Below are 72,089 nucleotides of genomic sequence, written 5' to 3'. Positions count from 1 at the left end.
ATATGGATTTACCATCAGGAACTAAAGAGACTTTGACCTTCAAAAAATATTGTAATGTCACTCCCTGAATCTTGTGATGCAGTCTACACTATACAGTTTCCCCTTCCTAAGTCTGCCTTTACTTCCTAGTCTCTCAGTGTCAAGATTTCATCTCATAACAACCATTCCCAGTCAATCAGCTGAGATAGTTTTTTGTTTTGTTAGGAAATGTAAGAAATCTCCAGTGCAAAAGTCTCAGCAGAAGCATATCATCTTCATCCATACACTACAGAGTCTTCATAATTCTGCCATTGCATAATATATTTGTATATATTACGCTAATTATCATAAGCTCCATAATTCCAACTGTCTAATTTTGATTGTTTAGTGGACCAGAAAATTATTTAATCATGTGATTAATGTCTCCTTAACCTAGTTTTATTATTAGGTTAAAGCCTTAATCTGATTTGAATTATTGTCAGGGACTCTGCCAATTTATTTGTTTCTATAATGATGAGAGTACCTAAACCACGCACTAGCTAATAACCACAGCATAGCTGTACTGGACGTTCAAATATCCTGCTGGCTATTCAAGATGTTTCCCCAGGTTTATTTTTTTGTTGGTTTGTTTCAGTCAAGTACTCTGTACGGAAACATCAGAAGTGTGTTCCCTCCAGTACTTTGCCTGCTAACTCCACTCTGCTCCCACAGAGATGAACCGATTCCCATGCCACCGATCGTAGCGTGCCACCTTCTAACCGCTGCGTGCTGAGAAGGTGATCATAGCAAGCAGTTCTCCTACCGCAAAGGAAGTTGCAGCAACCAGGTCTCATACGGTCCAGCTGTTTCTGTCCCCTGAGTTGCCTGTGTCTGTTTTGCCCATGACAGTGTTCAAGCAGGTTCTCTACTTACCTTCTGTTAGTAACTAGTAATAATATTGATACAATCAAGGCAGGAAATCATTTTTCTCATGAGTTTTTTCATAACTGTGGGCAAGTAATTTTGAAAGGCTTATTAACATCTGGCTAAGAACAGAATGAGGAAACTCTTAGGAGAGAACAATGCATTTGAATTTTCTTCATAAAGTGGACTAGCTCTTCCTACTGTATTCAGGACCACACATTTTTTATGAGGAACTAATGATAATAAAAGTATACGAAAAGGTGTAACGGCAAAGGGTGTTAAGAAGAAAAAAAACCCGTGAACTAAACAAAGCTTTTCTTTTTTTTTTTTTAAACAACCACTTTCTCTTCACTAAAAATATAGCTTTCTCAGACTTTTTAAGTCAGGAGATAGAAGTTACAATAAGTCTATCAGCAATTCCTTAAAAGAACTTTATGCAATAGAAATAAAATAATACATAGTCCAATGTCATGAGCATTATTTTGAGTGAAGATAAAATATATTTTTTTCATAAATTTCTAAAAATAGGTTAAAAATACATATGTCTATATATAACTAAAATGAAAGACCTTCTCTTTACTGTATAAATCAAGAAACTGACATTTTTGTTTTAAGGAGAACCTCTAGAAGATAGAAAGTTTATTTGAGAAAAAAATATTTTTCTTGCTTGTTTCACATGTGTATTTATACTCTGTTTCAATCTGAGGTCATATATTCTGGGCACAATTTTGCCTTTCCAGTCTCTAAGTATCTGTGTTTCTTTGGTTTTTGTTTTTGTTTTTTGCCTTGACACTACAACAGGAAATTTAGAGTCATTCTCTTGCCCAGGTTACAACATTTCCAGTTGAACAAGAGAGTACTTGTAGCAGTAACTATGTCATTTAAGAAACTTAACAAGTCTTGCCCTTCCAAGAGTTAGAGGAGAAACCCAAACTCTTGGGAAGTTTTGGAAATAACATCTCAGGAATAAAAACAAAACAAACAAGAAACCTACAAAATTATTTTACAAGAAACCTACAAAATTATTTTGTACACTTTCTAAAACGGTTTCTAATGCTTTATACAGCTTTTAAAAATCCTAGGCATTGCAGAAAAAGTTCAGATTGCAGCGTTCAGTACTTTCAGTTCCGTATTTTCCAATAGAAAAGGATTTTAAGGTGTTCCATCAAAAAATCAAAAGTATGTGAGTTTTGCTTTGATGATGATATTTTTACTAACAGAAAGTTTTATAGAAGATGAAAAGCATATTTAGGATGTGAAAAAAGATCTAATTAGAAAGCAAAACAGATTTTTAACAAACTTCCTTTGATCATTTGCTTTGTCTTGTTCTCTCTCTTGTTCACTCTCTAAAAAAAAAAAAAAAGGTTCCCTGAATGAGATAAAGATAATATACAATAATGGATCCACAGGGAAAATATTGCTTGTTCTAACAATATTTTAATTATTATGCAAGTTATTTTCTTCTGCAACAACTTGTAAAATATTATCTAGTCACTGGAAGAGCAGGGGAAGTCTATTTCTGTAAAACAATGTTTTTTCCTTTGTTTTACAATATAATAAGCACAGAAAATGTCTTAAGTGACAGTGATGAATCTAAATGATTTATTTTTTCATATCTTTTAGATTGTTTTTGTTTACTTCTATTTCTAAAAGAAGAGAAGAATTCATTTGGGGGAAAAAAACAGTTTGTGTGCTGTCTTTTATTATTTTCTGATGGATTCTTTAATTACTTCTGGCAGCTAGAGCTCTATGTCATAACTTTGAAAAACATATCTTAAAAACATATTTCTTTGTAATTTAGAACTACAGATTGATAACTGTATAGTCTTCTATAAAGCAGCTGAATTCATTTATGCTGATTTCATGAGAAAGAGATGTTAAATTGTAGAATTATAATTGTAGAAGTATAGAATTGTTGAATTAAAACTGTTCACAAATTTTGTCAAATTTCAGGAAAAAAAGCTTTAGTAGAAACAAAAGAGGAAGTTAACACACAAATATCAAAATATGTTCTTTTGACATTTTCAAATGAAATACATGAAATATTTAATTCTAGAAATGTTAAATCATCTCATACAACATTTTCGCAGCTTAACTTTTCAAGCAGATATTTCCAAATGGTATTTTTCATTTAACAATTGACTCTTCTTTAAAGAGTAAGAGTAAAAAAACTTTACATTATCCAAAATAGAATATGAATGGACCTCAGTTTGTGTGTGCTAACATATATTCACACTATTCATCTGTATCACAAAAAAAAGGAAAAAAAAATTTTTTTCCAATACATCCTACATTTTTCCCAGCATTTCATCTTGATTATAAAATCAAAGTGTCTATTACCTGAGTAGGTGGGACCTGAAATGGAATTATAGCATCATTATAGATATGCCTGTGGTTATCTTTTTTATTACTAAGACAGTATTTTTATGGTTCATATAGCACCCATTGATCATGTTCGTAGTCTCAGGAAAGGAAAAATTAATTACTTTTATATGATCATCAAAATCTAACTCTTAGTAATTAACTACATGCAGCAACTGTATTTTTTATGAATAGATTAATAAAGTAACTCATAGGGTGTATGCAGCAAAAAAATATGAAAAGTGTGTATATGTTATTTACAAAATAATAATTAGTGGTCTTAAAATAATGCCATAGAATTTAGCTTCTTTCTACTTACTCGTGTATATATGTTTCTCTCTCCCTGCCCGTTGTATAGTTTTCTTTCATATACAGCTGATGTAAATTGTATACTTACATGTGTATATGTGCATGTGACTGTTTTCCATATGCATCTATGCATATATATATAATTTGCATATATATAATATATGCATTATATTTATAAATAGATTTTATGTAATAAATACAAATATGTGAAATACAAATATCTAATATTTACATTTTAATTAACACACCTTAACTGTTCTTCCAAAAGCTTAAAATTCACACCCTGCACAAAAAAACAGTGATTGCATAGGCACCAAATAGTCAGTCATGCTGTGTCGGTAATTTTGCAAGAGTGAATGCTAACATTTAAAAATCTATTTGATCTTATACAAGGATCAACCCAATGAGAATTTTGTTATACACATGTATAAATCATGGAAGATGTGGGGAGATAATGAAAATACAGAAAGACCTTTAACACTATAATGCAGTTTGATTTTAGCTAACTCATACTTCCAAATATAGGAAACAGATTGACTCCATTCCAGAATAGGTGACATGTTTATCTTACCTTGTGTCCTCCTGTTCCCCAGTAGTCTTTGACTTTCCATATTGTGACCTTTATAATAGCTTTATAGGGTATCAATCAGGCCGGGACAGAACTGTAATACAAAGAAGTATTCATTATTTTATATTGGCTTAAACGAATACTCATGACAAGTAAAACAGAGGTGATTGATTTCCTGACCTTTAAAGTGGTTTATATGTAAAGTGCATAAGTTCCAGTCATACAAAGTATTTAATGTTAAAAATGAATGTTAATATTTAACCATAGTTGTTATATGCTGCCAATGGAACTCATGTTTGACAACAGCAAGATCAACTATTTCATCTCTTTTCAGTAACTCTTTTCATGAATTTCTCTGTTATCTTTCCAGTTTTCTGAAATATAGTGTAAATATTCAACAAATAAGAGCTTTCTTAATAGATTTTTATTTTATATGACTATGTACTGAATTGGAATCATTCCAATACCATCTTCAGGAATTTTTCAGAGAATAGCTTTCCAAACAGCTGCATAAACTATTAATGCATCTTTAGGAATGAAGATAAAATAACGCTCTGGAAGGTATGTGGGAGTGAGAAAAATAGGTGAACAATGGTTATGCGTTCCTGTTTAGACAACAGTCAAGATCAGTTTCACCATGAAATTTATGATGTAGCTAACATAATGAATTCCTTGAATCCTCATGCATTCGTTCACTAGAGAAAGTATGTTTTTGAGCATCCACCTCATAGCTTATTTATAGAAGACTCAGCAAAGATTTTCTACAGCCCATAATGGCTTGAAGTACTTAAAATATTGGACGTCCATTTTGAGAGAGGAATTAAGGGATCTAATTTTCAGACAATACTAAATTGTTGACCTTCCTACAATCAAACATATTTATAGGGTCTCCTGTCATTCACTCTAAAGTTCAGATGTCTCTTCTACAAGTATTGGTCTTGTTTGAACATATCATTTCTGAGAATGGCATCAACCTAAAATGACAGTTTATAATGTGAATGGATTATCAAGCGACTGCTGAACCTACACATGTCAAGTCTTTATATTTCAGTGTTCTCTGCCTGTACCTCTTTTTCTCACTTCCTTATTCCATGAATTTCAATTTCGAGGACACTTAGTGCTTTGAAAAATCTGTAATTGGTCTAATGTGTAGCTACCTTAGTTCAGACTAGAGACCAGAATATGAATCTCAGTATGAAACACAGTAAATAATTAACCTTATTTTCTCCCTAGGGTCTTCATGGTTAGAGAAATAATTTTTGAATCCTTCCTACTACTCCTGTGAATTTGAATTGAGTCATATAGATATATAAATATATTACTTCTGTAATGCATACTATTCAAACTATCTTGTTTTGTGCTAGCTACTGTCATCAAGTGTTTAGCCTTTTGATGATTTCACTAATTTAGAGGAGTTTCTCTTTTGCTGAAAACAGAGCAGCTCTTTCAAACAGCTTTATTGGGACATTTTAACATATATCTTATTTCTATTAAATAACAAGAAAAATAAGTCTTAAGGCCATAAGTTGGAATGGGTTATTCTAGCTATTGGTTCTTCTAACTGCTGAACTATAAATTTTTCATCCCCTAATGCAAGCTATGGATGCAGAATGAGATTAGACTTTTCTTCAATAATAAAAAAAAAAATTAGCATCTGTGCAAAAGCAAAATACTGATTGTCATAAATATTCAGGAGATTGGATTTAAGTTAATTACCTAAACTTTCTTATCATTAATTTCTGCCAATGTTCTCATTTGAAATAAAGATATATTACTATGTCAAGCAATAGGGGTTAGACATATTGCCTAATTATACAAAATAAATGTACAATTAGAAGTTCTGATATTTAGTTGGTGAATAATTTTGAAATCATAATGGTTACAACTTGTGTGAAATTTCTTGGTTAACCCCTTCATAAGGATAGCTGGCATGTCCCATCACTCCTATACAGTGGTGAAAGAATATACAAACAGGAAACTTAAGAGTTCCTGTGCTCACCCTGTTGGATGATAAGATGTGCAATAATAAAGCACTGCAGGAAATAGGATAGAATCCATGTGTTTTCCTTCCTTCTGCGTCTGAAACTTCCTTTCTCCTTTTTTCTGTTTTCTCCAGTTTTCCTTATTCCAAGTGTGTTCTCATGAAATAACAAAAAAAAATTTAAAAAAAAGCCAACAAGAACAACTCTTTTCTTTCTTGAACGCTAGAAGGATTTGATCAGAAGAGTAGTTACTATTTCTTCAAGAGCAGAGAAGACATAGGAATTTCATACTTTTTCAAGCATTTTCTATCCCTTGGCTGGAAAGATGAGACCTCCCATTACAAGTATTTAAGCTTTCCTGTCCAAGGATCTTGTCTTATCCAAATTTGGTCTCTTTCAATATATCAGCTTTTTCACTGTAGGAATGCGATGCTACATTTTCAAAGAATAATGTATACTTTGTAGACTTGTACACTTCCATATCTTCTAAGAAGATGCCAAATTATCTGAGTATTATTACTATCTATCACTTTCACATCCTACAGATAAGAGCAATGAAACCAAATTTATTTCCAGAAGTGTTAATTTGAAAGATGGTATTTCTGGGGATTATGTAGCTAGAATTGGGTTTGATTCCAGATTAATACAAGATCAGAGTGCACAACTATGAATACTTGAACAATGCAAGTCTTACAGTTATCCACATTTTTCTTAGCAACTTCAGTCTGTGTTAAATTAAATTCTCCAGTCAATTCACACTTGTGAATAGTCTAAAGGATTTGGTCCTTTGATTCTGCATTCTTTAAAGAAATGTCTTGAAAAGCATTTTAAAGATTACTTTCGTTGTCATTAGATCACATAATATAGAGATTGGGCAGGACAAGTCTTTAGTGTCTCTAACAGCAGGTGATAGCAAAAAATGCATAAGAGAACAATGTGGATGGAAAAAAAAAGAAAAGAAAGTTAAGAAAAAAAAAGAAAAGATTATAAGGGAAAATGTCTGTTGTTAAAAGTTCCAAGTCTTTAGAAGAGTATGAAATCTTGTTCATATTCAGATACTCAAGATTAGTATCACTTAATTGATTCATCTACAAATATGATACAGTTTCATCAAAGGACACATAAAATAGACACAGAAGAGCAATAGAGACTTGCAGCGTTTCCTCCAGTGATTTTAAAAATCAAAAGCCAGAACCAACCTGACACTGAAGATCATTATCTCACATAGGGGATAATGACTTAGGAATTTTAGAATATAAAATGATTTACTCTGTTGTCCTGTAGACCTGTAACAGTGTGCTGCCATTGCTAGTAACAGGCCATAGGATTTAGGCTGTTTGTAAGGCTTCAAGGCCTTCAAGGCTTCATGAGGCTTGTCAGGCTTGCACTGTCTGATCTTGACCTGCCTGGAGCTTGGATTCTCCTGGTTTATCTGCAATAACATTTTTTCTAATTGACCAAGTGGCTATGACTAATCTGTTTTGCTTTTGTTTACCTTTGCATGGTGCTGCCATGGTTTTATGACTCTAAAACAGTGGTATAGTGCAGAGAAATGGATGAAACCACTGACCCTAGGACACATGGAGCAATGGAAAGGTGAGCATAATGTGTAGAAAAGGGGTACAAACTGAAGAGTATGTGTATAACAATTTTAGCTGCATTGTTAGTACACAGACTTTTTCTATATAGAGATATTCATTCTATTTCTGCACGAATTAGAGCTGAACTAATAATGATTCTTGGATTAGATTGTCAATATTTCAATTATACTAACAATATGTTCTTGGCTTTATATTCAAGGCATGTTTTCTTTTTGCCCATAAACAAGATTTTGACTTGTAACAGTTTGTACAGTTAAATTCTCCTCCAGCTGACTAACCAAGATTAGATGCTTGACTTTAGACGGTAAGCTTTAGTTGAAGCAGATTTCTCTCATGGGGTTGACTCACTGGTAGATGTTTAGGATCATCAAAGATATGGCCCTGGCAAATGTGACACAGGAGCTAAGAAACATCCACAAATTTAAGAATCAGCATCTGGAAGCCACACGAGAGTTTCTAAAGTGTCTTTAATGGACCTATGCTAAAAGTAAAGAATAGCCACATTTAAAGATGAACAAAACATTACATCGTCATAATGCCTGAAAAGCCTTTATTCCACCATTGTCTAATATAATAAAATTCTCAGGTGTCTGGGGTTAAGCCAGACTTGAAATTAATGTAGCATTTTCTACAGCTAGTCTGATTTTCCATTGTGCCCTGAATCTTTGAAGGACAATTTCTGCATATATCCAGTTTCAGTGATGGCAAATTTCAGTCATATTAAGGATAATCTCAGTTTTGAAAATGAACTTTTAAAGTTTTTTGATATCAGTACTTGGCTGATATCAAAATTCTTTATTATTCTGGTACACTTAGATATTTTAGTGATAACTGCTAGATAGACACAGACACTGAGAAAGATAATATCTTGCTACAGGAGAAAAAAAAAACAATTAATGAAAGAAAGAACTCAATTTCCTAGCAAACTGTGGCAAACTGAGTGTTCTCAAATGCAGTTTACAAGAGTATCTGGAAATCAGTATAAATTGGTTTATCTTAAATGTCAGTTACATTATGTGAATAAGCATATGGCACATTCTTAAGAGAGTGTCGAGAGCAACTTTGTAAATTCAAAATGGCATTTTATTCAGTCTGAGAGAATTATTCAGTGTTAAACAAGTATTCAGTTGCTTAAATCTCTTATTGCTGTGTTTACCTTTTACAAGGACTGTGAATTAGATTCAAATACTCAGAATTGCCACGGTTGTCAGTAAGAAGCAGAAAAAGCTTTTTGACTTTTTGATTTTTTAAGATGAGATTTTCTAAGGAGATGGGCTCCCACCTTTGGTAACTTCATTGGTATCTAACTATTCAGTCCCACTTGAATAGTCCCATTTTGTTACTATTATCAAAACATTCTTTAAAATAGGATCTGACTGGGTATATGGAAAGCAGTACAACTGTATTACAGTAATCTGATGAGTTACGTTTTAGTTTTATTTGCACATTCACATTGTAGACACTTAAAACTAAGCTAATCTCTTTCTGATTAATGGGGAAAGAAAGGCTCTTTTAGAGTACAGCTAATCTGATCAATTTTAGAGGTTTCATTTGAAGTGAAATAAATCATATTCTGTAAAGGTCTATATTTCTCTGTTGACTATAAATGGAGTCTTTCATGATTAGCTCAGGCATAGGCATGCACTAAAACTTTTTTTATTATTATTTTTTAAATAGGGTTAACACTCTCTTATGTATGGGGCTCATTCTGCCCCAATACTTCATTGTTCACACACTTTTTTCTTTCTTTAAATAGTAACTCTCTCATCATACTTAAATGCCTTTCTCAACTGCAATTCTGTGTTAGCACAAAGATGAACTTCAATTTTAGCTTTATCTGTAATTCCTTAGACTTACTTCATTTGTTTAATTATTTATTGTAGTTAATATTTTAGGGAAAGGGATATGAAAGACCTTCAAAAAATCTAGTATTTATTTCTGATTGTTTGATTCTCATAAACCCCATAATAATATCATACTGTCTCACTCTTGGTTCATGCTGACTTTTTAAAATTATGAAGTGAGCTGCACTTCAAATACAATTAGAATTTTCAGAGGAAAATTCTATCTTAATATTTCATCCTGAAATTTGGAAAGGTATTTTCAGTCTTGCTATCCAAACCTTATAGCATGTATCAGATATATTGAACAAGTGTTTGTCACATGACAGGTTTTAGAAAACTATTTAAAAATTCCATGACTGAGGTTATTCCCCATTTCCTCAAAAGTAGTATTCTGGAAACATACCTAGTAGTAATATTTATAATCAGTGATGAGTGAATCTTTACCTGGTCACGAACTTCAGTTTGGATGACATAAGAATATATTTAAGTAAAAATAATAATAAATCTCACAAGTGGAGAAAGGCAGCATTAGAATGTGTAGAACTGCAGCTATAAATCTAGTAGTGCAAGGCATATGAAGCTTAAGACACTTAAGTAAGTCACTTGAATCCATGGAACCTGGCCTGCAAAAAATCTAGAGAAAATATTGTCATACACTGGTTTAGCACCCAAGTAATAGATAAAAATAGGAAACGTAGAAGCATACAAAATGAGATATCTCATAAGTGTGAATATGTGTATGCATATATAACACCCAGCATAAACACACACATACATATATACATGCATATCTATACACACACAGATGAGAAAAAAGTTAGGACATACAGCACCTTCTTCATGTCATATATTATCCATGGTCTATGCCATAAATTGTCAGACTTTCTTTTAAAGTCTATCAAAGCCTGATTTAGATTTCTTTCAAAGAAGTGGAAAAACAAACAGCTGAGCCAGGGTTTTTTTTTTCATTTTTTTAGAAAAAAAATCCTAAACAAGGCTTATAATGTGAATATATACGCATGTGCCCTATTGGTTCTTGAAACTGAGCATCTTCTGTAATATTTAACCTCCAAGTATTTGAGAAAAGAAACAAAAAAAGTACAACACAAAAGAATTCCTTGGAGTTGTTACACTCAAAATCTTGTTGTATGGGCAAAGAGGAAGCACACATTAGATGTATTTAAATGTAAAAGCCAAGAATATATTGTTAGTATAATTAAAATCTTTACAGACTAACTACTACTAGTTTGGCTCTTGTTCTTGCAGAAAAAGAAGTAATACTTCTACAGAGAATAAGTCTCTGTAATAACAATAATATAGCTAAAATTGTTATACACATACTCTAGTTTCCTGGTGCTATGGTCACCCTTCCACTGCTCTGCAGGCCCTGGGGTCCATCATGGTTTCATTCTAGTGAGGTGGGATGGGGGCTGAGGTGAGCATCATCATCTGTTGTTGTATTGTCAGCATCTGGAATCTTTTGCTGAGAGGAATATGGCATTTGTGTTGATAGTTTCCTCTTGCTCGCTGTATCTCTCTCCACTACATCGTTGTGTTAGAGTCGTAAAACCATGGTGGCACCATGTGAAGATAAACAAAAGCAAAACAGACTAGTCATAGCCACCTGGTCAATTAGAAAAAATGCTATTGCAGCCAAACCAAGAGAAACCAAACTGAAGGTTGATCAAGACAAGTTCAGATAGTGCAAGTCTGACAAGCCTTATTCCTGAGGCCTTATAAACTCAGCCCAAATCCTGTGGCCTGTTACTAGCAATAGCAATACTATATTACAGGGCTAGCAGGCAACAAACAAAACACAGGTTTCTAGTGCAGCTTTGGGTAACAGAGCAATCCTGCCTCTACTCCACATGTCCATTTTAGATGCCCCAGGACATCTCAAAATGGAAGTCTGGAGACTAGGCAGGATGCAGGTGCTGACAGATATGAGATTATCTGTAGAAGGTTCATGTTCTGGGGAGGCAGCTGGAGGCCAGGGAGGTTTCCCTAAGGCAGCTTGGAAGGCATAAAGTGCTTAAGTTAGGACAAGTGAGTATTACCGAGAGGAACTCCCCTCAGTGGAAAAGGAAAGACTTTCTGAGAAGGCGGTGCATCCCATTTTGAGATGAACTTAGTGGGATGAAGCGACTTCTGACAGTCTCTGTTTTTTCCTGGCTAGCAAAATTAAATGAGAAGAAACATCACTTCATGTTGCAATAGCAAAGAAAGCTTCTTAGAAGTTCTTCATTATGTGCTAGCTCCACCGCTACTCCAAACCTTCACGGTAAGAGATGTCTCTGTTCCTGAAGTCACATACTCATGCCAACATGGCAAGACCTGCTAACACAGCACAGTGCTAGTGCTAATAAATCTACTGGTCTTAATTTGTTCCAGAAATAGGCTCATGACTTGTTGACTACTGTCTGTATAAGCATATCCTATGTTTTTAAAGTATGCATCTAAAAAACTTCACTTGATTACATTTGTCTTTTAAACATAAATGAAATGTGTGACATGCAGACTTTAACAGTCACACCTCTAATTAATTTTCCTTTTCATGCTCTGTGAAACAACTGTTTCAGTCCTAACTGCCTGCTGTTCTTCACTTCAAAAAGCCTCTCTCCTTAGGAAGTAAAACAAGTTCTTAGACAGTTGGCTAGTTAAGCTCAAGAATACTATATTGGTTTCGGAAAATGACATTCAAAGAAGAACTTCCTCTGTAATCATGCCTATATGGCAGATCAGGGATTACATATGGAGGGGAACTGATTAAACAATGAAAGCTATCCTTCAGCTAGAATAGTTAGCTGAACTGAATTAATCTGAAGTTATGCTTTTTGAGTTCAGTGAAGGTGCTTGTCTAGAGAGCTTGCATCAAAGATCAGCATGCTCTATGAAGTCAATTCATTGCATCGTAGTTTTGAATTGCATGCTAACTCTCTTTTAACGGTAATGAAGACAAATTCTGGTTGCTCTAAAGTAGGTTTTGGAGAGAATTTTAAATAGGTATGATGGGATGGTGAATTCCCTTCATTAGCGAAACATACAAGCTTTAAAAAAGACATCTGATGACTATGACAGCTAATTTTGAGTATCTCAGAGATTCTCATTGCATTAATTAATTGTATTTAGTATAATTAAGCCAAGTGGCTAGTTTCTGTCCTGCACTACTTTTTGGTAGATTTATAACCTGAAAGTAACCTGAAAGACTTAACTTAATGGCAAATTCTAACTCAGAGCGTTTTTTTTCTCTGAGCAACTAAAGTTATATAGTACTGTATTCTGACCTCAGTAACACCTCCAAAAATCTAATAAATATATCTGATGGATTAATCCTCCATAATTTATTAAACACCTCATGCTTATCCTTTGCTTTATTCATCTGATACCTAAATATGCTGAATCACTCTTTCCCATCTTGCACTGAATCCAGTACACCTAGCTCTTGCCTAATTTGGAGTTTATGTGTCAAAACTCACCTGTGCCTCTAACAACACTCAAAACTTGTATGTAGACAGGCTCCTTCCAGGATTTCCAAAATAGGTACTTAAGTTAAAGAGACATCTCCCTGGTTGTCTTGGAAATATTCTGGGTGCATAACTTTAGATATTCGTGTGTCATATTATTTGGAGAAAGACAGAGGGACAATCATTTTCACCATAGCCTAGCAATAAATATTGCCTAGGAAGACAGAGACGTTGGCGGTGGGTCTGTTTCAGTTGAAAGGAGCTTGAAATCCCTGTTTCGTGGTATACAAAAGTGCCACAACCACCTTACCATGGGGAATCTTTGGTGACAATATTTGTTATTTCTCTTTCAGAAAGCAAGCCATTGTGAAGCTAGGAATGCAAAAGATCAGCTAGATAAGTATTTTTATTACAACTGATTGGGAAAGGTAGAATGTGCATTTGGATTAATTCAGTTAAACATGCTTTTTTTTTAATTAATTCCATAATAGTCTAAAATTTAACATATACAAATTCCATGATATTAAGTCAGGAACCCCAATTCTATCTCTTTTGAGGAGAAGATAGTTACATGTCACTTAGAGGAAATATTGTATTGTCTTCAGGTGTAGTCAAGTATATTGTCCAATAGGAACATGTACACTTTAATGAATAGAGGTTCTTAGAAAAAACAGAAAGCAAGCTGAAAGAGTTAACAGTCAGCACGATAATAGAGGTTTCAAATCCGCAAGGAATCTTTTCAGGACTGACAGTTGAATTCTAATGACTGTGTTCTTCTAAAAGATTTACCTTAAAGAAAGAAACTATCAATAACACCTGACTTACATTTGTTAACTGAGTGTACCAGGTTTTGAGGAAGGCAAGGGCTACAGCAGCCACAAGACAACAGCTACAAGCTACAACAACTACAACAGCTACAACAGCTACAAGAAGCCATTGCATAACACTTGCAGAAAAGGGGAACTGAGAAAAGGTATTGGAGAAGTGAGCTCATCCAGGAGACTGAAGAAAGCCGACTTCATTTCCTTTTTGAAATTTCCTTTCTTTTCTTCATTTCCTTTCTTTTCTTCATTTCCTTTCTTTTTATCTTCTGCATATTCCTTTTTTGCTCTGAATTTGCATTCCACACAATGCAGCACTAATATATGTCATATTTCAGATTAGGCTAAAGATAATCCAAATGGTAAAAATCACAAAATTAAGGATACAAGCATTCCTTTGTAAAAGAAATGTATTGTACTTTGAATTCATTTCTTTAAAGCATGTTGCTTTCTGATTAGCCCTCTTTTGGCGATGCTCTATTTTTTTGTATAAATTATCCTCTACAGTAAAAGGTTTCAGTAGAAAACAAAAAAACTTTGATAATATTTAGAATGACTTTCTTAAATATCACAGGACAGTGAGTGCAGCCTGATTCTGTTTCTGATGAGAATGATCTTTCTGAAGTAAATGTCTCAGAGTCTCTCTCTATATATTTATTTGTCTATTTATTTGAAGTTTTACAGCTGATTGAACAAAGCATGATCCATGGTTACCAGAATACCCAACTAAAAGAAATCCTTGTTGGTTCCACAACCTATTAAATGTTTTCCAAAAGCTGTATTTTGTTGGAAAAAATGGATCTTAGAATATTTTATTTTGTCCAGACAGATGCATAAATCAAACACTTCACTAACAAAAAATATTTATTTTACATGAAATCAAAAAAATATATATTTTTATAAGATTTCAGATGCAAAGGCTAAACTCACAAAGAACTCGTGTTATCCTCTAGAGTATTGTCCTCAGTGGAGATGACTTACAGTGGTCAAAGGTACATAATGACTTCTCTTAGACGGTGGAAAGGCAAGTTTCCTGCAGTGGAAAAACCAAATAATTTGGAAGGGGGAAGTATGGACTGAATTTTTGGATGCACAAACATATCACATGGCTTATATTAGGCAGCTGTTGCCACATTAGCATTCAAGCACAGCATGGAGGAGAAGGAAGCAAAAGAAAACATAACAGAATAAGATAAAGGAAAGATAATGTGCATCAAAACAAGGCTTTTAATTATGTTGTGAACCAACTTTTTCTCTAGTGGATCCCACTACAAACTTTACTAGAGATCAAACCAGTGACATAATGTACTGTGTGGCAGTAATGGTGTGTGTGTGCAGAATCTGGGTGCTTCCACTTGAATTTAGAGAAATAAAAATTGTGGAAGTGTTTAGCATATTTTACAGATGTAATTACCATAATGTTTAGTGCAGTATAGATGGACTTTACATATGTGCTGAAATCATAAATATTCCTGAAAGTGAAGCATAATGAGTGGAGAATAACTTGGATGAAATAAAACCAGTCTAAGCTTCTTAATACAGTGAAGAGCTTTCCTTTCAATATGAGAGCACATACTAACCAGCAAATCTGATCTTCAGCTTAATGATGTCCCACTAAATGGTAGTGGCAAGTGCTCAAAATATGTTAGGGTTTGGAACATAACAAACAAATGTGAATTTGCTTTCCTGTGTTTTGTCTTTAATGTTACCCCTACATGCAAAAAAGAAGACAAGGTCCATTACACATTTAAATGATCAGGAAACACTCACTGTCATAGGCATGAGTGCCTTTGCATGGATGTTTTCTGCTAAACTCTGGGCTAATAAAGAAAAGGAAGCATTGCTGCAAAATACTGTATTGCACTTGATGTATTAACTGCTTTCTTAATGTTTCTGCTTTTGTCTACTTTTAGTCTACTTTTTTTTTTCTTTTTATATCCTTGGATATAAAGCTTGCAGTGAACCCATGGTACTCATTATATCTCCATGAGTATGCTTAGGAGTACTATGACAACAAAAATAAATTAAATTAATTTAAAAATATGCTTAAAAGAATCCGATCATCTGGGTCTGATTTAAATTAAGTAGACTTGTTTGTCCATTTTAATTCTGGGATATAGTACAGACAATACTATAGAGATTTGGTTCTCTCTTAATATTCACAGGTTTCACCACCTGGTGACTTTTTCTGGGCTGCCATCAAGAATAAGAAATGAATCTATGACTTTCTTTTTAGATTACTTATCTGCTAAGGCCAATATATAAACTAGTGTGTGCCACTATCTGTTAGTTGAATATGTAGTTTCAATGAGCTTAAAGAGTCTTCTCCTGAGCTAACTTTGAAAATTTATATAATTTAACTGAATCAGGATTTCCCACACCAAGATAAGTCTAAAAAAGCATGAAAACATTTTTAGAAAACCTGTAGTCTTATAGGCTTAAAACCATAAAATATTAACATTTCAGCCCCTACAGTCTACTCCCTCAAATGCAAGTACTAATGTTGCTGTAAGCAAGATAGTTGAACTATGTGAGACAAGGTTTGTACAGAAAGATAATACCCTTTATAAGACAAAATATTATGAATGGAAAAGCAGGCTTTTGCATATATACCAGTTCTTATTCATGCATGCTTTCAGGCATTCAGTTGTCCTAGCCCTGTAAGTTGTTCCTAAAAGAGGTGCTAGCTCTCCTCACAAGCCATGTCTCATGAAATAGGTGAGAGTTGGTGGCAACGCTATCCTGTTTTTATACAAAAAGTTATAATATGTTGTTGTTATAATATACAGCAATGCTACAGGGTTAAGGCCTCAGCATACTGCTTTTAGGTGTTGGCAAGGGTTGTGTAAACCAGCCAGGTTTCTTGTCTAGTCACTTATCTGTAATGTACGACTAGGAGGAGCCACTGGAGAGGCTGTGTAGTGTTGACCCCTCTCCCTTCCCTTGGCAGTACGGAGTCATCAGCGTAGTGCAAGAAACATCATCCCAATGTTCTTGAGTGGAAGATCCTCATATACTTCCTGACCATTATGGAGAGAGTGAAAATAACTTAAATACATCATCTAGCTACTTGCTTCATTTTGTAACCACACGAATTAAGAACAGCACCAGTGGAAGAGATGTAACCACATGAATTAAGAAGAGGATCAGAGGAACTGCAAACTTGCCAAGTCCTCCATCTCAAGGCCCATCATTTCCTTCTGGGCTTCACTATTCCACTTGGCTCCTTACCATAAACTCAGGTTTCCAGCTTTTAAACTTCTAGTTGCTGTGTCTTAAGGGGACAGGTACCTTTAGAAAGTAAAAAGGACCAAGAGAGGACCAGCTAGGAAGTCATGGACTTCATTCCTATAAAATTTGAATTGTCCCCAGTAAAAGCCTTTAATTGTCATGCATCTGAAGTTCTGCTTCCCCTTATATTGCTTGATATCCTGTTATCACACATGCACAATTTTATTTTATGCAGAATTCTCCCTTGATCATTTGGTATTATTTTTGTTAACTTTTTAAAAGTTAATGGCAGTCTTTTCATTTACTTCAATAGATTTGAGATCAGAGTATTGCCATCCACTTTTTGATAGCATGAAAGAAATTATGTAAATTTACTATAAAATATTGTTATGTGTAGTACATAATGGATTTAAGCTTTGAATGTAGACAAAAAGAAATACAACTGTCATTTTATTATTAAAATTTCACCCTTGAAATATATCTGTTCATCACCTCATCTCAAAATTTTGTCATCTGTTTCATTGAAATGGACAGTAATTAAATTCTCAGTATTGCCTGACTTTTTTTATGTGCAGAATATGTTTTCTCATGTAAGGTTCAGGAAGACAAAATACTAAAATCACTCAGATGGTTTCAGAAGAAGACCACAATGATATTGCTAGATTTTAATTAATCCTTATTATTTCAGGGCTTTGCATGTAAAGAAAATAGTATTGTACTGCTACATGTTCTCATTAGAAGCTTTTCATATGAAACCGATACCATGATTTCCACTTTTGTATAATATGTAAACTAAATTAATGTGACCCACAACTATACACTGACCCTGTTAGCTGTCTGCATTTTGATTAGCTGGACACTTCCTGCTTATAGCCCTGGTAGCCTGTTGGGAAGAAATAGAGTTGGCAAAGCAATTAAAATTCAAAATAGGTCATAGGAGTACAATACATGAACACAGTACATGATTCCACATAATGGACTAGGCATTAAAAAAAATTCAATACCTCATTTTTTTGACAAAGGTTTTAATGAGAACAGAAACTGGAACAACATAAATCAGTATGACACAATTTCTTAAGCATAAGGGGGATGGGACAGGGGAAAAACTAGACTCTCAAGACATTTTCATTAGTCTGAAAACTGCAAAACTGTAATTTTTATTGGGTTGCTATAATCCAGTCCAAGAAAAAAGTACCCTATCAATTTGTCGAGCAGTTTGAGTAATAAAGTAGTATACTTCTTCACAGAGAAATGCAGAGAGATTATTTATGTTATTTAGGCTAGACACAAGAATTCAGTATTCAGTAACTTTCAGTTCCAGAGGCCTGATCTTGAATGGGATCTGCATCCTTGAGCCTGGTACCTTGGTGCTCTGAGCAATACATGGGAAAAGATAATAATCTCTCTCTTCATAATAGGATTCATAACAGCTAACTTGCTGAATGAGCCATTTTCCTATACTGGGTTCATGGCTATCACAGTGACCCATAAGGTATGGGCATATGAATAATCCTTTGAGTTGAGGTTAGACCCGATTGATCTTCTTTAATAGCTCAGTGAAAGAAGAAATCTCTATCTGGAAACAAGCAGTTTTTTGGACTAGGAGGGAACTATAAAAAGATGGCCAGAAAGTGAGCTTGAGCACTAATACCTGATTAGGTACTGGCTTAGTTGTTAGCTTTTCCTTCTTCTTTTTTTTTTATTTTCATGTTTTCCCCTAGGTCTATTTTCAGTGCTCCTGTTAGCAAATCCTAGTCACAACATGGGAAACAGTTCAGTACAAGGATGATTCCCGAAAAGGAATACATATGTGGACATATCAGGTTGACTCCCATCACATGGCATTGGCTGCAAGCACTTTCACATGCTCCTGTGTTAGTAGTAAATGCTTTATTTATTTGAATCTCCTCAAGCAAATGGAAGGCATTCTATGGTTCTACAGAATAATATGTTCTAAAGTATTTTACTAGAATACATTAAAATTCTCTAACTAACATTACATTATGCTTATAAAAGGCTTATATCAAGTTTGGTTATGTGTAATAATATTTGCGAATTGCTGGGAATTGTTGTATCAGTATGGATTTAATAATGATAGACAGTGTTTTCTTAGTGATTTTTCTTTCTTTAATCTTTCTTTAATGGAATAAAACATAATGGAAGTGAATATACTTTTAAGCTGGATATCATTTCTTAAGAGCAGCAATTGATGATTTTCAAAAAAAGATTATGCAATGGTATCTGAAATTTGTTTTCTTAATGTTGAGATTGATGCTGTATTGCTAAAGTGATAGCATACCTACTGACCAACACTATCTGGCCATTAAAATCTCTTTTACAGTTGCTTAAAATATTCAATATTTCCAAATACAGATGTCTTCAGGCTGAGTTTGGTTCTTTTTTTTTTGGTTGGTTGACTGGTTGATTGGTTGTTTTTTCTTTGAAAACGTAAAGTCAGGAAAACATTTTAGCATTTGGAGGAAATATATTATGCCTAGTCCAAACCACCTATTAAAGATGTCTGTCTCCATTTACAATAGGGAAAGACTAATATGATAGCACAGATCAATTTAGGAGCAACATTTAAATGTTAAAAGCTAGAGCAGATCAAGCCAAGGCCTAATGACTCAGGCAATAAAGTTATCATGTTTTAAGTAATAGTTGCACGTGTGCAATGGAACAGTTGCAATGGAATTCATTTGAATTCTTTTAGACTATAATAAAAAAGTGTTAACCTAATTCTATCAGCTAGAATTTCAACCAGCTAAGAGCAGACTAATAACTATTACAGTAGAGTGAGTTGTTAAACTGCAGTTACTTGAACCTGTGCCTAAGCCACTATTTGAAACTGACTGTTAAATTATCTAAAAGTACCATGTGGATTCAGTACGCACTATTCTGGATGATAAGAAAGCTTTTCCAGAAACTATATTTTCCATTTTTATAGGCTGGATTAACATTATGCACCAGAAGTGACAGATGGAAGCTGAAATCTTCTGTGCTTTCAGTAATGCTCTTCCAATTGTGAGGAGAACCAAGAAGAAAGGGAAAGGTGAGAAATAAGTTGAAGTAGATGAGTGTCCAAAACATGGGGAGGACAGGCCTTAATATCTCATGTAGATAATCTTTAGGCATAAAATAAAGCAATAACAAAATAAACCTATGCCCAGAATTTCCCATTGTTTAATTTAGCTTTTTGAAGCATCTAAATTACTAGATTAACCATAAAGGATGACCATATTTTCCTATTCTTTTAAAATATTTGTAAAGAATGAAGTAATTATATAATCAGTTATTTTATAATTAGCAATTAATAATACTGCAGGAACTGTCTGAAACAAATTAAAGCAACCACTGATTATGGAAATAAAAACTTTATCATTAGCTTTAACTTCAACTAAATATTGTCTTAAAAATTGGCAGTTACACAGATAATCCAGTTTACTTCAGCACAGTTATAAGTGTTTGAAAAAGTAATTCCCAGTGCTTTTTTTAATAATTCTGCATCTTGAACAAGAAAATCTGCCATGAAAAAAAAGACACTGAGCAGTCATTGTAATCTATGCTATTTATCTTTGTTAGCTCTTCTTAAGATCCTTCAGTTCTGTATAATCACTTGTTTAGCATCTACTTCCCGACACATTCAAATTCAAATCAAATACAGATACAGTTTAAACCTCTATAATCAAGTGTACACACTCGTACATTGTCAAAAGAGAGGTCGTGCAAATTGGCCTTCTTCACTCTGATGAAGACATGAAATCCCATGTTATGGCTGTTACGACTATTTCAAGAGTAGCTGAAAGATGACCAAGCCATTTTTTTCTCAGCAGTTGTAGACAACAGTAGCCACTAATTGTGGGTTGGGAGATTCAGACAAGACATAAAAAAAGGTTTGTATTAGCAAAGTGGTACAGCACTGGAACAGCTTGTATGGGAGCCTGTGTACTCTCCATCTCCTCCACCTGATGTTTCCAGGACCCAGTAGACAAAGCCATGGCCTGATTTAGTGTCAATGGGGTGTAGGACATTGAACTGAACGACCCAATGTCCCTTCCATCCATCCATTTCTATGATTCTAAATGAGTCCTGTTATCTGCACCAATCTACATACTGTCAAGAGATCATTCACAGTGCACATATACCTGTTGGCTTTGGTTCTGTAATTAACCAGCTTCTTCCAAAATAAAACTAGTGGCTAGTGATGGTTATAGTAAGCTCTTGTGTATGCTGGGGATGATATTGCACCACCTCTAATCACTTTTACCTCACACTACCTTGTCAGGTCTCGAACCCTCAAGACTCGAGTAACTCCTATTTCTGATGTCATGACATCACATTGATAGCTGATACACAGCCCACATGTTATTTCAGGAACTTTAACTGCAAAACAAAACAGTTACCACCATGCCTTAATGATTCAAGAGCAATAAATGTAGCCCAGAAAAGTTTAAGTTCAAGTGATTCAAAGTGGTTATGACTAAGCCATTTTAGAAGAGATTAGTTGTTAGTGGAGTAGACGAAAAACTCTCTGAATCACTTGGTCTAGAAGTTAGAAATTACTTTTCAGAACGGATATTGTTAACAGGGTAGATGTAAAGTGCATCCTACACTCTATAAAATTATCACTGATTGTAGTTATGATCATAAAGTAATAGGAATTTTGCAGCATCATTCTGAGTAATACATAGTTCATTTGCTTGCAGAAGTACATTTTAATGAACAGACATGGAAGCAGTGATATTACTAGATGCTTTAAATGTTCAGAAAGGGAGTCATCTGAACTAATCAATGAAGTCACAAATTATCTGATGTTTGTTTAGAGAACAAGATTAGGAGGAACATTGCCTATTATTATGTGTCTATTTCTGTCCATTAACCATAAAGAGAATTTGGGGTAATTACCTTAGATGCTGTATCATTTAGGATGTAGCTGCTGCATCTTTGGTACCTAGTGCTATCTGAGACATTCTAAGAGATCTGTTCAAGGCTGGCGGGCATGGACACTTTAGAAGATACAGACTTTCCCTTTTTCAGGATTAGCTGAAGGCTAGGTGTGATACTTAGGGTATGTCGAACGCCACTAGAGGCTGACCAGGTGACCTGAGCCCCTAGGAGAGGAATTCATCTTGTTAACTACAGGTCTCTACAATATAGATGTCTGAACTTCCTCTGTAATAAATGAAAATCCAGTCAATGCAGTCAATGGAACCTGGAAAGCAATTGATCTCATCCGAAAGTAGACAACCATATTTGGTCACCTGAATCAGTTACCTTAGGTGACAGATGAAGCACTCTGTAGACTCCATTGACTCCATTGAGTAGTCTATTAATTATAATGAAAGTCTAGACACCTTTCTCAGATGTCTAGACACCTGAAGTCAGATGTGATGAATCTAACCCTAAATTTAGGTGAGATGAATTCCATCATCAGTAACTGAAAGAAAAAGAGTCTTCTTCATCTAAATATGAAACTTAAGTATTATACTTGCTGGTTTAGAACATGATCAACAAAAAAATGATGCTTTTAATTACACTTTTTTTTATATTAGTGCTGTTACTTTCACCAAATCTTATGAGAGTATCTCAGGGTTTTGGTAGACATCTCCTGTCAAATGCAGAAATGACAATTTAAGTTGATACCAATCTTTGCCTGTGATATTCTGGAATATGAACTAACCATAAAATGTGTATTTTCACTCAGAGAAATGAACAGAAGTATATCAAGCACAAGTGCATGTCCTATTCTGTCAACTGTTCTACACACATAGTAATGTCTGGTGGATCATTGGGTTGGACAGGTAATAGCAATAATACCTCAAAACATAATAGCTAGATTTATAAGATGATAGCTGTAAAAGCTCTGAAAGAGTGTGTTACCACTGTTTTCCTATACCAAAATTTGCTGTTACTGACAACTGAACTGGTGGTAGTCTTCCACCTATGTCTACGCAACTCTGCTTTTTGTGTTATACTTTACTCTGTTGTAAGAATCATACTTAAAAGCTCAAATTCCTTATTATGCTTTGAGTGGAAGAAAGAGGGAAAGAGAGATAGGGAGAGAGAACAAAAGATACAAAAAAAAACTAGAAGAAAGAAGAAAAGGAGAAGGACAGATAGGGAAGGAGAGCGAAGGCAAGGGAAGGAGGAAGGAAAAGAGAGAGAAGGTGGAACAAAGAAATAGACAAAGAGAGAAAGGAAGAAAGAGAGAAGGAGAAAGAAAGAGAGAGAAAGGAAGGAAAAAAATAAGAAAGTAAGAAAGCAAGAAAAGGAAAAAGAGGAAAGTGACAGGGACAGGTAGAGGGACAGGGATGAGGACAGGGAAAGGGAAGAAAACCAGTAGCAGGGAGGCAGGGAGGGAGAGAGGAAGGAAAGATGGACAAAAGAAAACCGAAAACAATTTGTTCATGATTCATTTTCTTTCCAAGTACAAAAACAAGGACGAAAATGAACATTTTAATTATGGGTAGTGATTTCATCTTCTGTGAAAATAAAAAAAAAGGAAGCGTCATTTAAGATATCAAGCCTAAATCTATGTGAGACATAATGAAAAAAGTATGCAAAGCTTTTGAACTAGGCATATATCTCCCATTTCTGTACATTAAGGAAGAATGTTGAAAATGTAATGAAAATATGGATTACTATATTTTATAAAATATTTTCTCTGTTAAGTCATCAGTAATTTATATTTTCTATAAACACTCAAATACACGTGTACATTTTCCTATGTTATATCAAGCATTTGTAAAATGATTATCAAAAACTATTGTAAGAATAGGACAGGCATCATTCCATATTCAATAACCTAAAATCCTGTTTATAGCTAGGATGCTTAATATATACATATGTGTATATACATAGACAAGCATATACCTAACATACCTAGCTACCTACATATATATATAAATATAAAGAAACAGTTATTAGCTAGGTAATCACTATGAGTTCTTAAACTTGTCTCTAGTACTATCGGACTGATCCAAAGACCACTAAAGTCTATAGGCATCTTCCAAGGCTCTTCAATAGCAGCTTAATAGTTTTTTTTAATGCTGAAAACATTAAATATTTTTCAACGATCTGTCTAGGAGAAGTCTGTTGTACTAAAATAAGCTACACTTTCAGCATTACCTGCAACTAGGCCTATCTTGTACCTCAAAGTAATCTGAAAAGGAGAATTGCTTTTCCAATTATCTCAAATTGTTTTTCCTCTGTCACAAAAAAACAGACAAACAAAAGCCAAAACAATAACAGTAACTACATTAAGTTCTGCAAGGAAAATATAACTTCAGTAAAAAGGTCGATAGCATGATATATAAAGGCCAATACAGACTAAACAATATGTTTTAAAAATTCTTGAAAAATACGTAAAACAAAGCAACTCCATTTTCACATAATCTAATATTTATTTTTATGTATATGCATCTATTATATAATGAAGTCTAGCAAGTGTAAACAAAACAGCAGTGTGAAACCTTTTTTTAAAAAAATATATAACCTGCTACTGCTTAACTACTACACTGATTCATTTTCTCTGGTATAATGGGACATTTAAGTGGTAGAATAGCCCACTTCTCTCACCTAAATCCAAATACCTGACATGTGGGGGCTCATTTCAGTTGTCTGAAAGAAGGCATTTTGTGCCATTTGAGATGCTCTAGCATATTCAATCTAATCTCTAGATGCTATTGCAGAAAGGTATCTCACATATTTTCTGAGCATGTCTCCTAGTGCATGCAGACATCTTGCCCATGGGGCATTTCAAATGGTACTAGATGACAACATGTGAAAAACTGAACTAACTCAGAAGTCTTTAAACTCTCCTTACAGGTAGTGAAGATCTAGGGCTTGATTAAGTTGCCTACACCTAGTGACATCGGAGATTTTATGTGACATTTGCACAGAGCTGGCAGAGAGAATCAAGACATCTGTGAGAACTGTGGTCTCCTGAAGAGCTGGAGGCAAGGCTCAGTAGTCTAGACCATCTCAAGTGGCACTGGATGCTTGTGGGCATACATTCTAATCAAACCCTTGGACAATATATTCAGTGTGGTCTAGAGGATTCAGATAGTCATACATAAGGCTCCTATGACAGAGAAAGAGGATACAATCAGGAAAAAAAAAAAAACAATAGCTATATTTAAAGTGATCTATTTTCACTGAAAGAGCTGAGCTTCATCATTCCAGAATAAGGCACTTTTCATGTATCATACATCTGAAAATTTAGACTTAACAGATCACTCGTCTCTTTTGTATATTTGGTTATTATCTATGGATCATCCCTACCCTGTACTATGCAGCATTTTGGAGTTACTCTGTGTTCAAGTGTGTGATTAAATAGGTGAGGACAATCAAAGTAGCTATGATGATACTCTAAACCAGTTGGCCACAGGACTGCCCCAGAGAAGGAGTTCCACAAGTGCATTAGGACAGTGTCTCTGAGTGAATAGGCCTATGAAATATAACCTCATCATTTGTTTTCAATTTTATTTTTTGCAATACTGCCTAATACTTTTTCTCAGGAGAAAAATATACCTTTTTTTTCCAACATTTTTCTTTTTATGAATTTGAAAAGTTTTATTCAAATGAATTTATGAATCCTTAGAGCTCATGAAATCACAGAAATATAGGGCTCAGAGCACCAGTCCGGAAGGCACCTTTAGGACATCCAGGAATTAACCTATAAATAGAAAGGCAAGGTAGGGTTTAATAGTATTTGGAGAGAGTGTTATTGCTTTTTTGCTTTTTGATATTAAATTTAAATATTTTCTTGCAAACTAAACTAGATACTTCTCTTCATCTCAGAATATGTTGATAGACCTCTTTGGCTATTTTCTTTTAAATGGTTGAATATTGATTTCTTGTCTTCTGTTCTCCAGACATTAAAAATCCAGTTCTTGCAACCTGTCTTTGTTCAGCCTATTTTCTGAGCCTAATCATTCTCATTACCCAGCCCTGGAATTGCAAAAATATTCCCACGTCTTGTTTAAATAAGATCCCACCAATGTTGAGGAGTGTGGAAAATCTACATTCAAAATATTTTAAAGTGCACTTACAAAAAAGTAATTTGGCTACAAAAACATCTAAGAGAACAAATTTAATAATCTGAGTCCTTTGAAATGGTCTAGGGTATCTGAGACCATTCCTGACAGATATGACACCAGATGTCTTACCAGAGTAGCAAATGAAGGTCAAAAGAAAAAACCCATAGTGCCTAAGATGACAGATGCATGTATGCCAACTAAATTTTGTCTTTACTTCAGAAGGATTGGTTCACTGAACAACAGAAGTTTAGATGCCTAATAAAGTTAAACTGAACTTCACCTGAACACTTCAATGATTGGATGTATGAGGGCATGTCTGAAATTAAGGAAGACAGTCCTGGCAAAGAGGGTGAAAGTGTCAGTGGAGAGGAAAGACAGCTATTTTTCTCTGCTGGGTAAAATGAACTGCTTGCATTTTGAGCAGACATGCTGCTCTTCATTCCACGTAAGTCCAGTATTCATCTAATAAAAAACCAAGAGACTAAATGAAATCTCAACATCTGGGCAGAACATCATGAAGACTTACATGACCACAGTTAGAATACCCTGAAGAAACAGAGGGGCAGGTGCTTGTGGTTGAAGAGAAGGTAAGAGAGATACAGACGGCAATTTCATTAGACTGAATTTGAATCAGAGAACTATGTAAGATTCTGCATAAAGAAAGAATTTAGATGGGAATGCTTACAAACTAATGGAATAAATATCTAAAGGAAGAAGGAAAGAGAGCTACAGACTAATGAGAATGGCCCTAAATTATAAATTTCAACCAGCTCAATGGATTGGCAAGTAAAGCCCACTGGGAAAGATTTCTGAGTAGAAAAAGAGATCTAGTAACTCCTAAAAGAGATGGTTTTGAAGGTATAGATACAAATTGTCCTGGTGCTTTGTAAAAACAGAAAGAAATAAAGAGAGACCAATATTGCTATACTGGGTGAATTTCCATATGACAGAACTTGAAAGGGAATAATTCAGAAGTGAAATCTGGACACAGTGGTAGGAATGACAGAAACCTTAGATGTAAAATCACCAAGGTAAAGGCATGAAATGTGTTGCAGCTATCAAACAGCATAATTGGAAACAAAGTGTGTCTATAAATACATTGAGAAGGAGATAGAAAAAAAATATAAATTCATCCTTACATGGGCAAACAGAGACTAAAGAGAATGATGGAAAGATTTAGACATGCTGTATCTTCTCACTTAAAAATGGTGATTGTAAAAGATATTGAACTAATTATATATGCAACTAATTACAAGGAAAGTATAGGTTAGAATGTATTCATAAGTCAAGAGAGAGACCAGAAAGTAATTTCCTGGAAGGAGAACTAGTAGAAATTTACTATATAGGTTGGGAGAAATTTTCCTTGAAGTGTTTAAGAAATCAGCAGAAGAAATATCTAGGTATTAGGAAATTGTGGAGGACAGAAGGTCCTAGAGGAACAGATAGCAAATGATACCTAACTGTGGAAAGAGTAGCAAAAAGGACTTGGACACCTATAAAGCAATCAGCCTGACTTTGATTCATAGATAGTGGAAGAAATGATTAAACAATTCCTTTTCCTAGATAATTATAAAGCCATTAAAAAAAAAGAAAAAAGAAAAAACAACAAAAAGCTGGTATGGATTTGTGAAGAATAGATCATCTCAAATTAGATATCCATCTTTGGGTTACTGGTATAGTGATAAGGGGAAGAAGTGGAAGTGACATATATTGACCTTATTGAGATTTATTTTTTTACTTATTCCCAAATGACATTTTCATAAGAAAATTGGAAAATACGTTCCAGATAAAATTACAGTAAGGTTATTCAACAACTAGTTGGAAAACTAAATTAAAATATCATGACTATGAAGGATTTTTTTTTTGTCTCTCCATTTCCAAAATTATTTGGCAATTATGCCAAAATTATTTATAAATTATTATATTTTGGTATAAAAGAATTATCTGAGTTACACTTACTTTACGGATATCCATTGTGATTTAGTCAGTCAGCACAGGCCAATTATGCATTTGCACATGCTGTAGAATGTAGAATGGACACCTCAGGTGCTGTGTCTTCGATGGGTTTTTTTGTTTGTTTTTTGTTTCTTTTTGTTTTTTGCTAACTTGAAAATGCTTCAAATACCTTTTATTTGAAGGAAAAAATACCCTGCCTACAAGGTGGATTTCACTTTTTGAGGCTTCAATTTTTTCTATGATTAATTAAAAACAAACAAACAAACAAAACCCAGCTTTTAAAAGCAAAATAAATGAGCCAGTCTGTGTTCACTGACAATGCAGAAAGCATTGAATTAGGAAATTGCTTGACTTTTTCCCCTATTTATCATTTCATGGAAAAGTCCATTTTTATTAGCAGTATGGTAGTAGCTGTTTTCCCTATTCCATGGTAGCTGTATTACTGACCAGTCTCATGGATGAAGAATTCATGTTCCATTCATTTCATGGACTTTTCTATTTGTTTTCAACAATTATTTGTATTGTGACAGGAATACCTGTCAGAAATGTTTTATTCTTTTATTTATCTTAGATCTAGTTTGTGTCCCATGGTGTTGTTTACTTTTCTACTGTTTGGCCTTTTTTCCATTTTCCTGACAGTCATCAGGGAGCTCAGGTCTGCAGGTCCAGCAAGTGCCAGGTGTCTTTGAAAAGTTTGGTGTGGTTAAAACAAATAGCTGATCTGATTCTCCAGCCTTGGCCCACCACCTGTGCTGCCTTTCTGAGCATCAACTTTTCACTGAGTTTTTTGTTCTGTTTTAGAAAAGAATCTGTGTGTGTGAGAGAGAGAGAAAGAGAGAGAGAAAGAGAGAGGGAGGGGTGTGAAGGGATTTTTTTTTTTCCTCTTCTGAATTTCCCTCAGAACAGGAAATTTGGCTGTCACAAGAAAATAGAAAGGACAATATGAATCAGGTTTAAAAATTGGCAGCACATAGCTAATCAGGCTGTCTCAAACTGCAGCAAGAATGTGTATATCTTTAATGTTCACACACACACAGAAAAAAAAAAAAAAGAAAGAGAGTCAAATGATGTGTGAAAATAGGAAAAGACCCATAAAAAAATAATAATAAATTAGGAAGCCAGGGATTGGGTTATTGGCTATATAAAGGCATCCAGTACCATTTGATGTGCCCTGGTGATCTGAGAGATCCCTAGGCTAGCCAATACGACAGAGGACCTAAATGCTTTTGTCCAGGGCTGGAGGCATGAGAGCTCCTTATGCAGATTTAGATGCATGCTGCGGTGATCAGACTCCGCCCATAGTACCCACTGAAACCAAACGCAGAACCAGTACTGCTGAGCATTTTGCAGACATCACAGACTTCACTGTCTCCCTTAGCTGTCTGTTCACGTAAAGCTTGAAAAGCCAGTCTCTACTTGCCTTTAGGGGCAAAGATCACATGTGAATTTTCTCTGCCTTCTTTCCTCCTTTCTTTCTTCCAGTTATAAATCAGGAAAGAATCAACACATACAATGGGTTAATAATGAGAGGGTTTGGGCCTGAATGTGAGCACTAGCCTAGTTTATGACCTCATCCTTGTGAAGATAAGTGAGAATGAAATGTTTGAGGGGAAACATCTTCTGCTTCCCCCCACACACACACTTTCATCTTTAAACTTCAAACTGAAAAACAAAAGAGGGAAACCCATCTATCTGGATCACCCACTTGGATGGATAAGTAAAAATGGGGACAGCTCACAGTCGCCTAGTCAGCTCTTTACCTTCAAAACCTGTTGTTAACTGAAAACCTTCTTTGTTATTATTGTATCTGTTCTTGAAGAAACAGGAATAAAATTAAATTCTTTTTTCAGCTCTGTTGTCTGCTGGTTGGAATAAGTGATTTAAATTGGTTTCCTGCTATGGGAGACCTAAACAGGAGCTAATTTCACTTATACGTTTGTGGTTCTTTAACTTTAACCTGGATGGGTGTGTACAACACTCAGCAGGAATATCTTGTTTTTACCAGCAGGCAGAGGTGTTTGTAAAATGACATTTTCAGGTCTGATTAGAAATTAAGAGTTTTAGAAGTAAGAAAACAACAGTTAAGAATAAACTGCAGGTAATACTAATGTGGTCATTTGAGAAGTACGTTTCTTCACAGAATGTTGCTCTTCCTGTTCACAGCAGGCTGACAGACTAGATAAAGAGAATAATAACGCTTTTGTCTATGCTTATGTCCAGTACCGAAGACAGTGAATCTGAACAGAAAGAGAAAATGATGTGCCACTAGTCCCTAGGAGAGACACCATTAGGGATACAAGCTGTCAGGAAATTGTCTCTTTTCCAATAGGAAACTTACACTTATTCCTCTCTATCTGGACTCTGCGTAGTGTTTCTTCAGGAATCACAGCTACTGAATCTTTTACATTCTTTAATTCCTAAAGCAGTGGACTCTTTTCTTTCTCTCTCTCTCTCTTTCTCTTCACACCTCAGTTTTATTCCTGTTACAAAACTAAAAGTGTCCCCAAGACAGCCTACTGTTTGAGATTACAGCTTCTGAGCTAGGTAAGTAGCATGTTGAGTAACCAGGCACCCAAAAAGGAGTAGCATGGCAAGCATCACTTCTAGCTGTCACTCCTCTCTTTTATAGTGACTTAAACTGGAATCAGCCTTGTCATGGTTTCAAGTCTTGAACAATGTTGGAGTTCATGTCTCTGGACCTCTAGCTGAGAATCTCTCAATAGCTCAGCCACATATCTGTAAATATATGTGCACATGCACACACACACAAACAAACACACAAGCATACATTATTTGCATATATTGCGTATATACACACAGTAAAAATGTACTCATATGAATGAATATGTTTGACTAGTAAATAATGATATATGATGCATAGTGTCTATGTTTCCAAGGATATGTCCATTTCCAGACTGGTGATGTCAATCTAAGTAGAAAAATAGGCATAATTTTCTAGGATGCTCACTGGAAATATTTTTGGTTCCTTACATTCATTTAATTTGAGCTTCTTCAAAGCTGAGGTGTTTACAAATAGGCATCAGACATGACATCAGTGCTCGTCTTTAGTGCAGTTTCATCTAATAACGAACTATAGCTCTCTTCACCTTCCATGCTACTGAATGTAACTCTCTAACACAGTAATTATTTATTATTATCTCAAATTAACATGTATTTATGACATACATATATTTTATTACAGCTGGTCTTTTGTCTTATTTAACTGCAGTGCAGCTAGTAGACTAGAATTAATTTTTCCCAATATCATGACACATTGGTTTGGATTCTGGACCCTCTCATGGGGAATTTGTCTGAATTTACTTCTATAATCTAATACTGCATAACAATATGTGGATGAAATATTAATATTCCCTACATGAACTTAGCTCATATTTGTGAAATAAATAGTATCCCTGTTTTCTGTCAAATTTCCTGGTGCTGTAAGTCCTGCAATAGAAAACCATGGATTTTTTTATTATTATTATTTTTAGTAAGGGATACACAGGACGCAACAGAATTCACAGTGCTAAGGTCTACCTTTAGCTTAATGAGTTTAGATCTTACTTAATGAAGTCAAGTATCCAAATTAAAAACAGTGTTCTGTATTTTACCATTTTCCCGCCAGTGTGTTAGAACATTGTTCTGCCTCAGAGAAGCCAGCTGTGTCTCAGAGAAGCCATGTATATTGGTTTGCTCTTAAATATTTAGCTTTGTGTGAGTTACCACAAGTGTACATAGAACTGAATACCATTCTATTCATTGAGAATTTTTTAAGTATGCAGAAGGTGTAACTGGAATTAACTCGTGGGGTGCACCCAGAAGCAGATATCTGTATTTTTAAATAGTCTATCTTCTGGCAGGGTTGTTGTGCATGTAATCTTTTTACAGTCTATTTTTAATGCAGGGATCGCTGGTAACATTACACTACCATTGTTACACTACCACTACTTTTTACTGCTACTACGTTATGTTAAATGTTACACTTCATCATTTTACACTAAGTTACCTCATGCCACTAAATCTGATGAGCTACTTTCACACACATTCTTTAAATTATAAACCTCAATTTTAAGAGCTTAATATAATATATAATAAGAAGAAATATAATGATTTGTTTCAAGTATAAATATATTTTGGAAAAATAATTGTTTCCTAAATGCATTTGATGCAGTATAATCACAAATTGAATCTCACAAGTCTTGCTGCAATAACAAAGTTACTCGTTTTCAGAGCCATTAAGTTAACCATCCTCCTACTATAATGGGTCAAAGTGACCTTATATTAAATAATAGGTGCAGTAAATTGATTCATTATTTTCCACTTCAGGACATATCCTGTACCACTCCCTCAGGTTGTATAAATCTACTTTTTCTGATTTCAAAGAAAGCAGCATCCAGCTGCTGACCTGGAGAATGGACAGTACATTGTCACATGATATTTGTGGCAAAACATGTCAGAAATATGGATATGTTTGATAATTTTGGATCCTTCTTTTATATGTAAGCATACATTGTCAGTGCCTAGAACAACATCCCTGACTCATGCAAATTAAATTTACAAGATTTGTATTCATTAATACATTTGCACCACATTGCTGAATACCATAAATCAAAATTTGTCATGTTTGTTAGATCTGTTATGTATTTGCTGATTGCAGTCAGAAGTCACAGTGTAGGGAAAGAACATTAGACAGTGAAAAGTTGAGAAAACACTCTCTGTACACAAAACTAGATTTTAAGTTTCATTAAATAGCATGCAATTATAGAAGACACAACAGAAGATTTTCAAATCATCTTGAAATTACTGAATTCCAGCAGAATTCTATTCGAACTGAGTGGAGAATTTTCATTACATAAACAATGTGATGTCATTATTGGTCTTCCAGAGAGTTAAAAGAGAGATTGTAAATCATTATTTTCACCTCCTTTCTAAGCTACTGTTAATACTTTTCAGTGTTAATATTCATTTTCTGTTATTTTGTACTCATCTGAATTATACTCTTACCATTCCACAGCCTAAAATAGATAGAGAGATTCTTAGTCTGTTTGGATAGCTGGAGTCAATTAAACTTCTACAGATAATATCTGTACTAAAGGGATTAATCTCTGCAATGGTTGGTTAATACCAATCATTTTCTGTACCAGTAAGGATCAACTGCTTATTGCCAGAAAACTATCCATTAAAATTTTGCAAATAAAGTTTGGATATTTCCCTACTGAAGTTGTATTAGGTACAATTTAACTAGGCAAGACTAATTTAGTTCTTCCTGGTCCATGTAAGCAATTATGATACAGGCACTTTCTTACTGATAACAATGGATACGCTGCCCTTCCAAATATCAGGTTATATGATATGTGATGAGCAAAGTTCTTTTCTGAAAAGACTGCTAATTCTAAACACATGGTCACACAGAGTGTAACTTCTAATTACCTCTAATAATTTTCCCAGTTTAACACTATCTTATGCTGCATGTTTTAGAGCTAAATCACACATGGCATATGCAATGAAAAGAGCATTTCACCTTTTGAGGTGTTAAATTTATGTTAAAGACTGATTTTAAAGGATCATTCACATCATTATAGGAATTAGAAGCAAGAGCTAACCCTAATTTGCACATGAAGACCAGTGTCCTGTTAAATCTGCAGTGCATGAAATGCATTCTTTCAGAGAGGAACTCTGTTGATATATATTGATGCTATTGAAATGCTGTTTTCAAAGAAGGTATTTCTCTACCAACATATCACTTTCATCCTCCACTTTCCTAACTGCCTGTCCAGCTCCTTACATGTGCCCACGTAAACTTATAATGTCCTTGATATTTTTCTTTAATGTCCTTGTGCTACTGGCACATCTACAACTGAACTGATACAAATAACTTTTAAATTAATACCATAACTAGTGAATTATATTTTTCAGTTTTAATTTGTTATCTGAAAAGCCAACCATACTTATGCTGGAAGATGTAGAGTTATATTCTGCAGTGATTATATGATTGATTTTACCTGAATCTAAAATAATCTCTTTTCCACTGCTGGGTAGGATTCATTTGCCTTTTAGGCAAAAACAAAACAAAACAAAACAAAGCAAAACAAAATAAATCTAAGTGAAGCTTTATGTTTCCTTTGTCATCAGTGAGAGGAGACAGGCACCCAGAAACTGCATTCAATCTCACTTAGATACACATCTCTCATTGGGAAATAATCCCCTTTGAATTATCTCACATTTACTATGTTTTAATCACAGTTACACAGTTCTGATCATGGCACCCATTCTTACCTCACAGTAAGTGCCCACATCTTTAGGGTGTTTCGGCCACCCGTGAAAGAGTGACTCTGCTGCTTTTGTGCTCTGTACCCCTTGCCAGTAGTATCAAATGCTTTATAGTATGTCATAATTATGCATTGATCTCATGTAGATCTCTAGGTAAGAAAGTGTGTAAAACAAGCCAAAAGATTCAACACTGCAAACCTTTGTGGATTTTAGCAAACATGTGAATTGTGGAGAAAAAATAAAGTAAAATACGATAAAGCAAAAGGTCTTGTTCAAAAAAAAAATACAGTCATGTTATAATTCTCTTGGATGTGGGTAGATATGATAACTGTTGTGAATGGGGACTGCTCATTTCAGTGTTCAAATTAGTATCTGTCGGAAAAGATTTCACCATATTGGAAATAATTTTCTCAAACAGTGTAGATCACTAATTTCCTTTGGAAGTGAATCAGCCAACACACTATTCAGGACACACCTGGAGGGCAATTTTCTTGACTCAAGCTCTGTGAAACAGAAATGACACAATGTTAATTTGCTTTTAAACTGCTTGCCATGTCTAAGAATTAAATAAGCAATTGGATAAGACCAAACTGAATTCATTGAGATATCAGCCATGCAGTCCACTTACTTTACCTGATTGTGATAGAAAAGTCTTTTACGTGAGCAGTTAACAAGTTCATATTTTCCACACTCAGCCTTTTCAAAAATCATAGTGACAAATTCTTTGCTGATTTATATTCCACTTTGTATTTGAAGAAAATATGCCCATAGAATTTAATTTACAATGTTTCAGATTTTGTCATCTCTGTATTGTTACTGTTTTTATTACTTTGCATTGTGGCTTAGACGATACATGGAGTTCTAGGAAATATAGATATATGGAGAGATACATCCTCAGATAAGGCCTTTAGAAACACTCAAGCCCGGGATCTGATCCTACAAATATTTATCCTAAAAATATGAGAACAACCTTAATTGCAACCTCCAATTTGAACATTTAATTTATTATTATTAATTTATTAAGTAATCAATTAATACATGACAACTAATTGTATAAATAACGTCTCAGTCAATGCTGGCAATATTGCTAGCAACTACTGAAATCATAATCTTTATTTTACTTGCCAGCTGAAAATTTTATTGATTAGGATGGTTGGAATAACCTCTGGAATAACCTATCTTTCTACATTTTTCATCACAGAGGATTTCAGTGCTAAAGTTAGGAGTCTAAACTTAACCAGCATGCATCCATACCAGATTACCTTTGGAAAGGCACTACCCTTTTTACTTCTCCTTTTATCAAAATCCTGTGCTACATTTTGGATATGAATTGTCATTTTTTTTCAAGGCTGTATAATAATCTAAACCTCATGATCCTTCTTTATGACCTCTGTCTCACTCAGACTTTGTTATAATATGAATTAAAACAAATTAAAACAAATAGGTAGATGAGCAATTATGCACTTGTTCTCTTGTATTAATTCCCCACCTAAATTGTAGCAGACTGAAGAAAAAAAAAGTGGGGAAAATTCAAACTTGCAGCAATTCCTTAGCATTTTAGAATCCTGTACAAGTGCAAAGGTTTTTAGTTTTTTTTTTTTTTTTAGTTTTTTTTTCCCCCTACAAAGGACACAAAAAATGCTGCTAAAAATCTATGAATGCCTTTGTAGCTGAACAGAAAAAACACAGCCTGTCTTCAGGGTTATTGTTGACATTGAATGCAGCAAATGAACAGAAAGATATCAAATAAACAATAATGAAAAAAAAAAAGTTTCTGCTGAATTCACTGTATTATATGGTGCAATGACAAAACAAATACCTCTGAATGACAGCATTTGGTGAATAATCTGGGTGATTAAGATGGCAGAGGAAGAAGCTCATTCAGAGTCCTGTATTCCCAAATTATGTAGGATGTAGGAGCAGATGTATGTATTCATCAGTCTGGTGCAGAGGGCGGATTGTGGTCTGATACTAATTGTTCAGGGACAAACCCAGCATCTTTTTCTTGTCTCTGTTAAGATTAAGTACAGCCACTTGATATAACTACTGCCCTCTAATACATCGGGATCTTGGCAGGAGGCAGGATGGGGTAAGTTCATTTGCAGATTAAACAATAGTAATTGAGTTATAAGATATTTCCTCAGGCTTATTGATCACAAGGAAGGAAATAAATGTAGCTAGTCATTATTCCCAGGAAACTGTTGGGACAATTTTATTCTTTCCTACACATTTCCAAACACTTAATGACAAGGTCGGATACCAAGTACATGTACATCAGCAAGATAAGCATCTTAGCAACCCTTATAGTAGAGACCCTGAAGGTACCTATTGCTATTATAAGATGAAAGAGTGAAAAAAAAAATCTTTAAGGAATGTATCTTTGCAATGATTATTATTATTTCATTGGTATGCGTAAGGCCTTTCCTGACAATTAATGTACCCTGTATTAACCAACCAGCTTCCGTGCACCATCTCTCAAGATGCCATTCAGCTTGTAATTAATATTTAAACATCTTTTTCCCCTCTTTATTTTGCATTGTTTCTGAATGACAAATATTTTTAAAGCTTGCATAAATGTTAGCCAGGGTCCTTTAATTAATATTTGTGTATATTTTCTGTTCAGTTTATGTACTGAATGTCTGACTATATCTTTTTCCTACCCTTCAGTGAGGGCTAAGTACTGCATATTATTTTTTTCATGTTTGCATTTTTCTGGTTTGAATTCCCATGCACTTCAGAAACAGTATTTATTCATTGATTGAGGTATCACCAAAAATTATCAGTAGCTGCAGATAAGAACTGAGATATGATTTATGGAGTCTTGGATTTTCAAGGAAAGCAAAACAAAACAAAAATTTCACAATCTCAGTAAGTTCCCATTCTAAAGCCATTAAATGCAATAGAAAAATCTGCATTCCTTTTAATGGGAATGGCAACAAACTTTAAATGTGTTTCAAGGAGAACTCTACAAAGCAGACATTTACAGAAGAGTGCCAAAATGAGACTTCTTTCCGATTTAAAACCTAGACATGTCATAATTTTTTGCAAATGAAATTAAGTATGCATATGGATATTAGCCTTTATTTTGGATCTCCAAGTTGATTCCTTTTAAATTTAACATAGTTTGTATTACATGTATCTGGAGAAAAAAAAGAAAAGAAAAAAAAAGCTTGGCAAAGAGACTGTTCATAAGCAGGCTAGGTAGGGATCATTTTGAGAAGTATTTGAGTCTAGCATTAGAAAAAAGTATTTGTTCCCCAACCTGTATCTGGGAGATTGGATTGGGATCACTATATTTAACAGTCATTGGTAGAATTGACTTTCTTTCATTTTCTTTTTAAATCTATTCATTTTAAACTCTACAATACCCTGTGGCAATAGGGTCCATAATTTAATTATACATTGTTTCAAATCTGTTGAATATTCCTTTCACTGGGTATTTTCTAATTCCTTTCTTATGACAAATAGTGAATAGTCATCACTTATTCATCATTTGCTTCATGCCAGTCATGATTTTGTAGGCCCTTATCACAGCTTTCTTCATGTAGAGACCAATATCCAAAAATGGGAGGACAGAGGCAAGGATGACTATCATTCATGTTTTGAATTAAGAATGCAATTAGATCTGATATAAAGCTGGGGGGGGGGGTGGTTAGGGGGCTGGGAATTCTTCTGCCAAAGCAGCATACGTAGATCACAACATTCAGGGATTCTGGAAAGCTTGCCCATGTGATTGACTTCCTCTGAAACTTTTCTAACCCAGCTAGATCCATTTGAGTTGGGATGATCAGAAACAAATACAATATTTGAGAGTGGATTTATATTGTGGTATAATGAGTGTTTACCTTTGTTTCCCTTTCCTAATAATTCCTGATATTCTTTTTGATTTTATCTCCACTGAACACTGAGTCGACAATTTTGGAGGATGATCCATAGGTCATACAAGACATATCAGATCCACAGGGACTCCAGGATCACTTTTCTGAGTTAGTAACAGCTAATTTAAAGTCTGTTACTCCATAAGCATGCTCCTGAGACAGGATATACCTATACTGTGCAAAACAGCAAGGAACGAAGATTCTCAACTTAATGGAAATCTATCGCAAGAAACATATGAAGACCACGCAGACTCATTTGCCTAGAATTAGGTTTGGTACATCTGTATACCTCAGCTGAAGTCCCACAGGTAATAAACTGGAGCAGGGTCCACAGCCAGCCTTATAAGCTTAGGTACAACACTGAATATTTTACTATTTTTGGACTAGATTTGGAACTCTGAACAGTGCTGTCCTTAGGTTACAAGAGTTTAGCTCAGAAATTGTTGTATCCCCTGTTGTGGATGTGACTCCTAATTAGATCTCTTTGTCTAGAACCACAGGACTTCACCTTAAGTCTTCAAAATGAACCAGACACTCTTTGGTTTGGGATTTATTTGCTTGTTTGTTTCTGAGATACATAAGCTGAGGGGGAAATGGAGCACTCAGTTGTTAACCAGCCAGAGGATAAGCATCACCAAGAGGAAGAAAAACTTTAAAATTAAAAAAAGCTGTCTTACTGAATCTTAACATGACATTTTTAGTGAAACACTTCTGTTTTGCTTTGGGTTTTGCTTCTCTGCTTCTTTTTTACTATTTTATAAAATAAACAGCTTCATCAGAGCATTGATGCCTCCTGTGCTAGCATCCGACCCTAAAAACACCATAAAGGAAAATTCCTCTGTCAGAGAGGCAGATTTACAAAACTTCTGGCTCACATAAATTTCCTGCATATTTCTTGTCATTTGACAAAGCAGCTGTAAAGGGCGGGATTCAATCTGCTTTAATCCTTGGCCTTATACTTTGAATGGGGAAAAGGGGTCCTAGTGGCCCAGAAGATGACTCATTTGAGAATATAAAACATGTGAGAAATTGAACCAAAGGAACAGATTTCCATATGGGGAAAAATTCTTGTGGAACCCTGTGGTGCAAGACATTATATATTATTAGTATTATGTATAGTCATTATATACAATTATATATAATTATTTATAATTATAGGTATAATTAGCATATTAAAATATTGCATTCTTTATTACAAAAAGTCAATATATTCACTAAATTCAGTGGCATTCAAGTGCCTTTTCATACTGCTCCATGATGCTGTGGAAAAATTTAAACAAATGCTGAAGATTTGTTAAACCCTGGACCAAAATGAGAATTGAAGCATTGGAGGGCAATACTAATTCTGTCACAGTATGAACTGCAGGATTTTGTTTTTACTGAATATATTTTAAAAAGCTCTTCTTGGCTTTTTATAGTGTGTGCTGCCAATAATCTTCCTCCTGAGGATTTAATAGCCCTGTGGGGCATTTATGGTCTTTTTACATCAATTTCTTGATATATAGTCTTTATTCTGTGTATTGCAGACTCAGTGGTAGAGTTTATTGAAGCTATCATTTCACATGTCCTAGAACTGCCTGAGTTCTCTCTTCCTAAGTATGATAAGAAGGTGCATGTTTAACTTATAGTTTCTTGACTCAAACTATGGGATTGCTTGACACGAACAACTCTAGACGACCTTTTACTATAAGATACCTGATCTGTGCTATTAAATTCATTTGTGTCAATGATGTTATGAGGAATATGTAACCTATCAAGTCATACTCTCTTACTGTAGGAAATAAATCACCTACTAAACCAGTAACCATTGAGACAATACATTGATGGGAAATGTTGACTGCTGATGTAGTCAACATGAATGTTGAAACACTGGTCCGTAACAGCAATTGCTGCAAAGGCACATACCTTCCCGAAGCAGATCCAAATATTGAATTTCACATGGTATTTTTAGTGATTATAATACTCAATTCATGTCCAGTATCTTCTTTAAAATGAGATAGCTCATTAGTTTCCTTCTCTTTTTTCTTTTTCCAAAATAGTAAAAGCAATTACACTAGTTGTCATTCTTATAGAATAATTGCCTGTCAAATTTAATTTGAAAAACAAGTCACTTTTAACTCATAACATTCTTACACAGTTTTTTAGAATCCCAATGCCTCATGTTTAAGCTTTGCTTTAAACTAATGTGAAATGATTTTCATCATTTATTTTAAAACATGTGAACGTAAGGTTCCAAAATTTTGGAACTTCCAAAATTTGGAGATTTGATCTAAAATCTTATGATATTCTAAATACATTTGCTTTACAACCTCATATATCATCCTATTTTCTATATGGAGTTACTTTCTGTAACCATACTTGAGGTGCTTTTCCAAAGATTGGAAAAGTGAAACTCACAGCCTTAATTCAAATGTATGGTATTGTCACTCTGGCACAGCTGATAGAGCACACCCCAAATCTGTACAATAGAGACCTATTCAAACACTCCGCTGTCCCCAAAATAAAAATGGGTTTATATCTGTGGACTGCTGAAAATACAAGGGATAGGGACGCTATTGATCCACATGATATTCTATTGTGTTACAAAATGTTGCTACACGAAGATTTGTTTCAATTCCACCTTTTCTTACAAGAATCAGCATGCATTAATGTATTTTGTATGTAACTGAGTGTTGTTTATGCTCTTCTCCATCCTCACTTCTGTAAGAAGAAAAAAAAAAAACTATCAAAGCAGATTTACCATGATTAATGTTGTGTAATTCTCCTCCCCTCTTTTTTCTCTTGAGTGAGAATATGTGTTAATAAGCTGGAAGGATATAGGAAAGAAAGCAGCAATGCCGAGGAAAACATGAGGACTGTGATCCGCCTCTTGAAACAGGTAACAAAATTTGTTTACTGTGGCTATGTACTTTCTCCTATTCAAAAATATTATTTATTCTCATATTGTCTTTATTTTCACAGCTATTACCTGATGACCAAATAAAAGTTACAGCATATATTTTAAGAGTGTTTAAATCAGGGTAAAAATTAGCATCTTCCTTCCAGGTTCCTCAGCACTCTATCTCCAAGGGTAACATCTTATAAATTCTTTAGAACTACGCATTAGGAGCTTTAGAAAAAAGAGATCACAAATTAATTACTCAAGCCTCTTCCTAATGGTTTTCAATCTGTTGATGGATTGTATCCTGAATAATACAATCCCTGAAGCAAATAATTTCAAAATTTCTGCTTTTATTCCCTATCCTAGGCATTTTCATTTTCCATGTTAATGGCTTAGCCTTAGAATCCAACCACACTGTTGGCCTAGGTTCCTGCCTAGGAAGTTCCTAACAAAAAACAAACAAAGAAACAAACACACACCCAAATTCTGTTACCAAAATCAATCTAAATATTTTAAGCATTTTGTTCATTTTCTTTTATGCATTTTATCTGACATAAAAGTATCTGCATAGGTAAGAAAATCTGAGGCACACTTGCATCTGTCTTAACTTTAAATCTTATTTTCACAGAAAGACTCCAGGTTGCTTTCTAATGCATACACACACAGACACACATATGTATGTGTGCACAATACATTGTGTACATATGTTGTTTGTTTTTTACTGGTCAGGGTTCCCCCCTCCTCCCTTCCATGAGCTAAACTAAACCAGGAGAACAGGAGATAACTAAGAACCAAAATATTATGTGGTATCCAAAAATCTTAGTTATTTTTAATATTTTATATTTTGTATTTTTCAATATGAACTGAACAGTTCTGAAGCTCATAGACACACCTAGCTACCACTGCTTCTCAGCATGCAGAGATGTTTCTTTCTGTATATTAGTGTTAACTATAATGTGAGTGAAAGAGGAATTTTTATTTTTACTAGGCTATGTAAATAAGCTTGGTGAAATCACCTAACCTAAATCATCTGTAGCATAATTGCTGATTGATTTCACTGCCTCTTGCAATGGTGTGCAATATCTCTGCTTTGGTTAGAAGCTGTAGTCCATGTTTACAGCATTATTTTAAAAGCAGATACACAATTTCTCTGGTAACATCCGCAGAATATGATGTAATACATATGAGTAATGCAAGCTGAGACACATGGTCCTCCATTCAATGTAACCTGAAATAGTATCATAAAAATATATATACTTTGAGTCAGTTTCAATGATAAAGTGTAACAGTTTTAAAATATGGTATAATCTGCTCAAAAACGTTATAGTCTTTAATTGCATAATTGTATTTGTTTCACAGCAGAGGCTATAAAGTAGTTATGATCCAGGATACCTATTTAAAATGACTATGCACAAGCAGAAGATTTGGCAAGGCAAAGAGTACTGACTGAAAATATAGCTACTCCACAGGCAACCTCTATCTGCATTATTAGTCACAAGAAAAAAAGATACATCAGTACCGGCTGAGCTCCCTGGTACCCTTTCGAGTTGAAAAGGTTCTATTTTCTGTTTTTTTCTGATGCAGAAGGGATATGTTCTACAGTAACCAGTGATGCTCTCTGTGGGCCTGATTCAACCCTGTTGACAGTAAAGGATGGATTGTATTTTTAAGCATATTTGGACCACAATAGGAATACATGGTCTCTGTGGAAATGGGCTTTCATTAATGCTCACAGTTCTTAGACATTTTTTTCTGTTTTTTTCCCTTGTTTTCTGTGTTTTCTTTTTTTTTAAAAGAGGTTGTTGACTTGATAAAAGCAAATCATCACATTTTTAAGAGCTTTCACAATGTAAAATCACAAACTATTCACAATCTTATGAGCAAAAACTGCAATGCTATTTGTTTAATACATTAAAGGCATTTAAAGGAAGTACCTCAGATCCATTAAACCATTTTATGTTTATCTTATTTACACACAGTACTATATTGCTAGGTGGACTAAGACCATTCTGTGGATCACATTTTCTTTATAATGAATTTGCATAGAAGTTCTGTCACATTAGCTTAAATTAGTGTAAAATTACATGCACTTAGATTTGTGAGAATATGGGGTTGGAAGGTCTCTTTTAAGCATGAAATCCAGGCCCTCAGTACTAGAGGCCTGGAATGATCCTTTCCATTACCTAGAACATCTTCACATTGAAACAGGACTTTATTTCATGCTATTCTTCTGTTGGAAGCCTATGCTTTCTGTGTTCCCTCATAAGGGACATCTTATCTTAAAAACTTGTCTTTATTCCTGTATCTTATGGTAAGAAATGTTTCAGGGCAGACAATCTCTTATTTATAGTTTGAAAGTGAGTTCCATACAATTGGGTTCACGCAAATCTATAAACTGACAGAAACAGAAACATGAGCTAGGGTAGGGATACAAGTGGCCACATGATTGTGCTTATATTAAATTAAAATAGCTCCTGTTAATACGTTTTGTTGCACTAAAAGCAAAATTACATATCCATAAATAAAGAAGACACAAGTGTAATTTTACAGTAGTCACCAAATCAAATGTGTGTTTAAGCACTGGCTTTATTATGAACTACTTAAAAAGGGTACATTTAACTTTCTTTTTCAAAAAAAAAAAAAAAAAAAAAAAAAAGATGGCTCTATTTGATTATTGGAAATGGCATTTTTTACATTTTGCATTTGTTCATAATTAATATAATTAGAGTCAGAGGCTGAAAGAACTTCTGTGGCTCATAATTGATTCCCTGCTCATTCCAGTTGCATCTGTAATTTTTTAAATTTTACCACAGACATCTGCTAGATAATAGCTGTGTGTTCATTCTAAGGCAGTCTGTCCTGAAGTACAAATCAAAGCTGACTCACTGAGACAGCCATATGAACTTATGAAATCATTCTCTTGGAGTTTAGCATTAGGAAATGGTATAGCAAACTAGCTCACTCACATGTTAACTATGCTACTACATATTAAAGAGGGGTGAGGAGGCAGTGCTTAAATTCAAATGGGTTTTAGATCATCATTTGGGGTTCACTGATGCCAATTTTTTTGAGCTTCTCTAGTCAGATTTTACTACCACATGGCAGAAATCAGTTTTATCTTGTGTTAATCTGACCTTCCTTGCACCAAATCTCTAGTGCATACAGTAGAAATTTAAAAAGTGTCATCTGCTTTTAGATACAAAATAGAACACAATCAGAAATGTGCTGAAATTTTACCTTTTTGCTAATTTATGCTTCATGATAATTTGTTACAGCAAGATTAATGGTGAAAAAAAGGTTGCTTGAGGTCTGGGAAGCTTTACAGCTCATATTCCCCAGGACAGAACAGAAAGTGTCTTGTATATTGAAAAAGCACTTGCTCACACTGATTTCTTTCCAGAGACAAAATATATAGGTGTGAGTCTTGCCTAGTTGCCTGACAGTTGTCCATGTTGTTTCTCCTTGTGGGTACTGGTACTAAAGATATATCATACATGGCCATGCTCAGATCTACACTATAAACTATACTAAACTATAACATTGAGGGATAATAAACACAGGAATCTAAGTGCACAGGTACTCTCATATCTCTCAGTTGCAAGTTTAGGCTCAGGCAGACATGAATGAGTAAGAAAGAAGCATTTCTGTAAAAGAAGGCTACACTATTTCTCCACTGAAGGTTTCAGATTACTCGATCACGAGTATTCAACCAAAACTATGCTTTTTGTTTAGAAAGCAAAGGGACTAGTAGGGAACATGTTATTTTAGACTGCTCTAACATATAGAAATATAGATTGGGAATCTTAAGGTACAACATAATTTGACTGAAAATTATTAAAAATAATAATAATAATGGCCACTTTTCTAAATGAAGATAGAAGAGAAGAAAAATAAAGATAATACACTTCAGAAACACCAAGAGACAAGATGCTTTGGACAGAGAGTTTAAGGGATGAAGGAGAATGGGAGAATTGGCAGTTACTGAAAGGCTGAGATGGTTATACTTCTAATGGCGAACTATCCCATTGCACGGGAAGATAGGAAGCATAGTAAGATGGAAATACAGCATGAGAAACTGTTCAAAGATCTGAAAATAAATATCATAGAAATACATAAAGAGTGGAAACCAGGATATATGGCCAAGAATGTGCCTCCAGGAGAGAACAAACCTACTGGGATAATATCAGAGAGATTAAGGTGCAAAATGAGTTTCCATTAGCAAGGAACATATAAGCACTGAAAAAGGTTCCATAAACACATTGCAAAAGTGTATTTTTAAGTGAGATGATAGACAAATTCAATTGTGTAGCTTGGCTAAATTCATCTTTCTACATAAGGAATTAATTAGAAAAAAAAAAGAAGAAGAAGTCTGAATCCTTGGCAAATTATTTTTGAGAGCTTGCAGGATGCAGAACAGTTCTAAATGGAATAAGCTTAATATCTACATTAAAAATAAATAATAATAATAATAATAAATAAGCATTATAAAAACATTATAGCTCTGTTAGTCTAACTCAAGTTTCTGGCAAGATTCTGGAAGAAATTATTAAGGAATCAATTTATAAGTACATCAAAAATAATAAGATGATAAAAACAGAGAGTATGGGTTTGTCAAGAACTGATCATGTCAAGTCAATCATCTAACTTCTTTCTCTGACAGGCTAGCAGGCCAAGTGGATAAAGGCAAAGCAGTAGGTTTGCTTCAGCTTGACTTTATTCAGTCATTTGACACTTTTGTGTGTGACATTCTTTTAAGCAAGCTGAAGAAATACAGTCAAGGTGTAATCACCCATTGAAAACTCATTCTGAAGAAGCAGTTATTAACAGTTTGCCCACATCCTAGGAGGGTATTTCAAGTGTCATTCCTCATGGATCTGCCCTGGGCCTGCTTCTCTTCAATATTTTCATTATCTATTGGAATAGATGGAATTCATAAATGGAGGACATTAAAGTAGGAGATGTGGCAGTCATTTTCAAGGACAGGACAAGAATGTAAAGTGATTTTGACAAATTACACCAAAAATGAACGGAATTAAATTCAATGAAGAGAAATGCAAAGGTTAGTCTTAGAAAAGAAAATCAAAGGCAAAAATAAAAATAAAAATAAAAAAGAAGAATAACTGACTAGGAAACATAAAAAAAAAGCATGGATCTTGGTCTTATAATGGATTTCAAACTAACTATGAGTCAGGACTGTGATGCAAAAAGAAGAAATTAATTCTGGAATATATTAAGACAGTATTTCATATGTAAGACATTAAGGTGGTTATAATTCTGTTCTGTTCATCTCTGGGGAAGCTTTGGCTGGAATAATTCTGCTTCTTAATGCCAACAGATAGTCACCCACAATCTATAAAACCAAATCCTCAAAATCACATTTAGACGCAATACCTGCAATCTCATATTGGTTGGTTGTTATACCAAAGCAGTAATAAATATACCACCTTCACAGTAAGCATCAAGACTTAATAAGATATTTTAAAGTTTGCCTCCAACTGCCAGGTTTCAAGTAACTTATTTCATATAAGCCAGATAGGTTCTGATAAATGCATACTGTTGGAAAGCCTCCTCTTTTTCTTCCTACTGTAAATAGTTGCAGATATTTTTCTTAACTAGTGTCCATCTGCTCACTTTGTGTTTCCCTTGTTTCTTTTGAAATATAAAGGGTTTTTTTGTTGTTTATTTGTTTGATTTTTTGATTTTTAGTTGGTGGTGGAGGTGTTAAGAAATGTATTTCACTAAATGCCAGACTGTGAGACCTTTATCTTATCTTTCCAACTGTGAAAAGGGATTACTGTGAAAAGTCTAGCCTATTTTGTTCAAAAGTAAACCTATGATATTGCAAATACTGAAGTATGACAATACACTGAGCAAAACTAATTGCAGAAGTGAATATAATACATGCCAATGACAGAAAGTTAAATTCTGTTATTTTAAACTGTTATGTAAATGTCTAAAAGTAATGCAATGTGTCATTCCTAAAGAAACTAGAACAGCCGAGGCCATACAGTTAATGGGGTAGTACATATCTCTTCTGTGATACTCAGAAAGAAATACAGTCACCTCACCAGTGAAAGCAGAGCAGGACAGGATGTAAAAGCATGGATGTAAGTGTGAATTTATATGATCCATTTCCAGGAAAAGGAAAGTGCTATCTTTCTTTCAGTAAAAGTCAACTCGGTAGTCAATAGAAGCTAAACATTTACAGGAAGCAAAAGGTTATGTCTCTTTAAGCCTCAACATTTCACATAGCAAAAGGCATCCACTCTGTAATGAAGCTGAATTTCTTGTGGCCATTTTGTGAAAGATAAGGAAGAGACATGATGTTGCATAAGCCTTTCAATACAAAGGTTTTTGGAATGATGCTCATGGAATGGGCAAAATAGTTTGGGAACAGGGAATCTATATATTAAATATGTAGCAGCAGACAGTAAGTATTTAAACGAGATTCTTTATAACACAGTCTTGAGTGTTATATATAGTGGAAAAATAAAATGTCATTGCCAAAAACTGCTAGTTGATCCATGGATCAACTAGGTCCACTTTGTGTTCTGCACTTTCTAAAAGTGAGGCTGTTTACCTGGGAGCTTAAAAATGGATTTAGGAACTTCAATTTTAGTCTGTTTTTTTTAAAAACCTTGGCCAGCGTAATGGTATGATTATGAACTAACTAAGCTAGAACCTCATGTCCTCATTGAGGGTATCTAGTTTGAAATTCCATTAATCCAAAAAGGATAGTGGGATGATGCATTTTACATTTGTCAAACAGTAAAACTGGGTACAGGAGACATACTAACTTAAAAAGACCTTCTAATTCATGAAGCTGTAGAAAATTAAAAGTATCTTCTCTCAGTGAGTGCTATCATTCATGTTCTCAATTACTAAGATTCAGGCTAAGCAGAGGAGTGAGAACGTGATTGTAGAGCATTAAGCAGCTTTAGTGCACATTCATACTTATTTCACTGCAGCTATTTTAAAGAGCTGGCTGAACAATTGCACAATATTCTTTAAATGCTAAAGCAGCTATAATCAGTCCATGCATTCATTGTACTTTGCAATAGTTCATCTGCCATGTTGCACTTATATTCCAATAATGAAGTTTATAAATTTTCAGGCAATTTCATTGCTTGAAAGTCCATCCTGCAAATTGAACAGCCACTCAACTTTTAGAGCTCATCTGACAAGGCAAATACAAGGCATGTAGCCATTTGAATGGCTTATTAAACGTCAATCATAACCAACTAGTAAGGTTTGTATTGTTCCCCCATCCCCATTGGTAAATACTCATTTATTTTCTTGTCTCATTTACTTTCTTGTATACCCTTATTAATAAGCTATCTCCCCTGCATAAAGCAACATGCTAGCAAAAACAGAAGAAAGGAAATAATGAAGTTCTTGTAGATTACACATGTTGACATTTAATGTTTTGTACAATTTTATTCACTGACCTTGTGCTGTTTTATACAGCTGAGAAAGGACAGTAAAAAGACTATGAATTTTCTAGTCGGTACAGAGATGAACATACCATTTAGAGTAAAGTCCTGTAGAGACTAAAATCATTCCTTGTCCCTGGAAAGTTTTGTCCTCTCATGCAGATAGAAAAATAAAGGGCATGCATGCCAAGGATTGAAATGGTAAACAGTAGCTGACAGCCTCTCCCACCTCCCAAAAAAGCATTACTGTTTAAATGAATAGCTTTTCCTTCCCACTAGAGAAAAATAGGCCTTCTTTTTCTCTTTTTAAGACATCTGCTTCTGCATTTGAGGAAAACAGTCATTACAGTGATGATGAAAATGGTCCTCTGAGAAGGAAAGGCCAGTATCCTCTCCAAACACTGTAGGGTCTTCAACCAGAAGCCCACATCACCCATGCATTACTGCCACTTGAGCTCCCTGAGGTCTAGCCTTCATTATCTGCTCTAGAAGACGTGGGGTTCCTCTAAGGTCCGCACAGCCCCATGTGAACGGGGCGTCCAAGGCATCAAGCGCATCTGAAATGCCACTGGATGCCTATGCACAGGTCACTGAGTCCTTTTCTAGGATTCGCTGTTCTTGTACAGAAAGTGAGAAAGCTCTGTACCCTGGACGAGGCAAATCTATGGCATGATTATGATACCTAGTCTTTGTATCACACCAGAGTTTGAAGTTTTGCAGCAAATCTGGTTCTTGTATAGAAGCCATTTAGGAATGTTCTGCCACAAAGACTGTCATTTGAGGAAAAAAAAGAAAAAAAGAAAAAGAAAAGAAAAAGAAAAAAAGTTTTATTTGTTTGTTTATTCTTTTTATTGGGAAAACATTCTGAGTTTTGACAGAAAGTATTCCATTTGCATTTTCCAAAATCAAGGTGCAAGTTAGAGTAAAAACCGAGCAAGTTAAGCAAACAGAATGAGGTTCAAATTCCTATCTCCTAATTTAAAAGGAACTGTTCTAGCCACTGTGCATATCTCTATATAAGATATCACAAGTTTCTCAGTTGTGTCTGTTGGAGTGAATGCACTCTGTAAATGAAAGGCATACTAAGAAAAAGTTAATTAATGGTAGAGGTCCCATCAACATGCTCACTGTCCTAACTATGTAGATATAAAATTAGTCAATCATTCTCAGTGACATAGCATGTTTAATTTTTATGTAAATAATCCAATAGGACACAATGCCTCTCTCTTTGAGTATTCCTGTTATATAATGCACTGGTATGAAAAATCAGAAAAATGATTATTTGGCTAAATAGCCTGATGACTCAGGTATTACAACGTGGTATGGGAGGTAAAAACTTAATAGACACAATATATATTGACAAAGCATAAGATATTCAAGTACAAGAAAAAAAAAAAAAAACAATTGCAGTGGATTACTTCCACTTGTACTTTACCTCCTACAATCTGTGGTTTAGAGCTGGAAAGTATATTGGTATTATTATGTTTAAAGGCCTTTCATGACACTTTTTCTTATGCATTCATTTGACCAGGCTTTTAAAGAAAAATACTCTTTGGCAATGATCTTGCAGGTTGAGTTAAAATCACATTCCTTTTTTGTTTGAGATTTATCACCTTATATTTTGTTTGATAATATCTAGTTCCTTTATTGTGGAAAAAAAAATTATTCACTAAAAAAGGCCCTTTGTGACTTTATGGACTCTTCCTTCATTGTTTCTTTTATGAAGTGGAGAAACTTAGAGAAAGATTCAGTTTAGGATTAAGACACATAAATGGAAGAGTCTACATATAAGAGTAAATGGAAAAGCTATGCTTGTATGCACTTATGCACATAGATGCATATAGGTCACCGCTGTGTGGAGATCTATGGCTCAGTTTGGCCACATATAGTCAGTTAGCAGCATTTGAGATGGCGTGGGGCTTCCCACCTGGCTTCCAGCTGCCATTGCAGAAAAGCTTGAGTTTCCCAGCCATCTCATGCTGTATTCCCAACCCTATGGATATGTCAAACTCCCTGGGTCTAAAAAAGGCACTAGACACCTATGTTAAGGCTCTAGCTATCTGTTTAGGGTGAGCCGAATCCATCCTGAGCTGCATTGCCTGCACTGACTACAGGCTGGCAGATATGTCACAGGACTTATAGTGGACCTGTGCTTTATAGTGTGAGCTTATATATTTAGCTTAAAAGTAGCTACTTATATGTAGATATCTAATTATAAATATTAATTTTAAACTCTTTTATACTCATAGGCTCATGGGATTTACTCCCCATAAGAACTGTTCTCTCTTCAGTGAAACACAATTTCAGATTTTGGTGTGACTGATAGGAAGATCAGTATCGACTTTCTTGCTCTGCATGCCAACTGAGCAACTGATCTATTTACTATTTACTAAACAGTGGTCAGTTACTCATGGTTTTCTGTTTGGTCAGCTAAGAAACAAACCAAAGACATAAAGTCTTGAAAAGGTTTACAGATAACTCAGCTCTTAAATCTGGATTTGAAGTCACTGGAATTTTTTACACAAATTGCATACATTCTAGAGCAAAAAAATCAAACACCCAATTTTGGTTCAGACAGAAGCTTAAACATTACTGCAGCAGGCTGTCAACACATTGACTATATTTTCAAGGTTACTAATATTTGAGGTCAACATAGGTATTTTTCTTTTTAGATAAATATCATACTTTTTGTGAATCACTAAATATATCTAATCAAATAATAAATAGAACTAAACCTAGAATTGATTTAATATATCTAAATTCATAGCTTTCAGTGCAGTTATTTTAAACACTGAAATACTTCTTTGTGTGTGTTTCTGATTTGTAGTGTAAATTACTTCAATTTATGGAACTAATTATTATTTAGATCACAATATTGATTCATCCTTTTGTGTTATAAATAGTGTAAAACACACTGAGATTATGATTATTTTTAACCTACTGTTTAGCTTAAACCTAGAATAAACATCAGTGTCTCACTGTGGATAGTATCTAATGAGACTTTTGATCATATTCTGCAGTTTAATTGTATAAAGTTGCTCTCTTTGAGGGATTCTGTTATCTAATACACTTGCATGAAAGAAACATGATTATATGGCTAAACAGCCTGGAAGTAATCTGTAAAAGTTATAAGCATAATATACACATTTTAAAATGATATTATATGACCATATTATCTTATTCATCCAAGGTATCTTGCCCATCTGTGCTACTTTGAGTACAACAGCACATCATGCTAGATGTACTGTTGTAACTCATAAGGTACAGTGAAGTGCACAACCTTACTTTGATTTCCAGGGACTATTACCTAGTTAATGTAAGAAGGTTAACATTATTGTTATTTAACTTAAATCTGCTCACTTGGTTGAGTTCCAATTCTACCATTACATACCATGTACAAAGTACCTTTAAAGACCATAAAAGTTAATATTATACTGCTGATTGATATGCCACTAAAAGACAATCTCTTGGGGCGGGGCGGAAAGTGCATTAGGATGCCTGTCTTTGGTTAATCTTAAATAGTAATTTCTCTACATTGTATATATTGAAACAAGAACATGCACCATGCCCAAATTGATGTGTAAAATATGCTGGACTAAAATCGCTTCTCAAGAAATAACACTACAATAATATCTCTGGAGTTATCTGTAGTATCAACATTTCTGTTTTATTCTAATTTAACTTGATTATCAGTATTCTTCTGTACACTGCAAGCAACTGTTCCTCATTCTGCACTGAAAGTTCAAAAGTGCCTAGGAGAATAAGGAGCCTTCATCCCACTTCCAAATGGGACAAAGAAAAATTTTCACTCCAGAGCATTTTGCTGTCAGGAACCATGGAAGAAGAAAAAAGATGTTGTCTGTGCTCTAAAGGAGCATATTACCATGAGCAGAAGCACCTCAGAACAGTCTCGAAGGACCTGCTGGTACGATGTTTGAGCTGCAGTTCACCCTTCTTCCTCTGGTCTTCTTGCACATACTCTGGTGTCTGACCATGCTGTGAAGAGGGAGAAGGAGGACACACCTCACATCACACATGGTTACATTCCACATAAGCTAAGGTTAAAAAACTCCCTTGGCACCTGTTTCAGCCTGAAAAATCTGAGAAAATGCCTCATTTATCTTTTCTCAATATTTTATGTGCCTCTGTTTCCCTGTTGGTACTCAGCTGTGCTTTCATGCATACCTTATAAAGATGGTTGCTGAAATGCAAGCAGGAAGGAGAAATACATAATGCAATTAATATGATTGTAGTGATGAAGATGACTTTCTCAGACCTTACTTTCATGACTCTTTCGCAATGCAAAAGAAGAATAGATCAAAGACATTGGTGCATGGAAATAAAAGGAGCAATGGATGGTACCAGAAGGGCAATTTGTGATGTGTTAGTGAAAAATGTTTCAAACACATTTTACATATAAAACTGTATATTTACACAGTGCAATCAAGCTCACTATTAAAGAACCTCAAACTGCAAGCTAGGTCAGAAGAAGCTGTACATCTACCCACACTGTGGATTTTTATACTAAGCAAGACTAGCTGAACCACTTTGGGGAAGTGCTTTTGTTTATTAAGACAGTATGATGTATCTAGAAATTAGGTGCCTAAATTTCATCTGACTAAAATTCAGTAAGATAAATCCACCAAAGTTGCTAAAACCAAAAAGTGAAGACAAGTTTTTGAGAACTACATACAGCATCTGAATTAAATTTCCTTACATCTTTGGACAGTCCTGAAGACAGTCTTTACCTCAGTTAAGAACAAATCGTTACTTTCCCAGAGTATTTGTTCCTATGTGTCATAGATTTTAAGCTGAACGATTGGCTAGAAACAAATATCCATTCTAATATTTTCATTAATGTGTAGACAAAATGATGTCTCCCAAAGTTGGGATTATCATTATCTGCTGTAAATCAAGATAAATTGTCAAAATTCAACCGGAGTGTAGCAGATTCAACCTTTTAAAATACATACATACATACATGTGTATATATAGATATATAAATATTATATACTGTTCCATTATTGTCTTAGAAATAATCAAGCAGACAATGGATTATTCTCCTTTTACCCAGGTAATAATGAATACACCTCAGAAAAAGGTCTGATACTTCTATAATTTGAAGCAACAGGGACTACAAAGAAAAATATTCCCTTTTCAACAAAATATGCAATTGTTTTTCCCAACTGAAAAAGTAACTAATATATTTTTGACAAGACATGAAGTTTTTGCTGTATTGAGAGAAATCTATCATTTTAGTAATGGCTAATGTCAGAATTCAACACTAGTTAATTTGCTGTCATAATTAAATGAGCTGCAAGCATGGCTGAATAATACTGTGATGCACCTTTGTTGCTCCTACTGCAGTCACCTTGTCATAAACTGTATTCTCATATTCTGATTGTCTGTATTCTCTTAACAAATAAACAAGTAACAAACCAGAAATTTTGTTCTCAAAGGCCATTTTAGACTCAGTGTTTATGATTAGTTTCATGTTCATGCTGTCTTACAAATGACAGTTAAACATAAGCAGTAAAGAAACTTACTCTGCATAAACTGTCACAAACCATGCTTACAATAATTATTCCTATTTGCAGTGGTCCACACAGAATAACTTTCCAACACATTCTGAAAGTAGAAAGCAACTTTTTAATGTGAAATTCATCATCATTTGTTGATAGAAGGTTGTAACCACATCAAGGTCATGATCTAAGTAGATATATTGCTAGACAAACTAAAAATATCTAAGTAGTAAATTTGCCTCCCATCGTGATTAGCCTGCTCTTCTTCACTTCCTGAGTAGTTATGCTATAGGTCATAGATAATGTAGTCCACATAGTAACTCTTAGCCATGAAAAAAATATGAGATAAAATAATATCGTTGTATTTTAAAATTTGGGGTCTCTGCGTGTGTGTGTTTATGCATGTGTAGATAAACTTAGCTAAAATATCTGCAATTATTCTGGAAATATATTTCAAATTATCTTTTTACACTTACATAACAGCTAAAATAATTCTGTATAAAATCTAGAAAAGTATGGATTCTAATGTACCTAAATAAATGAGAGCTTCTCTTTGTATGCATTGTGTGAGCAGAACGCTGTCTTCAAAACAGTGTGACTTGGAAAATTCAAGTATAAATCTGCAAAAGCAGCTTATTCAGTTGTCACTGAGTTGACCAATGCCATTCTGAAGTCCTTTTAAAAACACTGAGTATTAACAAAACCTTCTGCAGCCATTCCTGGATATTTCTTCCAGTTTCTCCAGGTTCTTTGCTGTCCAAGCAGTAGTTTCTGTGAAACCTCTGATAGTCATAACATCAGCTGTCTTAGAAGAAGTTACCTGTCTGAGTTGCTCTCTGAAGTGCTCTTCTGCCCTGTCTAAGCTCAGAGATAACTCTTTCTCTGCCCTGCTCTATCCAAAGACCACATTCTCAGTCTCCCTTCGAACATACTAGTATACATAGATCGGGACATCACCTCTGATTAAGGGCTGCTGAACCTAGAGGACAAATGTTCACATCTCTAGCTAGGAATAGTTCAGTTTGGCTATTAAGAGCAACCTAGTTTCTATCACATTTCAAAGCCCTACTCAGTCAACTTTGCTGTTCAGTCTAGATCTGATGAGGTGGTCACGGCCAATGCACTAAACTCTGTGATCCACCAAAACTGTGGTCTTCCTCAGGACTGGGTGCACTCAGCAGTGGAAAAGACTCATGGCCTCAAAACCTTCAGAGAGCACTTTGATAAGACTTAGAAAGACAGCTAAGCTGTTGATCATGATGCTTAGAAACAGCAGATCCTAACAGGGAGTAGGGATGCTTTTAGATCACTGTGCAGGACTAAAAAACAACCGTCCTTTCTGCTGCGTCATTGAAGAGTGAAAAAGGCTGATTTATCCATTGGTCTAAGAAAATACCAAAATCATGGCAAGCAAACAAAAAAGAATTCCTCTTCTTCCTTTAAGACACACAGACAATAATCTTTTAAAGATATCTTGTTCTGCCAGGGAAGGTTGGAATTGGCAGGCTGATTATCATGAGTCAGACAGAATGCTAGAAGTCCTGTTAAAACCCCTCATTTCTTCACAACCAGAGTACAGCCAGCAGGGTGATCCGTATACAAATCAAAATAAACAAGCACATCTCCAATGTGACTAAACATGTGACATACTTTCAGTAGATGACTAGTAGAATATCCATTAACATTTTACAAAAATATATCAAAAAGGAATGCTTTTACTAGTAATGTTTTCATCTTGTAAATACATCTTTTGCAACAAAGTAATGTATGATATGGAACATAATATATTTTGTAATGTAATGAGGAAAGTTGCACAAAACAAATCAATGTTTTGTTCTTCTCTCTGAAAGTAAATTCATTTGAAACATAGTTTGATGAAGACTTACAGATAAATAACTACATGAAAAAGAGTTTTTTAATTACAACTGTTATGTCAGCTACCGTTAATAACATTATATGAATTGTAAGACACTCAATATAAGGTTTTAAGATATTTATGTAGTTTTCATATGATAAATGTTTCTGAATTTGGCTCCATATTGATTCACTATTCCACAGGTGTACCCATAGGCCTAAACGTAAGTGTAGTGGGGTTTAATGCTTCAGGAAGAGATTAATGTTTTAAAGATAATGTTTTCCCCTTCTAAATTTTTACAATATTATTTTTTATTTTGGATTATAGGTGCAAAATAATGGACTAAATGAATAGTAGCAAAATAAAAAGAAATAATTCATTAGACTGAATTCTTTTGTGAGCTACGTTGATGTAAGGATAAGGAAGATTCATAGACTTAAACTGGTAGGTAAATGGTGAGTTTATATTTGTGGAAATTAAATTGCTCAATTTAGCCCCACGACTCTGCTTAGAAGAGATGAATGTTCTTATTATATGCTATCCTTGAACTTTGTAATGAAAGAAGAAAGAAAAAAAAAACAAAACAAAAAGGAAAGACAAAGATGAATAGCATGCAAGAAAAAAAAGGGGAGGTTTTAAAAAATAGAGAAAATACAAAGAAAACAGATTTTCAAGATCCTCACCTTTTGTACTTAAGCCACAAGCTTAGCTTTCTCCTACATTTGAATTGCCTAGGTTTCCAGGAAGTCTTCCTTGATAGCCAAAAATATCATATTAATACGTTGATACATTTACCCTTAGTAAGATTCTCTCTCTCTAGCACACAAAGGAACCGATCCTAAATCATACATTGATGCTGATTTCTTTATTTTATAGATACTTCTATTTGTGGGTTATTTTTATGCTGAAAACCATCTGAAAAATGCTACCTCCATGTTGCATATCTGGCAAGTGAGGTTTTCTGTCATTTGTCTGTACCAACAGAGTTCATCATAAAGCTACCATTAGTGTTAGAATGGCTTTCTTATTTCAACTCAAGAAGCCACTTGGGAAGCTGCCAAGCAGATGGAAACAAAATGAAAGTAGGTTTTTTAATGGATACTAACTGAACTAGGTGAGGAAAATTGCTCTAATATCCCTAACAAAGCAATTCTGGAGCCTGAGGTGACTATAAGAGAAATGCAGTGGAGAAAGGCACCAAGCTTGTGTGGTCACCCTAAATAGTATCTCCTTTTGCCAGTGCGGAAGCTAGGAACTGGAGAAACTGCATAAATCATCAACATGATCCGTTAGGGGATTTCTTATGTCCTTAAGGCGTCAGCGTCCTCAAACTACAGCCAGTTGAGCTGAGAACAAGGTTGAGAAAAGATATCAAGGAAGAAAAATAACATAGAACTGAGAAGCAATGATCCATGGTTTTGCTTGAAAATGCTTTGAGTGCAATCTTCACAGAAGCTAGCAGCACAACTCCCACTGTCAAGGTTAAAATGTCTTCCATATTTGGAGGCAGGAAGGAATTTTCTTCCATGTCAGACTGACAGAAATTGTTAGAAATTTGTTATTTGTCTCTGTGGCATATGGTGTGGTCTACTTTTCTGGGTGGGTATTTTTATCTAATAAAGTGCATGAGCAGTAGACAATGAAAATATTCTTGAGCTCTTTCTTTCTTGCTATTTAATGGAGATTTCCTGGTTTCACACAGTGGTATGAGTTTTTTATAGAGGATCTGTGGAAGTGCTTTGTGGATTGAAATATAGAAATGGGCATCTATGAGCTTTCCTGAGTTTCTGTTATATTACACATTGACTGTGATTACAAGAAATTAACAGGAAATTCCACTTGTTCAAGAAAACACTTCTTTACTACGAAGGTGGTTGCACTTTGGAACGGGTTGCCCTGAGAGGTTGTCAAGTCTTCATCCTTGCAGATATTCAAAACCCAGCTGGACAACTCTTAAGCCATCTGCTCTAGCTGACCATGCTTGAGCAAAGGGCATTGGATGAGATGGGCTCCAGAAGCCCCTACCAACCCCAACTATTGTGTGATTCTGTGATTCTGTGAAATTGTATTAGAAGAGAATAAGGCCAAATGAAAACTCTAGCTCTGCATTTTTATGTTCACTCTCAGTTCAAATACCACACCCTGAGGATGTAGACTCATGGCTCATGAAGCTAGATCATGGATAGCTCATGAAGCTTGATCAAGGAGAAGCAGCACTTCTGTATTTTTGGAAGGCCTCAGACACTCAAACTTGAGTTGGGATGAATTAATTCCTTCTCCTGATTGAACTATATATGATTATTGAGAGGGAAATTAAAAAAAAAGGTAAAACACTAGCCAAAGAAACAAATTTTAAATTCTTAAAATATATTATTTGGGTATAATGGATGATTTTCTGACACTCTGTCTCAGAAAACAAACAAAAAGAAACATAAACCCTCACCACCAATACTAACCTGTTCCACCCTCAAAACCTCTGCTGATTTAATTTCTCTCTGGTGGAATCTGGTGTTTTTCCATGCCAAATATTTGTTCTTCACATGTGTAAGTGAGAGATAACAGATATTGCAGAGAGGAGAGTTTAGTAGTATCCAAAGACAAGAATGAGCTTCAGCAAAAGAGTGAATTTCCCCTACTTATCTATCATTGGAAAAGCTCATAAAAAACATTTGCAACTTATATCTAAAGATAAATAAGTAGTTGAGAGGGGAATGGCTGACACAGCAAAAAAAAACTGAAAAATTAAAGCAAACACATTTGTCTCAGTTTCACCCAAAGCAAATTTGTGTGTTTTTTTCTGATAAAATGATAATCTCAACAATACTCTTTTAAACAGTGATCTTTTTCCTTTTTTTTAATACTTAGTAAATATAAGCATAATTACAATGGATCTAAAATATTATTTCAACAGGAAATGCTGAAAATTTAATTCATTTTCATTTTCAAAATATGAGAGCAGAGTGTTCAAACCTTTAGGATTGCCCATTTTGGAGACAGAGAGAGTTTCAAAATTGATTGATGACTCTGAGAGGAACTCCACCTGATCAGTAACAGTGTGCTTGCACACTCATATTCTAACGGATTCATTAGTACTCTCCCTCCAGAACTGTCCATTTCAGCTTCCAACAGTCACCATTGCTTAATGCTCTTTCTCTCCATATTTAACAGAAAACTTAAAGATTAAAGAAAATACAGCAGAAAGTTCAGAAAGACTACACCACTAAACTTCAGAAGTAACAAATTGTGAGAGTGTGAATACATAAGACATCCACAATGGAAAATTAATAAAATGTTATAGAATAAATAGAGGAAATGGAATTTATTGCCATAAATATACCAAAGTCTTGCATTCTCTGTCCTGTTGGTTATCTTTTTTTCTCTCATTCCATTTGAGAGTATCTCTTTCTCTCTCTCTCTTCCCCCCCCCCACCATTTTTTTTTTATCTTAGACAGCTGGATATCTGGGAAAATTTTGAATCTTTATCTCAAATTTAAGAGTTATTTTCATAAATAAATAAAGCGTGGAGTTTTGAATAGAAAATTGTTTGGAAAACAAAGAGGTTAAAGACCTTTTATTGTTTGTTTGTTTTGTGAGAAAAAAACCAAACATTTATTAAACCTCTTTATAGAAAATAATTGCAAAAGAAAGCTTATACATTTAAACAGAATTAACATACCTGAAAGTAGTATTCATGTAGATTCCTTAAAATGACCTCCTCTGTGACATCGGTAAGTTGCATGTACATAAAATCACAGCTTATTTTGCATCTTTTTCTCCCATCAACATTGTAAGAGCAAATATAAGCAAATATATGTATACAAAATTAGTGTGCCAGGAGATACCCAGTATTGGATAATTTGTGGTATAAAAATAAATTTTATTGAAATGAAAATGTTTTATATCCTGTGTCTCATCAACAACATATTCACTGGAAGAACCAGGGATCATCGTAACTGAGGAAACATCCAAACAGGGCTTCCAAGGATTAAGCAGTATTACAAACTAGGAAAGTACTGAAGAATGCTAAATGTCTACCAGTTCATAAGCTTACCACATTTCTTCTCAGAGAATGAGTTGGACTCATTGCTCTGGAAATCGCTGCGTACCAAACTAATAGAATGTACACATTTGTTGGCCATTGTGTGTGCAGGGGGGGGGGAAATGTCAGAAATCCTTATAAACAAAGCAAAAGATCTGAATGTATTTGTTAATATTTTCTTCTTCCTCCAAAGGGGAGATGTTCAGGAAGTGATGGCTGATGCCAAATATATATTTATTTTATGCTGCATGCATCAGCAGGGTTATGCTAGATGCCCTTGGAAAAACAGAGAATATATCTGTGCACATTCAACAACCCCTTTGGGAAATATTGTTTCCTCAGACTGCCATTTGGGCTGCGTTCAGTACACAAGGTGTTTTACTGAAAAATACAACACATTTTTGATGACATATAGGTTACTAAGGTCTACACAGATGACATTTTGATCTGGGGAAAGACAGTCGAAGAGCATGGCCAGAGACTCCTAGCAGCATTTGAAGGAAGCAAAAAAACCAAAACTAAGCAAGCAAAAATGTAAAAAGTGAAACTGAAATAACATAAAAGGAAGAGAAATGAGCAGAACAAGCCTACAAATCAAGAACAGTAAAACTGCAGCCACCAAAGCATGTCTCATTCAAAAAACAGGGAAGGAATATAAGGATGTTTTGGCTGGTGAACCATTCAATGAAATTGGTGCCCAACCTAGTTGCCAGAAATCTAAAGAGTACTAATGTGTTGGAGGGAATGATGTTTTTTATAGTAATTTTTTGAAACAAAAGGAATCAAAAAGGTGTTAGTTAAGATACCTTATGAAAGTACTCCCAAACTAAATTTTCCAGTGGTACATACAAGGAAAGAAATAGTACAATCAGAATTAGCGGTGTTTCTGCCAAAGGATGAAAACTTTCAGACAACACATCTGGCAGCATAAGTAAATTTGAGAATAAATTGATCATTAATTCAGCTTTTAGACTGTCAGCAAATTTTTGAAATCCAACACAAAAAAGTGTTTATTGTTAATTCTTTTTTTTGCTGGATTTACTGAAAATGAAAGTGTAGGGAATCATACCTCATACAAATTTGGGGAATGAGCTCTTCGGGGCCAACCAACCAACCTAGGCAGGCAGGTGTCACTCAAGGCTGATCACCTTGAACGCAGGCACTCCATGAGGCAGATCTTTCTTTACCTGGCTCTTTGACATGGTGATTAGTGAACAACAGAATGCCCATGCCCACAGCATCGCTCACATCTACCCCAGCATCAGTTTTATCAATTTCCTTGCTGTGGAAAACAGCTGACGTTCAGTTTGGCTGAGAGAACTCAGATGTTTCTGAACTGACTTGAACGACCTTTCTTTTTGACAGCTGGCTTGCAATGAATGAAGCTGAGTAATCAGATGCTCATGTTTGAAACAGGAGCAGCACACCTGAAACACATCTTGAACTTGTATTTCAGAAATGTTTGAAGTCATGAGTATTTTAAGATTTCGAATTAATTTATAAACACTCCTTTCAAATCTTGATTGAATACTGAACCCTACAAGATCAATTACTTTGCAGGAGATGTATTTGTAACATTTTCTTGCTGAAAATATGAGTTCAACAGTTCTTATTTGCATTTTCTTGGGAACATCTCTCCTTCTGGAGCTTGCGTATTTCAGCATTACCATCTCAGTGATTGATTTACCTCAAGAATTCAGGTTTTATCATCTTGAATGGACTGAAGTGAATAGCATTTCCTTGACAAAAGGCAGTGTTTATGTTGCCGAAACATCGAACTGTTGCAGTTACCAATTATCCTAGTCATTTTCTGCAGAGCATGGATTTCTTTGGACTGCTTCTAAGAGGCCACAAATGTGTGGGTTTTTTTTTTTTTTTTAAGCAAGCCTATTTTCAATACATATTTGCTCATAGTGAACTATATTTGCAGAACAAAATATGCATGGTCTGCAGATTGAAAAGGTTTGAAAAATACTTGTCTATCCTATTTGAATCTTTCCACAGAGTTTGATATCAAAGGATAAGCGAAGCTTTCCAGTGCTATTTCTTACTGTTGCCATAATCTGGATGCAGTTGATTTTGCATTTTGTATTTAATTAATAATGTCAAGATATCTCTGAGAATATTTTATTTTAAAAGATACTGGCGTGTCAAATAAGAAAAAAACAAACCAAAAAACATTTATGTATAACTATGACACTTATTATTCATGCTGTTGCAATCCAATTGCTACATCTGACACAAGCCAGCCATGCGTAAGTGATCATCATAAAATTAGCAACAAAAGTTGTTATTCTCAGAATTTAAACTCCATAACTGATAACTGAATTAACATCTCCAGTGTAGGTGCTACATTATGGAAAACAATGAAATCTTCATGGATGTTCATGTCAGCATCCAAAATCAAAGGCATAAAGTTACTTATTTGGTTGTAATGGTTGATTTGTACATCTATAACATCTCTATCATGACATTTTATGAGACACTTTGCTCCAGTTCTAAGGGTCTATTTATATTACTTTAGTTCAAATAAATGGATTTAGAATGTGTCTTGATTCTGTTTCCGCTACTTCTCATATTCTGATTGAAAATAAAACATGGAAAAAAAAATTGTAGCAGGCATTTCTTGTTAACAGCACAGAATGCATCTGCTTTATTATTTGCTTTCAGTTTGCTATGTGGATTCTGTAAGTTTTAGTAAAAAGGGGACACAAAAAGAGAAGGCTCTAGAGTTTGCTTGGCCAGGAGAGGATTCTAGACTTCAGGACAGGACAGGCGGAGGGAGAGAGAGAGAGAGACATTACAAATAGGAAAAATGGAGGAATGGGTATAATCTGAAGAAATTTAGACATCTGTGATAAAGAAGTAATCATAACAACTCCTTTTATAGCCAAAGCAGAGAAATAGGGACTTTTGGGACATGAATCAGAGCATCCCAAGGTAGACATCAAAATAGTTTTATGAATTACTCTCTAAGCATCTGCTTTCTTCCATTGACTGAATACAGAGGTTAGGGTGATTAGCTGAGATAAATACGATATTTTATAGATATCTAATACTGGGTGGTATGACATCTCTAAGAGATGCCTAAGAGGAGGAGAAAAAAGATATACTATCAAATCTGAAGAGACAAAAAGATTTTCTTGGAGACCAGAGGACACAATGTAGAGTTGATTGCTTAAAGCCTCAGACTATTTCTATTAGAGAGTAAGACTTTAGGGAAAGGTCCCCCCTGTAAAGATCCAAAGAGTACAAGCAAAACTGATTGTCAGGTCCTTTCTTTTCCTAATGTGTCTTACTCAGGAGATTCTATTTTAATTATTTAAATTTTACTCTCTTGCTTTTTTTTTTTTTTTTTATGTTCTAGTAAAACACAGCACTAAATAGAGAAAATGCTTTGGGTAGTTTCCAGGCACATTTTCAGACTCTTTAGTGTAATAGACTTGTAACTCCAGCTCTTCTTTAGCAAACTGCTGTGAATTACATATTACCATTTTATTTTCTCACCTCTTTTCTGTGAGAATATTGAAAATTTATCATGTAACCATGTGCCTTGTGTTTCTTTTTGAAGAACATCAGTTGCTTCAGGGGACAGGAGGAAACTTGTATAGCATCTGTATCTAGCCTGCCAATCTGTGAATCTGCATCATGTATATGATTCATCTGTGTATTCTGTCTAAAGTGGTTTGGAATTAAAGTCTGCAGAACAACAGAAATAAAGAATTCTCTCACTAGTTTCAAAATAATGATAATGATACCCTATTGAATATCAAACTAGAGCATCAAATGTTTCAATAATGACCTGTTTGATGAAGTAGAAATGCTTATTATTCTAGATAACATGAAACTGGGAGGGACAGTTAGAATGTTGAAGGACAGAATTAGAATTTAAAATAATTTTGTCAAATTGGAGAAATGGCTTGGAAAATAGGGATGAAATTAAGTAAGGATATGCCCATTTTAGTAAGCCTATCTACTCAAATGCTAGACCATGGATCAGGTAGTCAGCAAAAGAAGGCAAACAGAATAGGATTTTATCATATGAAACTGTCCCGATCCAGTATCGGGAAGGTTTCGTTATGATCCCAAGGACGAGATTAAGACCCTAAAACCAGTCAAATATCGTACAACCCTTTATTTTCAACGGAGTGGGGAGAAAAGGTGGGGAAAGGCGAAGGGAAGAGGGAAACAAGGGTAAGGGGAAAAGATAGAGAAAGTTGGAAAAGGAGAAAAGAAACTAGCTACCGCCACTCTGAGTCCGATGATGTTCCGCTGATTCCACTCGAGATCTTCAGTCCTCACAAACAAGGCCCCCAGCCCCCATTCACCCACTCTGCAGTTTTTATAGGTTCTTGCCCCGCCTCTGGGAGGTGCTTCCTCACTTCCCATGCAGATTAGCTGTCATGCGCAGTCCGCCCTCTCGGAACCTTCCAGAAACGGGCTGGGGGCCTCTGGGGGTCTCCTGCCCATGCGCAGATGGCAAATGAGTACGTGCAGTTCGTGCCAGACGTGCTGTTCCCCTAGAAGCCTTCTTCTGCCCTTTTCGCACCTTTTTTCCCTGTGCAGGCGCATGAGGTTGTTTACCTCGCAGACGGCTCCCGGGGGGAGCTGGCGCAGCATTGCCCGATGCGCCTTGGCGGCAGCGGCTCAGCAGCAGCAATGTCGAGACAAAACCACATTTAGTACCGGTTCTCTACACCACCCCGTGGCTCGACATTGCAGCTTGGTGGCAGGAGAGAGAGAAAGCAAGCAAGCAAGGAAGGGAGAGAGAATTAGAGGCGGGGGGAACTCGCAGGAAGAGTAAAAGGAACAACATGGGTTCGGTTAAAAAAAAAAAAAAAGTGCTCAACAGTGATTAAACAGAGGTGTTGCTCAATGCAAGCTCATTCTTTAACAACTTTAACAACATTTGATTTCACAGAACATCAAAACTGAGTTAACGATGTAGATGATTGTTACAATAGGCATAAAACAGCTGGCCAATGCGCTGTGGATGTCAATATGCAATTTCCTCCTTCAGGATAAACTGGGAATGAGTTCAAATGATGGGTACTGTGGTTGGCCATGGCCGATGGATGGCACGGATTTTCTTTATGCCATCGGGCGAGGTGGTAGGAACAAACTGCATATTTGACACAACATGTCGGATTAATTGAACAAACCAAGGAATTATACAAGGTAAGAACATTAAAGCGGCAACTGCACCTAACAAATACAATATTAACTGTTTCACCCACGGTGCCCCCAGTAACCAGGACCACAAATCACCACTCCAGCCGTTCCAGGATTGGACAGGGACATGGGCTATTTTTCTGATATCTTTGGTTAACTGGAGAACTACCTCGCCTACATCATCTACTTCCAAACAACAGTTGGAAATATTTAATTTCCCACAGACCCCTTCCTCTTCTGCTAACAGGTAGTCTAAAACCATGTGGTGCTGAAGGATTGCCGTGCGCATCTGTTGGGATTGCTGAGTTAAAAGATCTATTGCCTCCGCGGTTTTGTTGGTAATAATTTCCAGAGCCACTTGTAGTCTGATTATTCGATTTAGGTTATAAATTGGTTCTCTCGCCCCTGATATTGGCTCATTAGGATTCCAGGTTGCAGGCCCGTAATGTTGAATTATTCATTCAGGAGGCCACTCATTATTCCCCCATTTCTGCGTCCCACCCAAATTTACCTGAAGAGATCGCGTCTTACGGGCAACACTTCTGTCTCCGAGGTTATCATATACCTTTATGCCTAACCGAGGTCCACCTGTTTCTGGTAAAAGGAAAAACAAAGGTCTGATAATCCCTATATAACAAATTCCCGACCATCCCGCAGGTAAAATTTTATATGCTGTGTGTCCACAGATCCAATAATGCCCCTTCTTAGCTCCAATGCCCTGAGCAAACGGCCCGTTTATCCCTGTTGGGAACTGAAAGTAAGCTGCGTCCTGTCATCCAGAGGGCTGACAAATATGACCGCCCTATCACCTATTCGGCCGGTACAATACCAAGCCCCAGAAGTGTCTTTCCATTCACAGGTTCACTTGTAAGGGGGATAATTGGGTCATTGGTGAGTTACAGTTTCATTTTTGTTTGACCAGTATCCCTCAAGTCTCCAATTGCACCCCGTTTCATCAAGCCACATCCATAGGTAGAGATTCCTATTTTTATCGAGCAGCTTACAAGTGAGTGTCCATTGACATTTACTTTCCCACACTTCAATCCCTCCCTCCTGGGTACAATTTAAACAATATTGCCCCATGGCTGGAAACTGAATTGGCCAGGTCCCACTGTCGTCCCACGTGTCGTCCGTGGTTTCGCTGTAATTGCTTATGATCTGGTCTGGGGTGAGGGGTGTGGACGTCCACGGCCATCTTGATAACCCTAGCGGTCCTCCGCAAACCCAGCAGTGGCTTAAATTGAAAGTTCGGCTTACTGCTTTCGCCAGGAACACGAACTTGTTGTTCTCGAAGGGATTAAATGGGTTGAGGGAAGGTAGAGAGAGTGGTCATTCGTCACCCTCGTGGATGCATCCTTGAATCAGGATGGTCCAGAGCAGTAGATGCATCTTGGTCAGACCACCGCCCTTGAAAACATAAATAAGAACAAACTCGCTCCTCGGGTCAGAAGGAGGGAATAATCCATTTTATGTGAATCTAGTGGGTTTTCCCACTAGCATCTTTTGCTCTCCAAGTATATTTATTATTCTATTAACCTCCCAGCCATTTTGCTCCCAAAAAGGAAGCCATTCTGTGCAGCCTTTGAACACTGCATATGAGTCCGTGTAGATGTGTACAGGGGAAGTAGCCTGGCTTTCGTGTTGGAACATGCTCCACGCTGCAACCAGCTCTCCCACCTGCGTACTGCCCTCTCCCTCTGTAATGATCTGCTCCTTAGTCCCCACTTGGAGTGCCACAGCCCAGTATCTCCAGGTTTTCCCTTCCTGCTTTGAGGAAGCGTCTGTGAACCATGCATTTAGGATCTGATCGGAAAATGGGGGAGCTACTTGAATTACAGGGGAAAGTTGAGGGGTTTCTTTATTCAAGTCTGCTTCATCTTGTATATTTAATACTTTAGTGGCTCCTTCTGTTACAGAAAAAAATTCACAATAGTGCTGTATTTGCGCATACCATTTTCGTACGGAGGCTCTCTGAGCCACCCCGTCAGGGGGCAGGGTCCCTGCCAGGACTGCTCTGGTCACCTTAAGCGGACCTCGGAGAACTATGGGTTGCTTTCAAATAGTTCGTTCAGCCTCCCTTAGAGCAAGGCTGACTACAAACGGCCCCTTCTCCCACGTGGTGTACCGCTTTTCAGTGTCTTTGAAGCTGTGTGAATAAAACCCGATGGGCTGTGTAGGCCCCTCTGGCCCCTTCTGCCACAGGTGGATGGAAAGCCCAGTCTGGGCAAACCCCCATTCGATCTGGATAGGATCGGTGGGGTGGATTGGCCCCAAAGCTTGGTAGGTGTTCGCCTCAAAAGCCAGCAGCTGCAACACCTCATCGTGGACCGAGGTCCACTCCCAGTGAGCCCTTTTCCATAGTAAGTCATATAATGGCCTCACAATTGAAAAACTGGGAATGTGCTTCCTGCAAAATACAAGCAGCCCTAGAGCATGTTGCAAGTCCTTTTTGGACTCCAGCATTTTAACTGAGTCCAACGAGGACAGGGTATTTGGGGGAATGCAGGTCATCCCCCCCTCCACCAGATGCCCAGAAATTTTACTTCACTGGAGGGAGTTTGGATCTTTTCGGGCAGAATTGTCAGCCCTATCTGCTCTAGGTGAGCAATAATGTCGCGCTGTGTTTTCTCAATGTCCTCTACCTGGCTCCCTCCCACGAGCACGTCGTCTATGTATTGATAATTTTTGACTCCCGCCTGTATGGGGAGAGTTTCAAGCTCTTGTGCTAGCGCAGGGGAATGCTTGTACCCCTGAGGTAGTCCACTGAACATGTATTGCTGTCCCTCCCACGTGAAGGCAAAATGCTCTTGGTCCTCAGGCTGCAAAGGGACCATAAAAAAACATGTCTTTGACATCAATTGTTGCCATCACAGGGTGGGACTGCTCCTGGATAGTCGCTATTAATTCAGCAATGTTTGGTACAGCTGCCATCAATGGGCCTGTATTGTTATTTAATCGCCAATAGTATACAGTTAGTCTCCACTTACCATTTGGTTTTCGAACTGGCCATACAGGGGAATTGAAGGGGGGCTGTGCCAGGATCACAACTCCCTGTTTTTTCAGGTCCTCCAATACTGGGGTGATTCCATCTCTGGCTCCCAAAGGTAACGGATAGGGTTTTACATTAGTCAGCCGGGAAGGGGGGAGGGGAGGCGCCGCTTGCAGCAAGCGCACTGCCACACCGAAATCTCTGGTTAGTCTTCTGACCTGAGGAACACCGAAAGACCACGAATTCCCCTGGGAATCCCGCCACTGTTTCCCTTTCAGGACGTCTATGCCTAAGAGGTTCATTTGAAAAGGCCCCACAGCCGCCATGGTGTCCACAGGACTCTCTTCCCACAATGTTACCAGGGTCGTGGGCACAGTTTGGGTCTTCCCCAGAGCATTTAAAACTATTAGGTGTTTGGACGGGACTGAGATGCCACACCGTTCCGCCTCACTCCGTGTTAGTGCTGTAATTTGGGCCCCCATATCAATTAGAAAGGTTACGGGCCATTTCTTCGGCCCCACCGCTAGGGTGACTAACGAGTCTCCTTTGTTATTGCAGGTGAGTTGTCTTATAAACATCCACCCTCCGCCTCCCCCCTCACCCTGAGGGGGTGGAGGAGCTAGTTTTCCCACCGCCCTTTCGTCCTCCCTCGAACTCCTCCCCCACGTTTAATGCCGGCGAGGGAGGTTGGTGTTTCGGTCTGGGCGGGGGTCCCTGTCCAGACCACCTCTGTACCAGGAGCTCTAGTTTTTTGGTCGGGAGCCCGTCCATCAAGTCTCGGGGCACGCCTTTTTGCAGCCCCAATTGCCACAGTCCCTGCCGGGTCAGGGATCTTTCTCTTCTGGCTAAGTCTGGGCTCCTCCCAGAAAATGCCAGCAGCTTGTTTGCGGGCTCTGCCGCCCGCACGGCCCTAGTTTCCACCCTTTGGTAAATCCAGCCGACTGGCCCATATTTTCTCCCATAATTGATCAGTTCCTGGGCTACCTCCCCCCAGGTCCACACCTTTTTCCCCAGCCACTGATGCTCGGGGGTTACCATACCCTCCAGGGCAGCTGCGATTCTCCCCTGCAATTGGATCCCAATAAGTTTCAGGGAACCAGGAAGTCCCCGTATTAGGGGTGTCATCCGCTCAGGATCTACTGCCAGTAACATCGGAGAGCTCAGGTGTGGCTCGAGTTCCCAATCGTACATCATTTGCAGACAAGCTGCCTTTTGTACACTTTCCAGCAATTGATCGACGGAACCTGTTACAGCTAGGGGATCCCCCCTTTCCAAAGGGTTCAGCCTCCCCAGCCAATATGCAGCCCTCTGAGTCAGGGACCACGGGGCTCGGCAATCGCCCGTCGTCAGGAACACGCCTGGGCCCCAATATCCCTCTGCTTCCTTTTCCGATAGCAGGATTCCGTCCCCCCACCCCAACTTCCCATGCAGATTAGCTGTCATGCGCAGTCCGCCCTCTCAGAACCTTCCAGAAACAGGCTGGGGGCATCTGGGGGTCTCCTGCTCATGCTCAGATCGCAAACGTGTACATGCAGTTCGTGTCAGACGTGCTGTTCCCCTAGAAGCCTTCTTCTGCCCTTTTCGCACCTTTTTTCCCTGTGCAGGTGCACGAGGTTGTTTACCTCGTGGACGGCTCCCGGGGGCGCCGGTGCAGCATTGCCCGATGCGCCTTGGCGGCAGCAGCTCAGCAGCAGCAATGTCGAGACAAAACCGCATTTAGTACCGGTTCTCTACAGAAACACAAGAAGTAATTCTTCCAATATTTTCTCCTATTTTGGGCATTACATTTCAAGAAACATATGAACTGAAGACAGTCCCAGGAAAAACTACAGCAGGAATACTCACAAAGAAAAACAAACAAACAAAAAAAACCCAAAAAAAAACAAAAAGGAAAGAACCAGCATCATTTTCACTAGAAAAATAAGGAACGACATGATAGACCATTTTCATGTACATAGAAAATGTGGAGAAGAGGGGAATTATCTGTTTCTTTATGTGTAGAATACAGGAAAAGAAGATAAAGGCTGAAACTCTAGCAAGAAATAGTCTGGTTAGGCACAAAGAAATTTTGTAAGGTTAAAAATAATGACATTCCTCCTTCACATGCAGCTGGGACAGGTTGAAGATTTAGTAACAGGCTTGATTGATTGTGTGGCTCTCTGATGTACCTGCGCTATATAATTAGAGTTTTCACTCAGTGGATATATTGTTTCAAATCTTGTGTAGTTATGGGGGACTTTCATGTCAAAGCTTTGCCACGAACCACCAACCTTTTCCTGGAAAATCTTTTTTTTACTGGGGGGTTATATTTTCAGTACTGTTTAATTCACTATTTCAAAGTGAATGCCAGTGTTGACTCTTTCAGTTCTGTGTGTTAAAATTCAGATTTTTAAGGAGCCTCGTTTTGATTGTGCTGTGCATCTATTTTCTGAAACTTTGTCACTTTTAAGGTCCTCAAATTTGGCATCTAAAAGTTGGCATACCAAAATTACTGTTGCATCAGAGTTCCTCCAAACTGCTGGTGGCGAGCAATCCTGAAATAAAATTCTTTGGCTAGTTTAATTTTATATACACATCTTACATTTAGTCTTCATGTATCTGTGGAGGTTGTGGAGTTTTCCTCAATGGAGGCTATTAAACACAGTTTGAAGAAATTTTCATCAAAAGTGGATGACCTTGTTTTTCAAAGTTCGGTTCAGTCTTTTGATTTGCTCTATGTATTACAAAATTGGCTAAAACATGAGGGAATTATGAATCTGAAGAGTCCATATATGATCTATTGGTTATACAGGAAACTTTATATGTGTGTATATATATATATATATACACACACACACACACACACACACACACATATATATACACATATAGATAGAGAGATATACAAGGTATATATATATCTTGTAAATTGTAAAAAGACTAGTAATGTTTTTGAGATCTTCCTCTGTAAAGACAGGAGTTAACCAGGTCTAGGGGAGTAAAGGAAGAGCCAGTCCAGAAGCTCTGGGAAATGGCCAGAATACGGACAACTTACTGAATGTATCCAGCATGTCACCAGAGAAAGGACAAAGTCTTTGTACTCAGACTTGGATGACCTGCAGCTTTGTGAGTTGAAGAGGGAGACAGTCTGACTAAAGGAAGAGAGAATGAAAAGCCGGATAGGCAAGCCAAATTCCTCTACAAACTTGATTAACCAGTTCATTGAGAAAGACGGAATAGCAACTGGAGAAAATGATATGAAATGTTTTTACTAGAATCTGACTATCAAAAGTCACCGGATACCTCAGGAGAAAGTAAGAGACTTTGAGCAAAACAGATCATCAGATTCTACTTCTGGGTGGAAACAATGAACTAAAAATCACCAGGTGAATGACCTATTGCAGTAATAGATGGTGCAGAAGTTATATAATGTCTGTGCACTGTATAATTTTGTTTTTCTATTTTATTGAAAACAATTGTGTTTTATTAACTTTTTTGTATTCACTTCCATACTTGATACTCATTCCCTTTTCTTTCTGCATTTACTGTTCTCTCCTCAACTTTTGTCATTTCTTTCCTCCTCTTCATTACTGTCTCATATGCAGCTTTATGTTTTCAGTGTTCTACCTCTTCAGCTCTCACCTTTGCTCTTATTGTTTCCTTAGTCTTTGTCCTAATACTCTTTAAAAACCTGTTTCTTCTCTCTCCTCACTCTTTATTTCTCAAACTCAGTCTGATAATCAGTGTAGTGCCTTTTTTTGTTCTCACTTACATAATACACTCCACAGTGCTCTTTGCCCTTATGTTTTCCACTTACCTCTCTCTTTTCTCCATTCTTGTTACTCTGGGCTGCAAATGACTATGGGAGACAACCAATCTATAATGGCCATTCAAGACTACAGAACTTTGTACCTATATACACCCAAACAAAAACAATAGGAAACTTCATGCTAAACTTCTGTCTAGTTCCACAGGTAAACACACATATCCTTTGTACTCTTAAACATCTT

General features: G+C 35.9%; 1 long non-coding RNA gene across 3 annotated transcripts; it reads left to right on the top strand.

Moving 5' to 3' along the window:
* The first annotated feature begins 29,833 nt into the window (after window positions 1–29,833).
* Window positions 29,834–57,611, top strand: LOC112983807 (uncharacterized). Of its 3 annotated transcripts, XR_010387225.1 has the most exons (4): window positions 38,010–38,516; window positions 40,995–41,086; window positions 56,227–56,343; window positions 56,776–57,611. It is a non-coding gene; the product is annotated as an uncharacterized LOC112983807 (long non-coding RNA). The 3 variants fall into 3 exon arrangements; XR_010387224.1 differs by lacking the exon at window positions 38,010–38,516 and adding an exon at window positions 29,834–30,604 and having other exon boundaries at window positions 56,227–57,611; XR_003259345.2 differs by having other exon boundaries at window positions 56,227–57,611.
* Window positions 57,612–72,089: the final 14,478 nt, after the last annotated feature.

Source organism: Dromaius novaehollandiae, chromosome 1, assembly GCF_036370855.1.
Source record: "Dromaius novaehollandiae isolate bDroNov1 chromosome 1, bDroNov1.hap1, whole genome shotgun sequence".
Classification (NCBI taxonomy): Eukaryota; Metazoa; Chordata; class Aves; order Casuariiformes; family Dromaiidae; genus Dromaius; species Dromaius novaehollandiae.
This window is presented reverse-complemented; position numbering and strand designations above follow the sequence as displayed.